Source organism: Hakea prostrata, chromosome 1, assembly GCF_041222555.1.
Source record: "Hakea prostrata isolate BN-2017 chromosome 1, UWA_Hpros_2, whole genome shotgun sequence".
NCBI classification, from domain to species: domain Eukaryota; kingdom Viridiplantae; phylum Streptophyta; class Magnoliopsida; order Proteales; family Proteaceae; genus Hakea; species Hakea prostrata.
The window spans coordinates 35,133,582-35,205,670 of record NC_142600.1 but is presented as its reverse complement, the minus strand read 5'-3'; positions in this window follow the sequence as shown (position 1 = coordinate 35,205,670).

Below are 72,089 nucleotides of genomic sequence, written 5' to 3'. Positions count from 1 at the left end.
ATCCGGAAGATTCCACTTAGCCTTTTCCCAACAGATGACAAGCTAGTGTGGGGAGCAGATAAAAAAGGGATCTTTTCTGTTAAATCCACATATCATGCCTTAACAAATGCAAGTATGGCTCTAGCAGATCAACAGTCTACCACTTCAAGACAGCCAAGATGGAAAGGTATCAGATCTGAAATATGGAACTTGATCTGGAAGGCGTACACGGTACCAAAAATCCGCCAACTATTGTGGCGTATTTGTGCTGAAGGTATTCAAACCGGCGAAAACATTAGACGCAGACAAATTGGTGGGGATTACACTTGCCCAAGGGGCTGTATCCACGAAGAATCGGCGGGGCATCTCTTTTTAGACTGCGATTTCGCTCGACGGGTTTGGTTCCTCTCCCCCTTCATGTTCAGGCCACCAGAAAATCAGACGCTATACATGGATGAGTGGCTTGCAGGCCTCCAAAAAGGACTCCCAAAAGAAAAATGGGAAGCACGAAAGTTCATCAGCCTGAATTTTTATCTCATTTGGGAAATATGGAAAGCAAGAAATGCTCTTATTTTCACCCTTGAACACAGATCTCCCATGGAAGTGGTTAACCGTGCAGTGTTTCACCATGAAGCCTTCTGGAAAGCATCAGGTGCAGATACAAAGATGAAGACCAGCATCGATAATCCCAAGCGAACCTCTCACTGCACGTTTAGCCCTCCAACAGACTGGCACCTCGTTCAATGTGATGCAGCTTTCCACTCAAGTACTCAACAGATGGGTTTGGGATATGTGAGTTACGATGCACATGGTACTCTTCTTAAGGCTATATCAAAACATGAATATTTCGGGTCTGCCATAGTGGGTGAGGCGCTTGCTCTACGGGCAGCCATGATGGATTCGATGAGTGAACAGCTGGATAGGGTCATTTTTCAGTCGACCTGTGAAGAACTGATCAAGATTTTACTTCACCCGGAGAAAACCTTTAACTCTGAACTGGTACCGATTGTGTCGGATATCAAGTATATACAATCTCAGTTTATTAATGTTAAGTTTGATGTAATACCTAGATCAAGCAATGTGATTGCACATGATCTAGCCCGGAGGGCCATGTCGATTGTGGGCTCGACAATCTGGCCTATTTCCTCTCCTTGGTTGATTTCTTCAACCTCGGTCTCGGCCCAATCTTAATGAAAGTTTATTACCAAAAAAAAAAAAAAAACATCAATATTAGTCTATTTCTATGAGTGATGAAGGACATAATGGACTGTTATTATTTCTTTTCAAATTTTTGAGTCGGGAAGTATTTGTTTGTATTAGTTTTCTTGTTTGATAAGAGCCACTCCTGGAATATATTTTTCTTTTTGGGATGGAACTTCAGAACAGGTTAAAGAGGCCGGATATGATGGAACTGTCAATTGTGTCTTAATGGTAGCTTTTTTATGTTTCTATGTTTACATCTCAAGTATTTTCTTTAATCATACAAAAAAAATGTTTTCTTTAATAGAATTTTAAGTTTATTTTAAAGTTAATAATTAAGTTCGATTATGGCAATAGTTCGGGTATAGAACATACGACAATTAATCAGCCCATATGACTGGTAGTATGTTTCCGATAATTCACCCTACTAAGTCACGTATGACAATTGTACTTTACATGTTTAATACGTGTTTTAATACGATTGATTTAAATAAGTACAGAACAAAAAGATGGGGAAGGAGGGGGTTTAGTATTTTAAAAAATCAAGAGCAAACTGACTTTTTATAATTAAATTCAAAGTTTCAATCCCCTCACAAACAAAAACCTTCCATAAGAAAAAATAATAATAACAATAATAACAAAACAAAAACCTAATTTGAGACCACTTTTTTCTTTTGGACCTGTACATCTAAGGTAAAATAGACACATATATAAAAAATATTTGTCATGTAACTCATTAATTCCACAAAACATTGATTAAAACAAGAAAATATAAAAATCATTTGTATGTTTTTTTGGTAAAATAAAAATCATTTGTACATGATGTATTATGTTTGTATTTTTTCTACTACCAAACAATTATAATATCTTATTGTATTTTGATGAGTATTTGTTGCAATGTTTTATGATAATGTTCCTTGCTCTTTGCATATTTTCATATAAAAATAAACTTGTTACTCCATTACCATTAACCATGCGAAGGACTATGATCAAGGGTTCTAAAATTGAGTATACACGCATCCCTTCTATTTGCCCTAAACCATGAATTTTGTATTATTTTAATGACCATTGCAACCAATTGATATTTGTAATGCCTATTGGCCACCCATTTTCATGATGCCACCATTACTCTTAGGCTATCCTTAACATCATGAATGGATTTAAAGCATAAAAAAGTTACAAGCAAATCTTGTTTTGCATGGCTTTTTAAACTCCTTGTTGTTTTTCAACTTATGATACCTTGTGGTAAAGGAATTAAGTAACTTATAGATGAATTGAGTTGTTCGACAAAGGTAACGGTTGACGATGAGCAAATTGCAAGCCTTTTGACTTGTGAATGAAGAAGAAACATGAAGAGAAAAAGGAAAAACAATGGGAATGAAGGTTTTATGAACACATAAGGATTGGGGATTTTTCATCAACCTTCCCCCCCCTCTCTCTCTCTCTCTCTCTCTCTAGATCTAAAGGGAAAGAAAACAAAAGACTAGATGGCAAGCTTCACAATCCGCTTGTAGAATCTCCTCCAATCTTGGGAGGACATCCAGAAGCAACATCCACCAGCATAAGGGATCTAGAGTGACCTTGGACATCCGATCAATGACTCTATTCACATCTTGCTCAATGTAGGCAAAGCGAATGCATTTTGCCACCAACCATCCAACCAATTTTATCAACATAGTTTTTGAAACTGCCCCTAGCCACGCACCAAGGATCCAATAGTTGAATTGCTTTCTTTTATCAGTTGGATTCAATTTGCAGCAACAACATGTTCAACCCAAATGTTGCACACAACCCTTCTAGGATTGGGCCAGCTCCGCCTCAAGGACTGGGCTTGGGTAATCCTCTTGAAAAATCATCTCCTAAAATGATCCATCGAGTCTTTGGAGACACCTCCTACCTGAGCAAATTCGCCGCCAATGCTCCAATAGCTGACGAGCAGCAGTCACTAATGATTTGTCTACCGTTGGCCAGCCTAATGAACTTGATGTTATGAACATCCTGGTTACTCCACATCCAGAGAAAGTTTATGGTCAAGGAAACATCGTTGGCCAATCGTTGTTAGTCTTACGGGTAGCGCCTGCAATAGTCAACTTGAACCAATCAACCAAACAGACCTCCAAAAAAATAGCTTTGTGTGACATCGGGAGGAGCTCAAGCCAAATACCCTTGGCAAAATATAGTTCCTAAGGATATGCAAGTTACTCTTGATACCTCTGCAAAAAATACAATGGTCATGACTCATGAGACCCATCTTCTTCAATTAGGCATTCATGAGTAGATGGTCAAGTGCAACCAACCACACAAGGCAAACAACTCTCAAAGGAACTTGCAACCCCCCCCCCCCCCCCCCCCCCCAATTGCTTCCCAAAAATGAAGGTCAAAACCTTCAAAAGGACTACCACCCGTCCCTCCTACTAAAGAGATCATAAGTAGACCAAAAAAAAGAAAAAGAACTCCCTCCTTAGTGTGCTTCCATAAAAACAGATGACTACCTTCATCATCACAAACCCAATTATGGGGAGTTATCACTTTAGGGGCCAACTTGTAGATAGATTTCCAAAGTGGAGAATCAAGGTTGCTTGCTGTGAATGCCTCCCTCCATCGAGTAGAAAAATATTTAGCTTTAAGAATATTTGACTAAAGAGATTTTTGCTGCAAAACACCCCTAACCATCTTCGTCATGAAAGCATCATTAACAATAGAGAGTTTCTTAAATCCCAACCCTCCCTCTAACTTGGGTTTACATAAGATTCCCCACTTAACAAGGTTAGTTCCATCTTTGCTTCTATTTCTCCCCAAACAATCTTCTTCAAAGTTTTTCTACTTCATTGATCAGCATATGTCTTGGGAGGAAATTATATTGTATCGCATAGAGAGGAATAGTCATCAAGATCGATTTCGCTTAAGTTGCTCTTCCAGCAAGAGAGAGGCAATCGTCCTTCCATCCTACCAATCTTTCCATTGCTTTTGAGATAATATTATTATAATCTTTCTTCTTAACTATCTGTTCCAAATAGCCACCCCCAAGTATTTCCCAATTTCCTTAGTCTAATGATTATAAACTCTCTTCTTAACTCTTCCGTTCCATATAGGCACCCCCAACTATTTCCCAATTTCATTAGTCTCCGTGAAACAAATTGTAGGTGTGATCTCCTTACGAAGTTGGGAATCCACACTGTTAGAGTAAAAAATCCTCGTTGTCTCCTTACTAACTTTTCTACTAGAAGAATCACAGAAGTTGTTAAGGCAATCTTTGATGACTTTGACTAGTTGAGTTAACCTCAGCAACAAGAATCACATTAGCAAACATAAGGTGACAAATGACTGGCCCTTTCCTTCCAAACTTCATGCATTTCCACCTCCCTTCTAGAATCATATCCTAAGTGCAATGAGTCAATATTTCTATGCACAAGATAAAAAGGTAAGGGGAAAGCATGTCACATCCCCCTAGCCAGTACCCTAGCCGCAATACCTGGAGGTGTGATCCACAGTCCCACGATCAAGTTTAGGGCGATCATATACCCACATTGCATAATAACATAATCACGAGCAAAGAATAATCAATGTATAATTATATTAAGAAACAAATCAAAATAAGATCACAGAATAAATCTGAAAGTATAATCAGAGTGCAGAATAAAATGATACCAATCAAAGAGAGTAACTATAAAGTATAGCGGAAAATAACTCTATAGGTCAAAGTGAAAGTTAGGTCAAAACTCTAAGTTATTATTTTAATACTAAGTCTAATCATACAACTCCGTAAACTCAAATAATGTATGTCTAAACTCGAAGACTTCCGTATCCAAATACGGACGCACTAGCTCCAAAATAGGGCTAATCTTGATATGCTCCATTGTCACACTGGAAATCTTCACCATTATGTTCGTCACAACCAAAATCTTGCATGTAAAACAAGTCACTCGCTGTGTTCTCGTAGTCCTGGCTCTCGCAGTCATAAGTACCTACAACAAAATCTAAAGAAAATATATCCCCTCAATGGGGAGCTCAATAGAACTCAACAAGCAGTTCAATCACAATAAACAACTACAAGCAGTTCAGAACAAGCATGATGCAAATGGTATGAAACAATAATGCAAGTATTCTAACTTTATATATGTTGGTCTCTAATGGCAGACACACATTAAGATAGAAAACCATACTCCTCTGGGTAGTCTTAGTCATTATTGCCTCAACCATCTCAGTATCTTGGGTTCTCCGCGGTAATTGGGTCAGGGCATCTGTCTCGGACATTCCATGGTGTGGTTTAGGTCACCACTCTCTCACTCCACCATTGGTATGAGTATTGGCGCATGTCAGGGATACCTAGTCCAATGCATAGTCCTTTACTGAGTCACATCAACTTGGAGTCGGATACCTCCCTTCCGTGCACTAGACAGTCTATTCCAATATGATAGCCTTCCTTCTATGCCTAGGCAATCCATTCTTGTACCTCCCTCTCTAAAGTCATCGTATCCTATGGTTCCAACCAACTCGGACTATGGACTCTTAACCCTTTTGGTCATCCACATATAATAAACGGGAAGCTCTCATGTCCTCTCATTGTTTGGTTACCAGTCTTGAGCGCCTATGAGCCCAGGCTTATTATGTGTGACCCTACCAATGAATGACCCACGAAGTGATTGCTTCCTCTCATGGGTTGGTTACTGGGCTTGAGCGCCCACAATCCCTATTGCTGCCATGGGTCACTTGACTTCAATACCCTTGTCGATGGGGTTAGATATGACGGGGTTTCCATAACCAAGCTCATCTAGACCAAAGTTAGGTATGTCATCCAGTAGTTGAGGAAAGTGCCAAGGGGCACCATGAATGCGTCCCATAACACCTCCATTGATGTCCAATGACAGAAACACCAAAAGGGCATTCTCCAATCCACAATCACACTTAGGCAATCACATCATGATTCCATAAATATCACAATAAAGTCCAACTCACAATTTAACCAATCACATTCATACAAGTATGCAATTTACCTAATGAAACATATTATGGAATTATAGAAGTATAACATTATAGAAAAAGTATAATTATAGTATCTAACACTTGCATACAAGTTCTAGCATATCAAAGCATGTAATTGTGAGTGAACGTACACACCTTGTATTTGATTTGTAAACTTCAAAGTATGAGGTTAGAGAGTAAATCCAAAATTACCAAAATAACCCTAAACAAACAAGTATAGAACATAGAGATCAAACCCTAATGATCGGAGATGAAAAGGATAAAAAACAGGGGCAAAGTTGTTGTCGGGCTCCCTTGGTCGCTTTGGGCAACCAAGCCTGCTGTGTACGGACAACAAACTCCAAAATTGGTCGGAAACTTCTCGTTCGAGTTCGGAACACTCCTAAATTAATAAGAAATTTTAAAATAACATATGGAGACTATCTATGAAGATCTAAACATCAAACAAGGTCATTGGAGTGAAGATCTAATAAATCACATAATAGGCTTGATCCTCGAATTCTCACGGAAGGACTAGAGTGAATGGGGATTCACTCTAGAGATAAGAAATCATTAGATCATGATTAGAAAACAACCTAGGAACATATCTAACATAGATTATAAATCAAACAACTCAAGTAAGAATAGATCATGGTCATCATGCTAGGTTAAACACCGAAATCACACCGTGCTTTCCACAAAAGAATAGAGTGAATGAGATTCATTCACTCTAAGACTATGAGGATTAGAGATTAGGTCATTCCAATAGTGTAAGACCTTCCTCACAATCACAATAATGTGTTATATAATAGAGAGAGTAGATCAAAAGAGTATAGATGCAAATACTAACATTGTAGAAGAAGATTCAATGGAGGAATTTCTCACGGATGCTTAGGATCAACCTTGGGCAGGAGGAAGCTCTAGGGTTCTTCTCACGTTCTCCAATAGCTAAGAGGCAAAGTGATATGAATTAGATCGAAGTTTGAATATATAGGGCTCAAAAAACCTAATTTTTCCCAAAAGAGAAAATTTTGTCCCTGGCTAGCTTTGGTCGCTTGGAGCGACCAAAGCAATTGACCAAGGTAGTCCCCTTTGGTCAAATGCTGAATTTTAGTCTCCAGTAGCCATATTCACCACATGGGTCCTCTTCCAACTTAAGAAAGGGTCTCATCTGATTGTGTAAGACTTTCCGAAGGTGTCAACACTGTACTCAAGGTCCATCTTCCAAGTCCATCTTCATTCAAGTTACATCTTCTCTCAAAATCAATCAGGATTCCCATATTAGGATTTTCATTATCAATCTCCATTGGTTCTAGGTCAAACCCAATGGGTTCAAATGAGAGGGTCCACAGCTATTTCCTACCTTGACTTTGGGTCTTCGGACCTACAACATAGATTTCCAGATTAGGGTTAGTGAGGGAGTTCACAAAGCAGGTCACCTTGATGGAATCCCTTGGAAGGCTTGAAGCTGTCCATCAGCTCTTCATTCCATAAGATACTCAGACTAGATGAAATAACATATAATATAATCGCTTGGATGAGATCACTAGGGACTCCTGCTCCTCGGAGCAAATCAACAACAAAATCCCATTTATGCAATCATATGCTTTCTCCAGGTCGATCTTTATAGCCATGCTCATTATGCCTGCCTGCTTCCTCATACTATGGAAACTTTCTTGAGCAGTGATAATGTTCTCCTGAATTACCTATCCAGTAACAAAACTGACTTGGTTAGGAGCAACCCATATACGCATAGGGGTGTAAGTTTGGCCCTAGCGGCCTTGACCCGCCCTAAGCCCGAATAGGGCTTGGGCTAAAGATTTTGGCTCTAAGGGCGGGTTAAGGCCAAAATATTCTGGCCCTGAACTAGGGCCAAGGGCTGGCCTGAGATTACTCTATAGCCCGCCCAGCCCAGCCCGGCTCGTCCCTAATTTTGGCCCTGATCTTAGCCCTGATTCTGGCCTTGATTTTGACCCTGATCTTGACCTTGATTTTGGCCCTGATTCTGGCCCTGATCTTGGCCCTAATCTTGGCCTTGATCTAGGCCCATGATTTTGGCCCTGATTTGAGTATGGACCCTCCACCTATATGGAGAGGAATTAATTATAATCCACATGAGTGAATACTTGACACGTGCAAATTTTAAAAACATGATCATGTTTTGTAAAAGATTAATAAAAATAAATTATATCCTCATTACCAATGTAGTAAGCATCCATCTGATTTTGACCAAATCCTGATCCTAATTTTGGCTCTAGTCTTAATGTTAATTTGACCTTGATCATGTACTAGATTTTTAACATAATCTTTATATTAACATTGATATAACTATAAGTCTCGACTTTGACCTTCAGTCATTTTGATTGTATTAGACTATGAGTTCACTTTTTATATTATTTTAAGATAATTTTTATTTTTTGAACTAATTCATTTTTAGTTCCCAAAAATCATTGATTTTTTTTTAGACTAAGGTGAGATAATATAAATAATAAAAGCTAGTATATAGAGAATTAATTTCTAACAAATCTACACCCCAACTTGTCATGAATATTGACATCTTTCTTTTGCTTCCAAATGTGATATTTCAAGGGAAAAAAACACTTATTAAGGACAATTAGGTATGTTTGTAACTAAAATATCATTTTCTTTAATCACGAAAAAAAATGTCAATACTAAATTATCGATGATTTACTTATTAACAAAGTTTTAAATATGAATTTTTTTGTTGAATAAGGATATTAATGGGAGAAGTTTTCAATTTCCATCACCAAAGCAATGGGATACTTTCAGAGCTCAATATAGAATTATAGAGAATGAATTTATCTATGTTTAAAAGAACACTAGCAACTTATTGACTATTTTATCATTTTGTAGGAGCTTGAATCATCTTATATTTCTATGAATTTTATTTTTGGTTTACTTGTGATACTTTTATGAATTTACATTTGATATTTTAGGTCCAAGGATGGGACCAATTAAGGCTAGGGCCAAGATAGGGTCAATTAGGCCAAAGACAAGGCTAATCAGGGTCAGGGCCAAGGACAGGGCCAATCAGGGCCAGGGACAACGCCAATCAGGGTCAAAGCTAGGGACAGGCCAGGGATAGGGCCAATTAGGGCTAGAGACAAGGCCAATCAGGGCTAATCAGGGCCAAGCTATCCCAACCCGGCCCAATTGGGGACAATTAGGGCGGGAATGGGCTCAGATTAGAACATATAGGGCTGGGCTTGGGATTGCAAAAGCCTGGCTCAGCGCGGCCTAGTTGCAACCCTATTATAGGCATGATCGATCTCCTTCAATTTGTTGGTGATGTTTTTGTGTGATGATTTTGAAACTCACATTGCAAAACAAGATTGGTCGAAATTGAGTGATTTTTTTGGTTAAGGCCTTTGTTGTTTAAAATCAAATCGCAATAAGGTCTGTTGTAACGTAAAAAGAATTTCTCCCCATTAGTTGATTTCATTCATTCACCCTAATAGCATTTTCGTAGTTTTATATCTCATAAACTAGTAGCAACTTTTAGTGGAAATATGAGTACTACTTAGTCTAGGAAACAAACAATGATATAGAAAGTTCTAAAAGGGCAGGGGAGGGGAGTCCTAATCAAACTCTCTCCTGAACGGTTTGAGTCCTTCAACAATATCAAAATGCTCCAAAGAAAAATTGCAAAAGAGAGAAATCTTGAGAGTGAGTTTTTCAGCAATGGATGGTGCTTTTGAACTATCTCAATTCTATGATTGGAAAATCAGCCATTGCTTCAGAAAGGCTAAACTAGAAAAAAAAAAAACTACACCAAAGAAGAAGAAGTAATTAATAAGATGACACTACAAGAAATAGTGTCAATGGCAGTGTTTGGAAAAGCCATTTTATGCTAGAAAAATGCCCTCGTAAACCTATACTGGATTTTCCTATTCCTAGAGAGTGATAGTCTAAACATTTTACTATTATTACCATTCAAGATTACGCACTCTAATACAACACAAACATAATAGGAAAAATTAACACCTAAATAATATTAATTACAATAGGAAAAGATACCTAGACTATCATGGACTTAAATCCAAACTCACGCTCCCATGGATCCCTAACCAAGATAAGTGCAATCTTAGTGATCTAAGTAGGATCTAATCATTATTAACAATATCTGATTAGCTGAGAATGAAATAAATCACATCCTAAAGAGAAAATAATCTTTTTTTTTTGGCTCAGGTCTGTAAAGGAGTTCATTAATAATGAACGAGGAAAGAATCTATAGAATCTGTGACTGCGAAATCATAAAAATACTCTTAAGTGAAGTACAAAGATGCTTATCTTAGAATTATTTTGATTGTTGTCAACCTTCGCAAAGAACAGAGAACACCTAAACAACCGATCAAAAGGAACTAGAAGAATCTGAGATGAGGACAACTACCCTAGCCTGCACATACAAAAAAAGGTTAGCTGGAGTCAATACTAGGTGTTACATTCCAGTTCGAGCTTCTAGAAAGTGTAGCCTTCTTAACAAAACAATCTGCAATGTTTTTCTTTCCATCTATAAAATAACTGATGATCTCGAACGAAATACAACTAATAAACTGGTTCTACAATCTACTAGTGCTCAAGCCAGAGGTTTGTGAAAACCACTTTGGGGTACAAAAGATATTCTAAGATTTTAGAATCTAAAATTGGCAAGTTTTATTTTTCATTATTAACATTCATTCCTTTCGGACATCCTAAAATTTAAGTGTTATGAATGTTTTTTACCAAAATAAAAGTGCTATGAATGCCTCTACATATCTACGTAGTGATTTCCAGAATCTTTTTAAAACAAGCCAGCAAGCTACGCGCGTTGTTTCTCTCTCTCTTCCCTCGTAATTCCCATGTCCATTTTCCTCCTCTCTACTCTATCTATAAAAGCTGGGTTGTATCAGTCTCCGTCTCTCTCTCTTTACTACTGTATTGTCTTCTTCCGTGGTTCTTTTCAGTTATCTTTTCAAGGATATTTTGTGTGAGGTTCTCAAGGTCAAACATGAATGACCAAAGAGCCTTGATAAATCAATCAAGAAGCACTATATCCAATAGAAATATCGGTATTAGAGTTTTGGCTGTAGATGATGATGCAGCACACCTGAAGATTGTTGAAGCTATGCTCCGAGAACTCCATTACGAAGGTATCCAATTTAGTATTCAAGTGTTTTTCGCCCTAATTTTTTGTAATATGACTTTTCAGATAGTATTAGAGCCATTCGACACATTTTTCCCTTTGACCTGGGAGGTAATGATGGTAAGTCATGTTGTGTTCTACGCTTTCAGACCTATTCTATTTTTGAAACGCATGGACACCATCTCTTCTATGTTCTTCCTACAATCCCCACGTTTTTCTGTCAACCTAAGAAGCAAATAACTAGGTTTGGTTTATGCTTTTGTTGTACATCTAATTGGGTACCTGTGGATTTTTTCCTTCAACCTGAAAACGTCTTGAATATAGTAGAACAAAAGCAGTAATGATATTGATAGAAATCCTCGAAGTTGAATTACTTAATGGCTATGTTATTCCTTGTGAATTCCCTCTCTAAAGCCTTCACTTTGTGTTCCATTTAATTAGTTGTGGCTGTCAACCATGTCTATGAAGCTATGGCTGTTCTTCGGGAAAGACAAGAAGCTTTTGATATAATCTTAATGGCACTAAACATGCCCGAGACGGATGGAATTGCCATCCTTGAGCAAATTGAGGTTCTATTTAAGATACCAGTTGTTGGTAAGTTCATCATCTTCTACATACACTATCTATATATACTACCTTGATTTAAGGACTAAGATATAGCTTTCTTATCCAGTGATGTCTTTCGATGATAAAGAGATTGCTTCTAGATGTTTGGAAAATGGTGCTTCGTTTTATCTTAAAAAACCTGTAACTATTGGTGCTCTAAGTGATCTTTGGCAATATGCATATCTGAAGAAACGGAAGGAAAGAATGGTAATTGAGCAAATAGGTAGGGAAAGAATGGTAATTGAGCAAATAGGTAGGGATTTAGAGTTACCAACACCTGAAGAGGTATTGGATGGAGAAACTGAGTCTGCATCTTCTGTTAATGAAAGTACTTGGAGACAAGAATCCCGGAGAAAATCTTCCAAAAGGAACAATCAAAATGAGGGAGCTCATAAAGAAGATAATGTTATGCAGAATATGTCAATGGTGGTTTGGACAAATGGGCTTCACAACAGGTTCTTGGATGCCATCGACCAAATAGGGCTTCATAGTAAGAAACTTCTTCTTCTTCTTCTTTTTTGGCCCCGGGGGGGGGGGGGTTCTTTTGTTAAGAATTCAAAAGCATCTAGGTCTCCTTACATCATAGTGTCAGTATTTGGCTTCCCTGACTTTTTTTGGGTAATGTCTTGCTATTCTAGGGGCTGCTCCAAACAAAATACTTGACATCATGAATGTCCCTGGATTAACTCGAGATAGCGTCTCCAGTCGTTTACAGGTATGCTACTTATCATTATTTTTTTAGTTGAGAAATTCCTTAAGTAACATCAAGATAGGAAGAGAGAGAGAACTACAAGAGAAGCACCCAAATAAGGCATTAGGGTTGTGAGATTTTTTAAGGCAGCGGGTGCAAAGGGCGGCCACTAAAGGCACTTTACAGTCTTCTTTGACTTTAAGAAGCAAGAAAATATGCATTACATCTTAGCCTAGAGACTGAAAATTTTGCCTTTCTGCATACTGTGTGAATTCATTGTTGTGTGAATAAGTTGATCTTTTCTATTCATTTATTGTACAGAGATATCGCAGATTTTTGAAACAAATCATGGAAGCAAGTCAATCAAGTGAACTAAGTGTTCACAGGTCACTGAGGAAAACACTCTTTAATACAAGTTTTGCAGCAGGAGCTCCTTCATCACTCAGTATTGAACAAGTATTTTCCAAGCAATCAGGACATAACAGGTGCTCCACCTCTCAAGAAGAAGAAGATGGAAATTCCATTCGAAGAACGAAACAGAGAAAGCTGAAACAACCTTTGCTTGACATGATATTATCTTTTAATCAACCAAATGATGGTATTTCTTTCACCTTCTCAAATGGAATGTTATAGAATGATCATTGCTATGTAGTGGTTGTATTGATCTAACTAATATTGCATTTGATACAGATAAACTGCAAATTATGCATCAGAAACCTAATGCAAGAGTGGCGCATTTTTCCTATGGCTCAGTTGATCAATACAACTCTAGCTTGCTTAGTGACATTCAACATGTCAGAAGCATGCCATCCTCCAACAATCTAAACCAGCTTTCAAGCTTCAGAAACACCAATAATGTTTTGCCTCGCATTCAAAGGGGTAGCACTGCAATGCCATCTGAAATGAACCAGACGCCCTACTATGGCTGTAGTTTGATGGGTGCAACCCAGAATGGAAAAGGGCCTCTAGCAGATACTGGGAAAACGCCTCTTTTTTCTACATGCAGTGGATTTGAATCTCCTTCTATAGGGTTAGCTTCTTCTAGTTGTGTAATGCGTCAAGGGTTAGCTCCTGCAGTGGGGTCTTCTGGTGGATTAGTTACAAGCTCTAATCCATCTTCACTGATCCTCACCGATGGAAATCGGCAACTGCCTTCATTGTCACCACTTCCACAACGAAAAGAAAATTCCATCGAGGTTGGAGAAGAAATCGATAGGTTAAACCAGTTAATGAAGAACAATTCCTCATCAGGAAACTTCTCATCTCTTCCATCATTTGACGAGGATGATCTACGTGATATACTGTTTATGACAGTAGGTCAATCACCTCATCAGGTGAGTCTCTAATGCTCACTTCATTCCAAAATACTGTAAAGTATTATACATTTTGAAATATTGATTTTCGTTTGCAGCAAGAAACTTGTGGAGAAGTAATGGATCCTGAATTTAACATCAACACCTATCATGTTGAGAACAACAATCCATCAGATTGGACTCCACAGAATGATACTAGGAACAGGTGAAAACATTGCAAGTAGGAAAGAATACCAGAATTTGTTATTGGAAAGTTTGAATATCCATTTTCTTTCTTGTTGATTTCAATGGCTTCTGTAAATCAAATTTGTGTGATAACTAAAACTTGAAAAACATGCAGCTTAAGACATTATAAATGCCCTTAGGTCTCATTAAATTTTTGAGACGGCCCAAAGAAATGTTCTTAAATACTGAATAAAATGTAAGAGAGAAATGGACTTCTATACTGTGAAGCACTGTTTTTTAGTGAGGTTTATATTGCCACTATAACCTTTTTCTTTTTTGCTTTCTCCGGTCATCATCAACTCAGTCACAAGGACTAGAGGCCATAAGCCCTAGTGGAGGACAAAGGGGAAGATTTGTATGGGGGTGGGGGGATGGGAAAGGTGTGGAGAGATGGATAAACCTCCTAGTCTTACTATCTTTACAACAGGATGCTACCCCCACGGCCCCAAAAGCATGTCCACATTTTGCCTACAACTTGATAGTTTCTTTACATTTATTGTTCTTACATACTAGGGTTATTTCTGGCAAAAACCACCTAAACCCTTGTCACCACCTTTCCTTAGGTTTATGTAGCCAAGTTCCTTCTCAGAAGTCTACAATGTGTAAGACTCTTGCAGCGACCAACTTTGGAGCATACAAGGAGTCTATCCTATCCAAGGACTCTATCTTATCTGTAGTTGCACATTAAGATGATTGAGACTCTACCTTATCCAAAGTAGTGTTTGAAGCATATCACAGTTCATGTAGAATCCAGGTCAATATTTTATGTAACCTCAAACTCTTATTTTCATGTAAACCAAAACTCTACAAACCTTGTAATACGGGGACTCCACTATTAGAATCCTAGATGACTGATGAACAAGGACTCTGATTTTTTATAAAAGAGCATGTAAACACCTCATTCAAATATAGTGAAAAGTATCTTAGACTCTCCGGTGGACGTAGGTTGCATTCAACTGAACCATGTAAAACCTAGTCTTCTTCTTCTTCTTCTTCTTCTTCTTCTTCTTCTTCTTCTCTCTCTCTCTCTCTCTCTCTCTCTCTCTCTCTCTCTCTCTCCAAATGTCTCTCTCTCTCTCTCTTTAATGGCCATGAATTCTAACATGGAATTAGAGCACCAGGCTTTTCCCCCACCCCTTGCTTCACTTCCCTCCCTAAACAATCTCCTTTCCATCAAGCTTACAGAGAGAAACTACTTGCTATGGAGGTCTCAACTGGTTCCTTTTGAAGACATGAATTATTGACATCATGGATGGCTCCCCAACATGTCCACTTGCAACTATCACTGTCCTTGATGAAGATTCTACTCCTATTTACAAACTGAATCCTGACTATAACAGGTGGATTTGTCAAGATCAACTTTTCATGTGGTAGCTAATTACATCACTTTTCAAAGTCTATTCATGCTCAAGTCGTTGGGTGTCATACCACCAAAGAGGTATGGCAGCAAATTGAAAAGACATGTGCTACACCCTCCTCTGCTCGAATTATGCAGCTCAGACTCCAACTCTAGTAGATGAAACGAGGTAACAACAGCATTCATGACTACCTCCTCCACATCAAATCTACAACTGATCAACTTGTGGCTACTGAAAAGCTATTTCAGATGATGATCTTTGCTTTCATGTTTTAAATGATCTAGGGCTTGAATACTCAACTTTTGTCATTTCTATCACCATTCATGGATTGCCTATAACTTATGCTGAATTAATGTGGAATGTTACTCACCCAAGAAATTCGTCTCAAAGGTGAGCTTGCCGATGACTCACCTCCACTTATGGTAAACCTAACTTGCACAAAAACTGGTGGTGTTTGTTCTTCCTATCCTCTTTTTGAGGTTGCCTAAACAATAGAGGAAGATCACACAGTGGAAGATTCAATAGCAATCGTCCTCTGATTCTCCCTACACCAAATTCTCCCTCTAATGGTAGTTACAAACAATAACACCAGTTCCCCATCATATGTCAGATTTGTGATTGACCAGGCCATTGAGCTCATGATTTCTATCAGCGCTACAATCATGCCCTTCAAGGTATGACCAGTGCTCCCGCATCTATGAAGTTTTCTAAATTTTTTGGTGGTTCAATGACAGATGAGAATTCGTACCCTGATTCTGGGGCTACAAATCACATCACCAATGCTCTTGAAAATCTTCACATGGCTCAACCCTATTCTGGATCCAATCAAATACAAGTTGTTAATGGTATAAGCTTACCAATCACTCATGCTAGTAATATTTCTATTTGCACACCCCTCTCTACAGTTCATCTTAACAAAGTGCTTAATGTGCCTACTATTTGCAAGAATTTGTTATCGGTCTCTCAATTTATACGTGACAATAATGCACTTTTTGAGTTTCACCCTAATGTGTTTTATGTGAAGGATCGAGCAACAAGGAATTGTCTTCTCCAAGGCAATGTTAAGAATGGACTCTACTAGTTACACTTGGGGTGATTTTTCTTCATAAGCCCTACTTAGTGAACACACTTCAGTCTCCCAGTGGCATTTTGGACTGGGTCATCCCGCTTTTAAAATTGTTTTCCGTATAGTTTCTAAGTTTGATTTACCAATTACTTTAGAGAAAGTTAATTTTATTTATGATGCATGTCAGAAAGGAAAGAGTCATAAACTCCCTTTCTCTTCTTCAGGCACAATTTGTAAAGGACCATTGGATTCAAAATTTTCAGATGTGTAGGGTCCCTCCCCAGTAACTTTTGTTGATGGTTTTCGATGTTATGTAATTTTTATTGATGATTTTAGTAAGTATATATGTATCTATCCAATGCACTTGAAATATGAAGTTGGAATTTTTCAAAGATTTAAGTTAGTTGTTGAAAATCTCTTTTCCCATCAGATTAAAACATTCCATAGTGATTGGGGTGTTGAATATAGAACTATATCCACTTTTCTCATTGCTTGTGGGATTGACTAGTATCTTCCTTGTCCCCACACGCGTGAGCAATATGGGGTTGTAGAGCATCTTCACAGACACATTGTTGAAATTGAAAACTCTCTCTTAGCCTACTCATCTTGTCCCACAAAATATTGGAACTATGCTTTTGAGACTGAGTATTTCTAGTTAATAGGATTCCCACTCAAGTATTAGGTAATGTCTCTCCTCTTTTGCAAACTCTTTGAAGTGCATCCTGAATATAGTGCCTTGAGAACTTTTTCTCGTACTTTTTATCCATGTCGTTGCCCTTATAAAAAGAACAAACTAGAGTTTCAATCCAACATACATATTCTTTCATTATAGGGTTCATCATTGTGGATATGGATGCTTTGACCTTTAAACAAGAAAGGTTTTAATTTCTCACCATGTCGTATTTGATGAGCGGCAATTTCTTTTTTTGCATAAAACACCTAGTGAGTGTCCCTCTCCACATTAAAACCCCAGACCCTTTATACTTGGACCTCCTCCTGTGTTACCTAACCCTAGTTGAACTCCACCACTTTTGACCCAACCACCACCCCCTCCTCTTGTGGCTGAATCCCCCTCCTTTGGGTCCACCTTATCCCCCTCCTCTCCCACCACCGAATCCTATCTCATTATATTCTCTTTTCCTCCTCCCATCCTACTAGTTGTTGATCTATCCTACGATCCCCACCGTATATCTTCTCCCCCACAACCGGACCCTAATCCTCCTATATCCTCACATACCATGGTCACTCAATCTAAATCCAACTGTCTTTCACCTCCTAGAGCCCTCCTCACTTGCACCTGCACTCCTGACCTGTCCTTGATTGAGCCAACCTCCTTTATTACTACTAATAAGTCTCCTCACTAGCACAAGGCTATGGATGAAGAATTTACTGCCCTCTTGAAAGATGGAACTTGGTCCTTTCTTCTTCCTGCTAGGAGAAATATTATTGGTTGTAAGTAGAATTTTATAATCAAAAGAAAGGCTAATGGTTTTACAAACAGATACAAAGCAAGTTTGTAGGCCAAGGGGTTCAATCAACGGGAAGGCTTGGACTAAAATGAAACTTTTGGTCCTATTTGTTTAACCTACTACTATTAGATTGGTTTTGTCAATCGCTATCTCTCAATCTTGGCCTACATGGTAGTTGGATGTTCAAAATGCTTTTCTACAGAGTTTTTTTTTTTTTTTTTTTTTTTTTGATGGAATTCAAAAATATATGAAACAACCTCCAAGGTTTGCTACTCATATCATCTTGATGTTTGTCAACTTCACAGATCCTGGTGTGGCCTTAAAAGGCCCCACAAGCATGGTTTGATAGATTCTGTTCTCTTTTATTGGAGTATGGCTTTATTGGTTCTAAGACTAAGACTTCACTTTTTTATTTATCATGAGACAATTGGTACTATGTATATCTTGGTCTATGTGGATGACATCATTCATACTAGAAGCATTGATTCTCTTCTTACTCAGTTTCTACATAAGATTGCTTCTGTGTTTGCTGTGAAGGACTTAGGCCCATGGCATTTTGGTATATCTATATCTCGCTTTTCTGATGGTCTTCATCTCTTCCCATAATAGTATATTACATATCTCCTTCACAGGGCCAACATGAGTGATTGCAAGCTTGGTACCAACCCCATTTCATACTCTACACAGTCAGTGGCGGACCCAGGATGCAATAGTGGGGGGGGCCGAAGAATGAAAGCCAGTAACCTTCCTATTTGGAGTCCCACCGCTAAATTATTTTATTAAATTAAAGAATAGACCCACATATATTTTGTGGGGCCCACACATTTGAAAAAAAATGATAAATTATTAATAATGATATTTTTTTTTGGACAAAATATAGGTAAAATTAAAGCAACAATATAAAAAAAATATACACATGACTTCAACCCTAAAAAGTTAAATGCAAACCAAAAAATTTTTTAGGTAAGAGATGCAAATCAATGGTAGTTAGTTACCTACTAATTATAGACATTTTATTCACAATACAAAATCAAATAACAAAAATTGCAGAAGAAATAAATAAACATAGAATATAAAATCAAATTAAAAAGAATAACAAAAGAAAAGAGAAAAAAAAGAAACAATGAATAAATTGAGAAAGGGAAAGAAACTTAATTGTGGAGTAGATTTTTTTTCAAATTTTCTTAAGCCACGCTTATAGAAGGGGAAGAGAATAAATAGGAAAAAAAGAGGATAGAGGAGAGGAGATAAGAGAATAAATAGGGATTGAAGAGTTAGTTTTTAATTAGAAATAACATTTTGAATTTTAAATACCTAATAAGATTTTTTTTTTCAAAAATTTCCTTTAACCCACGTTTATAGAGAAGAGAATAAATAGGAATAAAAAATGAGAGAGAAGAGAGGGGAGAATAAATAGGGATTGATAGATTAGTTTTTTTATTAGGAATGACATTTATACCCATCATTTTACTTTTTAAAATTGTTCACAATATTGGGGGGGGGGGCAAATAGTGACATTTCACATGTGGGAAGAGAAAAAACCGAAAAATTAAAGGAATTAGGGGAATATGGATAAAATTTTAAAAAATCCGGGGGGGGGGCCATGGCCCCCTCCGGCCCCTTCATAGGTCTGCCCCTGTACACAGTTGAGCAAAATTTTAGGGGAGCTCATGGCTGATCCTACCTTGTACTCTCCAATATGCTACCATGACTAGATTTGATATACAATTTGCTATCAACAAAATTTGTTAGTTTATGCAAAGTCCAACTCTTGATCACTAATCTACTGTGAAAAGGATTTTCTCTTACTTAAAGATCACTATCTCCTATGGTATTGTTATCAGCAAATCCTTCAAAATGACCTTAACAGCCTTCTCATATGCTGACTAGGTTGGTTGCCTTGATGGTCGGAAGTCTATTGGTGGTTATGCTATATTTATGGGCTGTAATATTATTGTGTCTTGGAGCTTTTGCAAAACAAGCCATAGTTACCTATATAGAGTCAGAATATAGAGCCCTAGCCAATGCTATTGTTGAACTCACCTGGCTCTAGTCCCTACTACACGAGCTCCATGTCTTTTTGTCAGATGCCCTCATTCATTGGTTTGACAATATTGGTGCCACTTCTCTCACTGCGAACCCGGTCTTCCATGCTCTTACCAAATATGTTGAAAATTAACTTCCATTCTGTTTATCATAAAGTTGCAAAGGGTGATCTTCAGTTCATTTCTTATGCATAAGAGACCAACTTACTGACATCTTCACAAAACCTCTCTCCACTCATTGTTTTAGCACACTGTTGTCCAACCTCAAGGTCACTTGACCGCCCTTAAGTTTGAGGGGACGTATTAGGGGTATTTCTAGCTAAAACCCCCAAACCCTAGCCGCCACTTTTTCATAGGCTTACGCAGCTAGGGTTCCTTCTCAGAAGTCTACAGCGTGTAAGATTCTTGTTGTGACCAACTCTGAAGCATATGAGGAGTCTATCCTATTCAAGGACCCTATCTTATCTGCAGTTGCACATGATGATGACATGGACTCTACCTTATCCAAAGTAGTGTTTGAAGTAGATCACAACTCATGTAGAACTTGGTCAATATTTTATGTAATCTCAAACTCTTATCTTCATGTAAACCAAAACTCTATAAACCTTGTAATATAGGGACCCAATACTAGAGTCCTAGATGACTGATAACAAGGAATCTTGTCACACCCCGCCTAGCCACTGTCGGACTTATCTGAATACCCCTGAATACCCGTGCATGCGATCCATAACCACAAGACCTTAGTTTATGGCCAATCCATAACCACACCACACACAATAGCATAATCAAAAGACAAAGGAAAAATAAAGGTATCAAATATTATGTTATTACAGTTATCAAAGTGAATTCAAAGTCAGAGTCAAAGTTAAATTAGTGGAAGTCTCAAAGGATTATCAACAACAATAACAACAACAACAATAAGCCTTGTCCCAACTAAATGGGGTCGACTACATGGATTCTTGCCCTCCAATCAGTTCTGTTCGAGGCCATGCTAGATACAAGGCCTAAGCTATACATATCATTTCTCACCACTTCTCCTAAGGTTATCTTAGGTCTACCCCTAGCTCTTCTAGTTCCTTCAATATGGATTACATCACTTCTCCGTACAGGAGCATTTATAGGTCTCCGTTGAACGTCGCCGTGCCACCTCAAACGACTTTCTCTAAGTTTATCACTTATGGGAGCAACTCCCAGACCAACTCTAATATGATCGTTTCTTATCTTATCCATCCTAGTTTTACCACTCATCCATCTTAGCATCCTCATTTCTGCTACACTGAGTTTATCTATATGATTCTTTTTAACAGCCTAACACTCTGCATCGTACATCATAGCTGGTCGAACAACGGTCCTATAAAATTTTCCTTTAAGCTTTAATGGAATACGCCGATCACATAAGACCCCGGACACACCTCTCCACTTCATCCACCCTATTTTAATTCTTTGGGAAACCTCATCTTCTAAATCACCTCTTTTACTTATGATTGAACCTAGGTACCTAAAACAATCACTCTGAGGAATCTCTTTATCATCAAGTATCACCACCTCATCATCTGCCCAATCATGACTAAAGTTACAAACTAAATATTCTGTCTTCGATCTACTAAGTTTAAAGCCTTTTGATTCCAAAGCTAATCTCCATGATTCTAATTTGGTATTAATCCCCACTTGGGTCTCATCAATCAACACAATATCATCCGCAAAAAGCATACACCAGGGGACCTCATCTTGAATGTCTTTGGTTAATTCATCCATTACCAGTGCAAATAGATATGGGCTTAAAGTTGACCCTTGATGTAGCCCAATGAATGTTTAAGTGTATTAATGTTGTTGCCTAACAAATAGATAAATAATGTAAATGATCGCAATCAAGGCAACCACGTTCCCAAACATATTTCCTGAGCTCTCAAAACAGTTGGACTTCATAGGAGTAGTCGAGGCAAGGGCATGACTTATTGTGTGCCTTGGCGTCCTCTTCTGCTAGTACCATGTAGGACTCCACTGGCAGCGAACTCTCTGGGGGTGGGGTGTCCTTATAACCTATATAAGAATCTAAAAGAAGAATTTCCATGCCCAACGAACTCCATGAAGTTGACAGTCTCATAAACCACCCATTTAACTCATGTATGTATTATGAAGTGCAAATGAAATGTACATATGCAATGTAAATGCGAATATGCTCCTATGAGTCTAACCATGCGAGTCTTTATCTTGGTAGACATGCATTAAAACATAGCACCAGTCTCCTCTAGAAAGTCTCACATAGACCCTAAGAGCAACAACCAAACTGGGCATCACGATCGAGGTATATGGAGAACAGTCCAATCATCAAACATGGCTGGGGATTAAGGCCACACACTCTCACCACAACCATTGTTATGAGACCTGACGTGTGTTGTTGAACTTCCTAATCCAATGCGAAAGGTCATCTACGTCATCATGTCACCCTAGATTCGGATTTCCTTCCTATGACACCAACTAACTTGGTTTGATATCTTCACCTATTCAGGAAAGGTCACATCCTATGGCACCACCAACTTGGACTATGCCTCCCTTAATCCTATGATCATCCACACATAATAGGCAGGCTGCTTCATATCCCCTCACCTACTACAATAGGCTATTGGGAGCCCATAAGCCCCTTATTATATTAAATCCTACCATGAATGACATGTGATCTATTTGTATCCCCTCACCTACTGCAATAGGCTATTAGGCAACCACAACCCAAACCCAACCGCTGTCACAGGTCACTCGACTCCAAAACCATTTCTGAAAGGGTGATTTCTAGTCATACATCTTGACACCTAGAGCATATGCACATGTAAAGTCTAGATAAAATGTGAGGTACTAGGAGTGATGCACGAACCCCCAACCCTGGGTAGAGTATATATGAATGCATTATCCTCCCATTCTCATCCTATGATCATTATAATTGTAATTGAAAATAAATAACAAGATAACAACTTAACAAGTATAACTCCTGGATTCTTTTGTAGGCAGAGTGGAACAACAATATTAAGACACTAAAAGATTCTTTGCTTTCTTTGATGCGTTGTTACCAAAGAAAATCTTTCTCTTCTCTAAATTTGTAACTTTGGTATTTCTCCAGAAAGCTATGCAAATTCGTAAATTACTTCATAGACACATTCAAAAAAAATGAAGATGTCTCAGCAAATAGTAAATGCAACAGAGTGTCTACCTGTTCGGGTTGCCTCATAGGATAACCATTGTTCACCCTGCCATTTAACCATTTGGTCAACACCTCTTTTGCTATGATAAATAACGTTGACATTGGTCATATTGGATCTCCTTCTCTAAGACCCTTATCCACCCCCCCCCCAAAAAAAATCTATTGGTTCACCATTCACTAGAACTAATAGTCTGAGAAACACCAAAATCTCCCTAACCCAGTTTACCATTTGGAGAAAACCAAATTTTCTAAGGGCCTATTTGGTTAGTTGAGACTGGAGATTCCAAATCTATGGAGTCATGATTCATAAAATTAACTGTATGCTTATCCTAAATCTGTGGATTTTTACTTGAATCTATGGAATGAAATCTCCAAATTCATCCTAAAAAACTGTTTGGTCATTCTAAATCTGTAGAATGAAATTTGTGAATTCATTCTAAAAAATTGTTTGGCTATCTAAACCTATAGATTACAAAACATTTACTTATATTAAAAAAAAAATTGACTTTTTTATTCTTATCCAAACTTATATGAGTTATATACCACAGAAGAACCCTTTTGTCATTTTTTGTCATTTGAGTCACAAATGGATGAGTTTTTGCAACATTGAAGGCAATATTTCACAACACTGTCATTTGAACTTGGTGTTTTACCATGTGCTCTTTTGATCAAATAAATCTGCAATAATTTGAGTCCTGAGCTATGTAGTTACAAACTCCCACTTTGGTGGGATTTCATCTGTGCCAGCATTCAATGAGTCGTTTGCTCCATGGTGGAAAGATGATACTAGAGGTGTGTTGGTTGGGATCACAAGGTTCACAAGCAGGTCACATATTGCATGAGCTATTCTTGAGAGTATTTGTTTTCAGGCAAATGATGTGTTGGATTCTATACACAAAGACTTGAAGAAAAAAACAGGTGTCACTTACGAAGAATTTTTTGCTCAGGGTCGATGGGCAGTGTATCTGCCAACAATCTTCTGATGTAGACTCAAGAATTTGTGTTCTTGAAATATTCATGTTGGTTGAAAATTAACATCATGAGTGCTTTTTCTTGGTTTATCAATTATATAGGAATTTCTCTCAAGTAATTCTATATTTGTTATAAGCTATACAAAAGAATCTAAAACGAGTCAATAGGAGAAACATTTCCTTATGAAAACTTTGTTCCATAATATTAGTGTTGTCATAAATAATATTTATTTATGGATGATGTCCATTACCCTTAAAGTAATCATGCCAAAAGATGTAACTTCAAAATGAAGATCTCAGCCATCTCAGCGTGCGATCTTGGCGATTCACATTCCCATATTAACCGAAGATCTTAGCAATCCATCATTTCATATCAAGATCATCTTCTTGTGTGTGAGAATCATATATTATATTTCTTTGTACACTGTGATATTTCCATTATAAAAATGTAATGAATAATTCAATAAAAGAGTTGAACTCATCTTGTCCTAATTTTCATATTTGTATTGAATATATCTTATCTATTTTATAACACATTATCTTCACGATTTTGCTCAAAGTATTGCGTTTTGAGAAGAAAAACGATAGACTATGTATCATTATGCTTTCTATTCCAAGGTGAAAAGGATGACCAACTTCCCCGCACGCTTCTGTAAAAAATGGAATTTACCTTGTCCATCTTATAATGTTAGTGCATCATGATTAAAGTATGTGATTTATTGAATTTAAGAGTCAAACAAATTATAAGATACTAGGTTGCCTTAACAATTGAGGTTTGTCATTAACCAATCTCAACATAATGGTTTTATTTATTGTATATAGTGCTTGCTAGTTTTGCACCACAAATATTGTTGGATGCGCTGGAAGTTGCAAGATTTGAAACCGTAAATGAATACGATTACTGAGATGCATCTGAAGTTGCAAGATTTGAAACTGTAAATGAATACAGTTCTATAGATGCATCTGAAGTTGCAAGATTTGAAACTGTAAATAAATACAGTTTTGCAGATGCACTTGAAGTTGCAATATTTGAAACTGTAAATAAATATAGTTCTGCAGATGTACTTGAAGTTGTAATATTTGAAACTGTAAATGAATACAGTTCTGCATATGCACATGAAGTTGTAAGATTTGAAACTGTAAATTAATACAATTCTGTAGATGCACCTAAAATTGCAAGATTTGAAACTGTAAATAAGTATAGTTCTCCAGTGTTTAAAATTAATTCTTAATTAATATTTTGTGGAGAAAATATTATTGATAATGACTTACTGGAAAGAAAAACTTTTTTTTTGACTTTTCATGCTTCAAATGTGTTATTACAATAGCAATATCATGAAAAAGGTTTTAAAATATTCTCTAGATTGATATCATGCATCATTATGATTGAGCAAAATAATGAATTATTAATGAAAAATTATGAAGCTCATCTCTTCCTTGAAGAGAATGCAGTAATTCATGATAAGCCTGAAAGAAGAAAAATTTATAATTGTGGTTATGACTTTGGACGTGGGTGAGGCAAAAGACGAAATAATTATCGTTCTTATGTTAGAAATAAATAAGAGAATAATAAAGATTTTCAATGTAACTCTTCAAAAAAGATAATGTTTTTCATCGATGTGGTATGAAATATCATTAGCCATATATCTGTCGTGGTCTACAATATTTCTTTAAACTTTGTCAAGTTTTAATTAAAAGAATTAAAATAATATGGAGATAAATTTGAATTTCCAAAATAATGATACTGAAGCAACTTTTGTCTGTAAAGATGATGATTTTGATGGCCTCACAGATACTACATATTCAAATGCTATAAACTTTTTCGAAGATAATAATTGAAGATTTGCTTGTATTATTGGAGTTCAAATAAAAATAATATTTGAGATTATGTTAGTTTGTCATTATTTTTCCCTCAAATCTCATCTCATATGTTAGTTTATCTTAAATTTAATCTTTTTGCCTTTTAATTTTTTTTATTGATTTTCTATATATCTTTTGATGAAGAATGTGAATATTTTCTAATGTGCTACGATGCATATTAAACTAAGAGAGAAAAAAATATATTTATCATATTTGATGATGCGCAAGCCAATTTTCATACAATAATTGATAGTACAACATTGATTAAGAGCTCTAGAAGAACTAATCTATTATTATATGGGAGATCAAATTGGTTATAAATAACGCATTATTTTGTAGTAAGTCTCCATAAACTTCTTAAGTTTTGAAGCTATTTTCCAAAATGATTATCAGATTAAGACTACAAATGATGGTAAAAGTGAATATATAACTATACATTACAATAAAATTGTAGATATTTTCTTACAATTTGTACTACACGAATATTCGCATGGTTGAAACTAATGTATCGTGTGTCGGCGATATATCGCCGACACAAGGCGATTTATCGTGGCATCGCTGAGGGGCGACACGAAACCCCCCAGCGACACGACTTATTCTTTTTATCGGCGGTCGACTTCAACTTTTTCAAGCGATGCTGTAATGGGTGTTACTCATGAAGATTGCCATTATCAGAGATGACCTTGGCCGTAGATGGATGGGCGTGATTAGCAGTAGATTCTAAGGAGAAACACGAACCCATCTCTAGAGTAACCGTTGTGATTCGAGAAACGTTGATTGAGGAGAAACATAGACTTCAAAGAACCAAGGATTCTGTTTAAGCACAACAGATTTAGAAGCAGGGAATAACAGAGAGAGACAGAAATTGAAGATTAGAGTCGGTTGCATAGTAGTGAAGGGGGTTTTAAAGGGTTGTGGTGAGGTTGGGACTTCGAAGAAAGAAGAAGAAGAAGAAGAAGATGAGTAGGGGCAATGGCGAAATGTGGGTGATGACTTGAGAGGCAAGGAAACTGGGCAAAAAGAGGGCTTCACTTTAGTGCTTCATTAGCAAGGCAAGAAAGAAATCCATATAAGAACAATACCAACCCATTCCAACTTCATATCTTTCGAGTAGTGGAGTTGCATCTTGATCATTTGGAACTGTGTGAAGATGTCTTCTACTAGTGCCCAATTTGCTGAGGCATATATGATGTGAAAGCTTTGTGTGGAGAAGATGAAGAGAGAAAGAATTAGTGAGTAAACAATAAGTCGCCCGACATGTCGATATGCATCGCCATGTCGCCAGGCACTGACATGTCGACACAAATTGACATGTCAGACTATGGTTGAAACACATGCTTGAGTAAATCAAAAGAACATTAATTCCGATAACTTTATTATTTAGCATGATCGGTTAGACCATCCCAAATCAAGTATGATGCAAAAAATTATTGAAAATTCATTTGTCATCTATTGAAGAATCAGAAGATTCTTTAATTAAATGAATTTTCTTGTGTTATTTGTTCTCAAGGTAATCTATTATTAGATATTCATCAGCTAAAGTTGAGATTGGACATTTTGCGTTTTTGAAATGTATAAAGGGTAAATATATGGGCTCATTCACCCATCATGCGAACTATTCAAATAATATATTATTTTAGTAGACACATCTATAAAATGGTCACGTGTATGTTCATTATGAACTCATAATTTGGTATTTGCGAGATCGTTTGTTCAATAATTAAATTAAGAGCACAATTTCTATATTATAAGATAAAAACAATTTGTCTTGATAATGTTAGTGAATTTACATATCAGGTTTTATGATTCCTATATAACAACTGAGATTACAATTGAATAGTCTGTTGCTCATTTTTATATTTAAAATGATTTGACAAAATCATTTATTAAATGTCTCCAATTAATAGTTAAACTATTATGAGAACAAAATTTAGTGTCGGTATGGAGATATGCTATTTTATATGCAGCATTACTTGTATACATAAAACCTATAGATTGTCATAAATTCTCCCCATTATAATTGGTTTAAAGTCAGAAACCAAATATTTCTCATCTTAAAATTTTTGGATGTGTGGCTTATGTTCCAATTACTTCATTACAAAGCACAAAGATTAGTCCCGAAATAAAGTTGGGAATATATTTTGGATATGAATCTCCTTATATAATTTCATATATTGCTAATGATGGGAGATTTATTTAAAGTAGGACATGTTGATTATCATTTTGATGAATTAGTTTTTTTAACATGAAGGGGAGAGAATAAACAATAAAAAAAAAAGATTGATTGGAATGCATTATCATTATATCATTTAGATCATCGCATTGAGCAATATGAACCTAAAATTCAAAAGATAATGCATTTACAAAGTAATATGAATAAACTCTCAAATTTGTTAATCTACCAAGAGTTACTAAATCTTATATTGTAGCTGCAAATACTCCAATTTGAGTTAATGTCCTAACAAGACAATCTATCAATACAAATAAAATTAAACCACGTTTAAAATGTGGAGTGCCAATTGGTTTCAATAATAAAATCTTAGAAAAAGGAAATGTGCAAATGATTAAAATGGTCATAATATGAAGACAATTGATTATGAAATTCTGAGGACATAATTTTCTATAAAGCCCTAGAAGATGTTCAGGTACCTGAAAATAATAAAGAGATCTCGATTAGTTATGTCATTGTAGGAAAAATTTGGAACTGAAAGGATTAAGTTGTCGAAAACATTTTTGCATATTATGTTATTATTGAAATTATGTAACAAGACGAGTATCTTGAACATAAATATGTTGATGAATGTAAAGAATAAATGATTGGCCAAAATGAAAAGATGCAATTCAAGTAGAATTGAACTCATTTGAAAAAGTAAAGTTTTTAGAGTTGTAGTACAAACATCTAAAGGTATAAAGCTAATGTGGTACGAATGAGTTTTTGTGCAAAAATAAAATGAGAAAAAAAATGAAATCGTGATATATAAAGTATGAATTACGACACAAGAATTTGTGGCAAAGGCTTAACATTGATTATATGGAAACATATTCTCTTGTGGTGGATGCAATCACCTTCAGATATCTTATTAATCTAGAAATACATAAAAATTTTGACATGCGTCTAATAGATATTATTACAGCCTATTTATTTGATTAATTTGAGTTTAAAATTTATTTGAAAATCCCTGAAGGATTCAAATGCTTGAAACACATAAAATTCCCCATAAATTTGTTCAATAAGGCTTCAAGAATCATTATATGGATTAAGACAATAAGGGCATATATGGTTCAACCGCCTTAGTGAATATTTATTAAATGAAGAGTATAAAAATGATCCAATTTATTATTGTGCCTTTATTAAAGGATATATATATATATATATATATATATATATATAATTTTGTTATAATAAGTGTATATGTTGATATGATTGGAACTCTTGAAGAGCTTCTAAAAGCAATAGAATATTTGAAAAAAATTGAACTGAAAAATGTTGGAAAGACAGTTTTGTCTAAACTTGCAAATTAATCATTTGATTAATAGAATATTCGCTCATCAATCAACTTCTATAGATAAGGTTTTAAAGCAATGTTACATGAATAAAACACATACATTCACATTCATTGAGTATCCGATTATGAGATCGTTCGACATAAAGAAAATATTCATTTCAATTCCATGAAAACAATGAAGAACTTATTGGTCTTAAAGTATTATATCTAAGTGCAATTGGAGCACCAATGTATATGGCTAATAATACACAACAGAATATAACATTTTCTATAAATGTATTAGCAAGATTTATCTATTCTTTAATACGAAGATAGTGGAATGCTATTAAACATATTTTAATTACTTTTGAAGAATTATTGACATGATTTTATTTTATGAATGTGGACATCAACTTACTTATTATATAGATGCATGATATTTATCTGATCGACATAAAACAAGATCTCAAATAGACTATTTATTCACAAGTGAATGTTAGCTATTTCATGACATTCAACAAAACAAATTATAGCTGTCACTTCTTCAAATTATGCAAAGCTAATAGTGATTCATGAAGTAAGTCGACAATATATTTAGTTAAGATTAATATACAACACATTCATAAAGCATATGGTCTTCTACTAGAAAAAAAGGTTTCAACAATATTATATGAAAATAATGTTGCATGCATAACTCAATTGAAGGGAGGATATATCAAAGGAGATAGAACGAAACATATTTCACTAAAATTCTTCTTCACTTATAGTTTTCAACAAAATGGTGAAATCGATGTTCATTGAATTTATTCAAGTGATAATTTGGCAGATTTATTTACTAAAGCATTGCTTACTTCAAATTTTGAGAAACTGGTATATGATATTAGAATGTCTGTACTCAAAGATATTCAATAATGTTATCATCAGCTAGAATAAAATATGTACTACACTCTTTTTCCCTTCACCAAAGTTTTGTCCCACTGGGTTTTCTTGATAAGGTTTTTAATGAGGCAGCTACCAATATGTATTATTTAGATGTGTATACTCTTTTTCCTTCACTAAGATTTTTTTCCACAGAGTTTTTTTTTAGTAAGATTTTAATGAAGTACATTATCTATTGATGAACATTCAAGGGGGAGTGATATAATATATTTATTTATGGATGTCCATTACCCCCTCCCCAAAGAGACATATCAAAAGATATAACTTCCCAATGAAGATCTCAGCCATCTCAGGGTGCGATCTTGGCAATTCGCATTCCTATGTTAACCAAAGATCTTAGCAATCCATCATTCCATATTAAGATCATCTTATTGTGTGTGAGAATCATATATTGTATTTCTTTGTAAACTGTGATATTTTCATATTAGAAAAGATACTAATTCCATTATAAATATGTAATAAATAACTCAATAGAAGAGTTGAACTCATCTTGTCCTAATTTTCTTCTTTGCATTTAATATATATTCTCTCTTTTATAACAAGTGTAAGCGTTTTCCTCATTAATTTTTAGTTTAAAATTGAAAAAAATATATATATTTCTGCCACCCATGGTGCGAGAACCATCTTAGTTTGATTTTTTTTATTAATGTAGTTTTATAAGAAAAATAAAAAGAAAGCCATGAAAAGTCTTCATAAAATGTAACCTCTCTATATCTTACACACATGTATACATGTAGATTGCAAATCCTTGATCTTAAATAGCATGGCATGCATATCGATGCCTTAGATTTTGTTGGCAAGGTGATTCCAATTTATGGGAAGCATTAATAACAATGAAATAGAAGTATGATAGTTGTAATGTAACAAAGTGGAGTTTATTTCAATAGTAATGTACCCAAAGATAAAAGAAACCTGATACTTTCAATTTCGAGAGTATCAGAGGTTAAGGAGAAACTCCCTACCTAGAACGAAATTGCTAGTTGTAAGGGAGAAAGCCAAACTCTTACAAACAGTTTTGGATCAGATGACTACGAAAATGGTATGTTGGAAAGCAAAAAATTTATCTTATGTTGGGAGAGGAGTATTGATGCAGACGGCACTTCAATCAATGGCACTCCATCAAATGCAATGTTTGAGGTTCCTGAAAACAATTTGCATGAAAATAAATGCTATATGTTAGGTTTTGGAATGGACAACCAAGCAAGAACAAACAACTGAATCTCATATCATAGGGAAAATGTTGCCAACCAAAAGAACTAGGTGGCATGGGTTTCAAGAAGATGGAGGATTACAACCTAGCCTTGTTATTGAAGCAAGGATGGAGAATCATCTCTTAACCTGAAGCAATGTGGGTGCAAGTTCTAAGAGCAAAATACTTTAAGGATTGCTCTATTTTTTTATCCTAAAGTATATACTAAAAATGGATCATGGATTTGTAATAGTATCACCAGTATCCTTCCTCAACTAAGGACAATGGTGATTCACAAACTTGGGAATGGAACACAAACATCCTTTTGGTTTGATCCATGGATATCCTCACGAAGGCATAGTCTGACATATCTACAAGATTTCTCTTTGTGGCAATGGCAAGTAACGGTGGCTGAAGTCTTCAATGATCTGCAGATGCTCAATAAAGAGATCTCTTCACTCTCCTCTAACGTCGCCCCCCCATTGTAACTTTACCAATTACCATTTTGGACCAAAATGACTCGTGGTTGTCACGACCCCAGTTTTCACCGGCTTGGTGGGGCCCACATCATGTACACTCCACTAGGGCACGTGACAACTCCTCTTCATTAACACCTCTTTATAATAAATAAAAACAAAATGCTAGACAAAACATTTTTTCCTGCAAAAGAATATATATCTGCACAGTCCAGTTATACAAACATCAAACGTAACGAAAGGAATATGAGATTACATCTTCAACTTTAAAGGCATTGACAGGTGGCAACATCTTGCCCTTATCATGAATCTAAGTACCTGTCAACATTTATAATAATGAGCTTTGCGGCCTAGTAAGCAATAAAGACAACCATGTAAGTAAGTCAGGCAATTCATTATGTATCAATTTTCACATCAAAATCATATAACATCATACATTCCAAACTTTCCTTTCTTCTTCCTTTTCCTTTATCCTTTTCCTGTTCCTTTTTCCTTTTCCTTTACTTTTTCCTTTTTCCTTGCATTTCTGTTATCTGACATTATAGTCTTGAGCCTAGGCAAATCCAGAGAGTGCATATCTCTTCACCACCGAAGTGGCTTCTGTCTCTTCACCACCGAAGTGGCTTCTGTCTCTTCACCACCGAAGTGGCTTCAGTCTCTTCACCACCGAAGTGGCTTCAGTCTCTTCACCACCGAAGTGGCTTCTGTCTCTTCACCACTGAAGTGGCTTCTAGGCACAAGGCCTTGTACACCTCGTGGATTGCCATCAGCACAAACTCAATCTTTTCACTTTTCAGTCTCGCTTCATGCCTTCCCATTTGGGTACATAAGTACCAGGACTTACAGAAGCCATTACATTTTGTTGGAAAATGCCATGTCAGCATTTTGCCACATCGGCTTCCATTGATTTTGATGATAACAAACATGAAACTTGAATTCACCATGTTTTGATGATAACAAACATGAATTAGAATTCACTATGGAAAAACATGTAAATAACATGTATATGAATGAGTGTTTATTTGCTATTAATTATCATTCATATCTTCCAATCATTCATGTGTTTATCATCATCAAAAAGGGGGAGATTGTTGGGAAATGCCATGTCAGCATTTGCCACATCAGCCTCTATTGGTTTTGATGATAATAAGCATGAATCACTAATGGCTATATTGAGTTATGATGTTTTAGTTCAAGATGAGAACAAGTGAACCAACTCCAAGTCAAAGCCATATGCAAGTCAAAGCCAAGATCATGCCAAGACAGACATGAAGATGGACATGAAGTCTAAGTCAAGATGACCATGCCAAGATGGACATGAAGACCGTTGCACAAAATCAAGTCAAAGATCAAGACTTAGGCTAAATTAGAGCTTAGGACACCATTGCATACACACACATGTAAATGCATCCATAATATGTAATCCATGTTACTAGAGTGACCTAGGACATGTTAGTAAGGTGTACAACGCTTAGGATTGTCAAAACGATCCAAAAATCCTAGCCATATCCCAGCCCAAAGTTGTTTAGAAAAACAGAGCCCAGACGGACGTCCGTCTGTACTAATAACTCTGTTTCTCGGAAAAACACAGAAGGCCATACGGAATTTCCGTCGGGCAGACGGATGTCCGTCCGAGCGCGATCCGAGGCAAGATCGACGATGACCGCCGGGGAGACGGATTTCCGTCTGAGCCGGTCTAGACGGATGTCCGTCCTGGGCGGACGGATGTCCGTCCCGTTAGCCGATGCGCAGAGACGGACGTCCGCCATCGGCCCACTGATTTGACTATAACGGCTAGTTTAAAGAGAATATCCTCTACAGCTGTGTGCAACGGATACTTTTGAGACGGATGACCGCTCGACGCGGACGGACGTCCGTGCGGGTTGAAAAACAGGACAAAAATGTGTCCGTTTTCTATCCGTTGGGGATTGGGTTTTGGCACTCAAAGGTGCTCTATATAAACCCAATTCACCTCATTTAAGAGGAAAAACACTCACACTTGATCACCCACTCCCCAAGTGATCCTAAAGCTCTCAAATTGCAAGAAAGCCTTGTGCTTTGCCTTTCACCTTCTCCCCAACCTTGAAGAACATACCAAGGTGTTAAAGTAAGCTTGTGGAAGTCAAGCTTGAGGTGATTGAAGGCTTTGGTGGTGCATGCATTTCATATCTTGAGCATACAACTCTTATTGCATCACACACACAAGAGGTAAAGTGTCACACCTCTTGTTAAGGTAACATCCTTCTCTTGTAACTGTTTTCAATTCTAGTCTAGGTAGATTAGAATTGGTTTTGGGTACTCTTGCCCGTGAACAAAGATTGGTTGGGTGCTCTTGCCCGTGAACAAAGATTGAAGAGGGTGCTCTTGCCCTAAGATAAACAAAGATTGTAAAGGGTGCTCTTGCCCCGTAACAAAGATTGTAAAGGGTTTGATCTCTACCCATTGTATTGAAAGAGAATCATTAGTGAAAATCTCTCTTGAGGCCAAGAGAGGAGTGGACGTAGACTTGTAAAGTCGAACCACTATAAATCTTGGGTTGTGATTGCTTGTCATTGTTTAAATTCATTTGAATTCTCAATTTACCTTGTATTTCCGCACAAACCGAAAAATTGGGACAATCTACTAGTTGCAACCTAATCACCCCCCCTTAGGTTGCACCAACACATTTTATTCTAGAGAGTGCACATATCTCTTCACCACCGAAGTGGCTTCTGTCTCTTCACCACCGAAGTGGCTTCAGTCTCTTCACCACCTAAGTGGCTTCTGTCTCTTCACCACCTAAGTGGCTTCTGTCTCTTCACCACCGAAGTGGCTTCAGTCTCTTCACCACCGAAGTGGCTTCAGTCTCTTCGCCACTTCAAAGTGGCTTCTGTCTCTTCACCACCGAAGTGGCTTCTGTCTCTTCACCACTGAAGTGGCTTCTAGGCACAAGGCCTTGTACCCTCGTGGATTGCCATCGGCACAGACTCAATCTTTTCACTTTTCAGTCTTGCTTCATGCCTTCCCATTTGGGTACATAAGTACCAGGACTTACAGAAGCCATTACATTTTATTCCTTTTTCTTTTACTCTTTTCATCTTCAATTCCAATATTGCATTACCATGCTCTGCCCATTGCAATATACATTTTTCATTTCAATCATCATTCAGTCTCATATGAGTAAAGTTGGACACAATTCCATACAAGTCAATCATTTAAACATGAGAGCATGATATCATTCAATCTCCTCTGAACACAGGTTATGACATTCCATCATTTACATATGAAAGCATGATAATTTACATTTAACATGCATAAACATTCTTTCAAATGCATAATTAACAGTTCAAGAATACTATCAACATTGCATTTCAAGCAGTTCAATTAAGTCATTGAGCTGTCATCCAATCCCATGCATTTTCGCACAATACATAGAAATATATATCATACACTTTCCATAAATTGCATCAACGAATAGATAAAATAGACTCTATGCTACCATGTGCATGCTACGTATCTATTAAAGGAAAACACCCACTTATCATACATAGGTTGGTCAATATTACTTACTTGTTCCGTGCATGTCCTGACCTTGGTTCCATCATAATCCGCTCTCCTTGCATCTCGATCGATCAACGGAAATTACGAAAACGCAGGAGCCAACAGGGAATTTTCCCCCTTTTTATATTATTTTCTCTCTCCTCTTCTCCCCACTTCTTCTCTCTCCTCTTCCTTTAATGGCTTCCCTCCACTTTCTCTATTTCTCTCATTTCTCTCCTCTCTCCTCTGCATTAATTACTTACTTCCACTCCTCCTCTCTCCTCTTCTCCACGTTCTCCCTAAGGCCTTTAATGGCTTCCCTATTTCTCTCTGACTTCACTTCCACTCCTTCTCTCTTCTCTTGCCCACTTCTCTTTCTCTCCTCTTGAGCTTCTGTTTCGATCTTCTTCTCTCTCCACTCCTCTCCTGTCCACTCGTTCTCTCTCCTCTATTCTATTTCCTTTCTCTCTTTTCCCTTACTGTTCAGAGAACTCGCAACTGCACGTATTCTTCTTCTTTTTTTCTTTCTTCCTTTTCTCTCTCCTGCTTCCTGTAATGGTTTCTTCTCCTTCTCTTACAGCTTCACTTCTTCTCTTATGTGTCTTCTCCACTACGCAGTAAACAATCTTCCCCATTTAACTCTCTTAAGTCGGTCCTCTTAAGTCGGTTAATTATATACTTATATATATATATATATATATATATATATATATATATATATATAAAATATACATATTATACATATAGTATATATTTAATTATATAACTAATGGGCTTTGTTATGGGCTTGTGGGCCCACTATAATATCTTATGCAGGGCCCACTCTGAGGTGCTAATATTAGTACCTCTGGGTTCCGAAAATCATGCTGATCATTTCCTCGTTTTCAGTTCAGTCTAATTCCACTGTTGTGGGACCCACAAGCGATGTCTGACCTTGACTACAATGACACGTTCACCCACAATAATAAAATAATAATAGAAAAAGATGCGGGGCATTACAGTGGTCCTCTTTACTTTCCCCAAATGGGGAATTCTCGGTCAAACTAGCCTTTCATGCAATAGTTAAAGCACGTTTTTCATCCCATGGAGACCAATTTGCGACATGGTGGAATCATATGTGGAACTTTCTTCTGGCATGTCTTGAATGCAGGATTACTTGTCTGAGTAAAACTAGCTCAATGAACAAATATCTAGTCTGAATGTGTTTTGCGCTAGAAGGAGAATAAAACAATTTGGCATATCTTTATCTCCTGTGATTGGGCGAAAAGGATTCATGCTGCTGGGGACCACTAGGATTATGAACAGAAAATTGGAATGATACATCTCTTCTGAGTTTGTGTCAAAATTTCAATTCTCAAATGGATAAGTCAAATGTTACATGGCTTCTCTCTATTTTTATAATTACTTGTTACTTCATTTGGCAAGAAAGAAATTCGCAGGTATTTACACAAAAGATACCCAATCCATTGATGGTACTTTCTCGTGTACACCATTGGATTATAGCTTTACAACGATAAGAGAACAAAGACAATGCTCTCAATCAACAGCCAACTTCTATTCTCAAATGGATAAGTCAAATGTTACATGGCTTCTCTCTGTTTTTATAATTACTTGTTACTTCATTTGGCAAGAAAGAAATTCGCAAGTGTTTACACAAAAGATACCCAATCCATTGATGGTACTTTCTCATGTACACCATTGGATTATAGCTTTACAACTACAAGAGAACAAAGACAATGCTCTCAATCCATAGCCAACTTCAACACAAAATGGCAATGTGTTACCTAGACAATTTGAAGACTATATTTGTACTAATATACCACAGACTACTCATATTGTGTTAATGTGTGCAGGGATATTTAACCAACAGATAGGAACTGCAGGATGGAGCATGGGGGTCTATGCAGGTGGACATATAAGGTTCATCAATTTTGGCAAATTAAACACAATGGATGAATTAGAGGCGACACTTTTTGGCATACAAGTAAGGATCCATGAAGCAACTGATCAAGTGTCACACCCCACCCGCCGGTCTCGATTACCCGCCTGACAACCCGTGGGAGTGATCCGTCACAGGATCCACGGTTTTAGTCTATCAACAAAAATAAATACAAATAAAGACAATCAAGGGAAATAACAGTTCAATAAATGAATTAAAGGATTACAGGAGTCCAAATACTCCAATAAAAATAATAAATGAAAGAATAATAAATCAAAATGAATACGAGTTCAGCGGAAGCAATCAAAGAGTTATATTATTTTCTTTCCAGTTTCCTATTCTAAGGCTAAATAATGTTTCTCATGAATCTCAAGAAAAGGCGTTCTTCAGTTCTTCTGCATTTGTTGAGCAAACTGCTTGACAACTTGTCGTCTCTGTCCATCAATGGGTGCGATAAGCGCACTCCATGCACTCACAGGAGCTCCCACACAGGCTATCTCCATTTCCCATTGTCGGTGCCACATCCTCTTCAAACGGGAAGGTTCCTTCATAGGAAACCAGTCCATCTTCCGATGCATTTCCTCCATCTGTGCAAGCTAATAAAACATATACAAATAAAGGAGTGAGTTCTAGAGAACTCAGTAAGAACAATTACAATTCCCATCCAAATATCCAACAAATCAGCAATGCATATATGATATGAATGAGTGCAAAATATGAATGATACTCTGATTCTAACTATGCAAGTCTCTAACAGCTGACATGCTTTAAGATATACACCAGCCCTCCTCTAGGTAAGTCTAGTCACTCTGATCCAGCAAGGACTGGTTACCTATGTAGGGATCCTAGGCAAAATGGAAAGTCCACACCTGGTTCTCCAACCATGGCTGGGATTAAGTCAACACTCTCTCACCACGACCATTGGTAATGAGTACTGGTGCATGTCGGGGTTTCTAATCCAATGCAAGGTAATACAAGTAACATGTCTACATGAAGTCCAGATACATCCCCTATGGCACCAACCAATTCGGTTCAGTATCCTTCGCAACCTAAGAATGAGAATCCTCACGGACTGGCTACCACTATTGGACTTCATTCCATAACCCTATGGTCATCCACATATTGTTGGGGCGGAATGCTCTCATGACTCCTCACGACATCCGGTCCGTTCCTTGGACGTCCATGAGCCCAACCCTACCATTTATATGATTAACAGTGGACCAACATCACATCACTGTCATCACAGGTCATCCGGTTTCAATCCCCCTACCGAAAGGGTAGTAGCATGTGGGGTACCTAGCCATGCAACTCTAGACTCTACCTAACAATGTCATCCAATAGTTATGACAGTGTTGGAGACATCAGCAGGCATGTGTCCCATTCCACAACATTCTGATATTCCAAGCTAAGATATCCCAAAGGAATTCCTCATCCATCAGAACCACATACTAACCATCATCAGTATATAACATTCATGATCAACAAAGTATATATGTAAACAAGATAAACAGCAGCAATATAACAAGATCAACATATAGAACATGATTACAGCAGCATATAAAATAAAAGGCTAATACTAACAGCCACTGGACTAGCATGTTTAAGTTTATTCATAAAGATAGGATTGAATGTCCTTACCTACATATAAGTAAATCGTCCGTAAAAAGAAATCCGTAAACTATTATAAGACTTTCTCTTCAAATAGAGAACACCTATATACAGGGTTACAATAATTTATAAGTCAATTAAATCAAAATGAATCAAAACCAAAAGTCAGTTGGTCACTGTTTACCAGCCGGTCGCTCGTGCCGGTCGCTTAGGTTGAGCGACCGCCACTAGTGACCGCCCCAAAAACAGAGAGTTTCAATCCGAAACTTCGGGCTTCGATCATCCGTTTTCAATCCAGATTTCGAGTGATCATAGCCTAAATCTCGAATCTAACACTCCAATAACCACTGGGTGACAAGAAACCTAACAAACACCATAAATAGATTACCCAGACCTCTCCCTTGACTAGATCTATCCTTTTCATGAAAGCAGAGTTTCGTTTCTGGATGAATCACATCAAGAAGATTGGAAAGAGAGTTACGATTGATCAAAAGGGTAACCACCATGATGAGGGGATGGGTTAACACGAAAAGGAAAGACAAAGGAGATAAAGGATGAAGGGTGAATCCATTACCTCACTTTAGAATACCAGAAACAGGGAATGATTGATCTCCATATCACTACCAACACTTTAGATCCGCTTTCGGCACTTCTCCGCAGTCGTCTAACCTCCAAAAACAGTAACCACGAATAAAATATTCGTAAATTGGACAAGGGTTACCTTTTATAGAAGTCAGGGGGCAAAGTAGGGCAAAACCCCGAAAACAGACCAAGCGGTCGCTTGGTTTGATCGACCGCCACTAGCAACCGCCCCCATGTATTTTTCCATACAAGGGTGTTGTTGCTAGGGGGTTGATGTCCCAGTACAACCTAGCCCTAAAGAAGAGATGGGGGAGATCTTACTTTCATTCCAGACATCTCCAGACATCACTTGACTTCCAGAAGACCAACTACCAAGCAAGGCAAGCTCTTCAGACAGAGAATCCAGATCCATGAGTTTAGGGTATGGATCATGGACTTCTATCCGGACACTCCACAAATTTACCCGACTAGACCTTCGGGTTCTCGGACCTGCAATACGGATCTCGGGTTAGAAATACGGGGGTTGTTACATCCCTCCCTCCTTAAAAGAAATTTCGTCCCCGAAATTACAACGTACCTGAGGCTCCAAAAAGGTGAGGATACTTGGATCGCATCTCATCTTCTTTCTCCCAAGATGCTTCCTCAAAAGAATGATTCTTCCATCTGATCTTCACTAAAGGTATAGTTCAGTTTCTCAACTGCTTATCCTTCCGATCCAAAATCTCAGCCGGTTCTTCATCATACGTCAAATCCGCACTCAAACCCTCCGGTTCATGCTGGAGCAACTGCTCTGCGCTTGCCAAGCATTGCCTTAGCATAGACACATGGAAAACATCATGCACACCAGCAAGAGACGGAGGCAGAGCCAACCGATAAGCTACTGGTCCAACTTTTTCAATAATGTCAAAGGGACCAATATACCTAGGGCTGAGCTTTCCTTTGATATTAAAACGCATAACTCCTTTCATAGGCAAAACTTTCAAATGCACGCTCACCAACTTGAAACTCAAGGTCTGGTCTTCTTTTATCCACATAAGACTTCTGTCGAGACTAGGCAGTTTTGATCCTTTCTCTAATCATATCCACCATGGTACCGGTGGTTTCGATTAGATCAGGGCCAAGAACACGCCTTTCCCCAACTTCATCCCAATACAGAGGAGTTCTACAAGTCTTTCCATACAGAGCTTTAAACGAGGCCATTCCAATAGTAGATTGATAACTGTTATTATAAGCAAACTCTACCAAGGCTAGATGATCATCCCAGTTTCCACTCATATCTATGACACATGCTCTAAGCATATCTTCCAAAATTTGTATGGTCCTTTCTGATTGGCCATCGGTCTAAGGATGATGAGCAGTACTCAAATTCAACTGAGTACCCAGAGCTTTCTGCTGACTATTCCAGAAACACGAAGTAAACCTCGGGTCTCTATCTAACACAATGCTAACAGGAACACCATGCAGTTTTACCACATTATCAACATAAAGTCAGGCCAACTTATCCATAGTATAGGTGATCTTCATCGAAATGAAGTGTGCCGATTTGGTTAATCGGTCCACTACCACCCACACTGAGTCATTCCCTTTGCTAGTTCAGGGTAGACCTGTGACAAAGTCCATAGCAATGTCTTCCCACTTCCAACTAGGTACTGGAAGAGGTTGCAGAAGGCCAGACGAAGGCTGCCGAACAGCTTTCACACGTTGACAAGTTCCACACTTAGCAATGAAGTCTTCTACATCATTCTTCATGCCAGACCACCAAAAATACCCTTTCATATCATGGTACATCTTTACACTTCCGGGATGAATAGTAAAGATGGACTGATGAGCATCAGTCAAGATTTCATTTCTGAGGTCTTCAACAGCAGGAACACAAACTCTTTCTCTAAAAACAAGAGCACCATCAAAGGCTAGGGAGAAATCTTCCACATCCTTAGTCTTTGAAGCGATCAAGTCAATCTTCTTCTTCAATTCCAGATCAGTCAACTGCAGAGCAACAATTCGGTCCCTCAAACTCGGTCGAACTAATACAGCTGCCAAAATAGCACTGAAACCTTCTGACAAAATCTCAAGTCCAAATCTGACAATAGAGAACAATAAGGGCTTACTGAGAGTTGTCAGATCTACACTTCCTCGATTACTCTTTCTACTCAAAGCATCAGCAACCACATTAGCTTTTCCTGGATGATACTGAATATCACAATCATAGTCCTTCACCAGTTCTAGCCACCTTCTCTGTCTCATATTCAACTCCTTTTGAGTAAAGATATACTTGAGACTCTTGTGGTCCGTGAAAATCGATATCTTTTCACCATAAAGATAGTGACGCCAGATCTTCAGAGCAAAAACCACAGCTGCCAATTCCAAGTCATGAGTAGGATAGTTATGCTCGTAGTTCTTCAACTGCCTAGAAGCATAAGCTACAACCTTCCCATGTTGCATCAAAACGCAACCCAAACCAACTTTAGAGGCATTGGTATACACTGTCAAACCTTCAGAGTCATTTGGTATCGTCAACACTAGAGCGTTAGTCAACCTCTATTTGAGTTCTTGGAAACTCTTTTCACAGGTTTCATTCCACTCAAACTTGATTTCTTTTCTGGTAAGCTTCGTCATAGGAGCTGAGAGTCTAGAGAAATTCTCAATGAAGCGCCTATAATATCCCGCCATACCAAGAAAACTTCGAATCTCAATGACTGACTTAGGTCGGTCCCAATTAGCAACAGCTTGAACCTTTGCAAGGTCAACCTTAATACCGTCAGCAGAAATAATGTGACCTAAGAACATAACTTTAGGTAACCAAAAGTCACATTTACTGAACTTGGCAAACAACTTCTTCTTTCTCAAACGCTGTAGAGCAAAACTCAAGCACAACATGTTCTTCTTCGCTCTTCGAATAAATTAGAATGTCATCAATAAATATAATGATAAACTTATCCAAGACATCCTGAAATACTCGGTTCATCAGATCCATGAATGCTGCCGATGCATTAGTAAGACCAAAAGGCATAACTCGGAATTCATAATACCCATATCTAGTCCTAAATGTAGTCCTGCAGACATCACTAGATTTTACTCTTAACTGATGATACCCAGATCTCAGATCGATCTTCGAGAACACAGAGGCACCTTTCAACTGATCAAACAAGTAGTCGATCCTAGGAAGAGGATATTTATTTTTAATCATCAACTTGTTCAATTTCCGATAGTCTATGCACATTCGCATACTACCGTCCTTCTTCACGAACAACACCGGGGTTCCCCAAGGCAAAACACTGGGTTGGATAAACCCTTTACTTGTCAAATCATTTAACTGAGTTTGAAGTTCCTTCAACTCAGTCGGAGCCATCCGGTACGGAGCTTTCCACACAGGGGCTACTCCAGGAATTAGATCAATTGAAAACTCTAACTCCCTCTCTAGAGGCAAACCAGACAAATCATCAAGGAAAACACCAGGAAAGTCCCTGACAACTTCAATATCAGACAACTATTTCACACCTTCCGAGACATCCACAGAAGAGGAAAGAAGTCCAACATCTTTGGTCCACTGCTCGACTTTCACAGTCGCAGCCACTATCTTCTTGCTCAACTTCCCTTGACTACCTTGATACTCAAACGGACTATCATCTTTAGGATGAAATAGTACCTTCCTTTCCGAACAAAGGATAATTGCGCCATACTTAGATAGCCAATCCATTCTAAGTATCACATAAAAATCAGACATATCCAACTTGATCAAACGGGCTTCTAGGGTTCTACCAACAATAACAACTGAACAAGACTCAACCACTTCATCTAATCTAACAACAGATCTGATAGGAGTACTAATAACTAGTCTTATTTCCAACTTCGCAAGTGTAACAGGAATACAACTCGCAAAAGAAGATGCTATGAATGAATGAGATGTACCAGTATCAAATAGTACGAAAGCAGAGGTAGATGATACTGAAATAATACCTGTCACAACATCGTGATTTGTCTCAGATTCTGAACCAACCACACTGAACACTTTCCCAGAGGGAACATTGGAAGCAGGCTTCAAAGCTGACACCTGAGGATTCGGCTTTTGAGTGTAGTTACGAGAATAATGACCTGGCTTCCCACAATTAAAGCAGATCAAATCCCTAGTACTCACAGGAGCTGCTGAAGAAGGATATGCAGGTCTCTGGTTATTAACCACTGGACGGGGATTAGCATAGATCGGTCCAGTACCCGACTTTCCTGCAATAGGACGCACCGATGCACTGCTAGAACCATAGCTCGAGGCAGAGCTAAAACTAGGACTAGCTCCTCTAGGCTGAAACGAAGGGGCAGAATAAGGAGCAGGCCTAGAGAATCTCCGGTTACGGTCCACCAAATGATTCCTGTTCGCAATAGAACGCTGGAGCTAATAATTTTCCCTTTCATTATCTTCTATCTTCTTCGCATTCTGAACCATCTCAGCATAATCCACAATCGGATGAATCACCAAGTAAGTCTTCAGTGACGGCCTCAAACCTTTGAAGAATTTCTTTGCCTTCTCATGATCACCTTTGAATGCAGCAGGGGCAAAGTAAAACAATTCTTCAAACTTCTTCTGGTACTCCAGAACAGTACTAGGTCCTTGTGTGAGTGTCATAAACTCCGCTTCTTTAGCATCTCTCACAAACTCAGGAAAATAATTCTTGCAAAATGCATCCTTGAACCGGAGGTTGAGAAAAGATTTTTCCATCTCTCGGATCCACTTGTTAGGGAACAATGCATCCGACGAAATACCAGTAAAAGCAGGGATTTGAAGCTTCAAGAAATGCTCCATCAGCCTTGCATGAGGACCAGGGGCAAAACCATCCACAAAAGTACCAGCTGCAGAGGTGCCAGCTCCATTAGGGTTAAGAGCTGCTTGGGCATTCTGCTGAGTAGTCGCGAAACCTTGCATCATAGTAGTAAACTGATTCTACTACTGATGCAACATGTTTCCCAGAATGTTCATCACATCTTAAATAGAGACTACTTGCAGCGCTTGTGGAGGATTTCTGCCAGAAAGAGGAATTTCAACTCTCGGAGGCTCAGTTCCAGTGTTTACGACAGGTATCTCAACACGGTTCTGATCTTCCCGACCATCTTCACCTTGACCATTAATAGCACGATTCCTTAATTGAACCATTCTGCGCAAAAGAATTCAGAAATTAGCAACACTATATGATTAAGTCCGGAAAAAGATTCTTCAAGTCAAAACAACTTCACAACATGGTCAACATTCGCAAACAGAAGTAACAACAAGCACAAAGTCCAAAAAGAATCAAAACAGAGCCAAAATCCAAAAATCTGGCAACAGCAACTAAGGCCGGTCGCTTAAGTCAATCGACCGCCAGTAGCGACCTACCCAAAATACGCGCCACAGCAACGCTTCAAATACGGTTTTGGGTCTCATTTGGACTTCTACACTTCTCAAAACACACTTTGGGCTCTGGGGATTTCATGCTAAGGGTTAGGAAGGTATTTTGGACTCCATTGGCTTCGGATTTACTTCCCACACGACTTCTACACGCTACACAGGTAATTTTCTCACAAAACCCTTCATTTCCATGGTTTGCATATAAGAAACTACAATGTGCAACTATTTCTATGTTTTCTTTGGTGCAAAATGTTTCTTTTACTTCCCAAAACATGTCTAGGCATAGATCTACTGTTCACTATGCATTTTTACGCTAACGGTAATTACCTGGACTTGTCATAACTCTCATTTTGCATCTTTTTTGCCTAAAAACATATTTTCACACTAGATGGCTGCCCGCGGAGGTAGGAGAGTCCCGATTCACGGCCGAGGTCGTGGTCCAAGCAGAGGTGACGCACATGACCCAGTCCATCCAGACTACTTCAAATCACCGGAGGCACAGGAGCTGTACTTCAGCAACTTTAGTCAGCGCCAGTGACTTCAGAGGTGGAGCAGTTCCAGATCGAGAGTAGGTTCGCAGCAGTGGGCTGGAGAGGTACCTTGTTCTTGAACGAGGATGCCTATCCAAAGCTAGTCAGGTTATTTTACAGCAACCTGACCTTCCACAGAGAGAGGGTGTGAGAGCATGACACTAGGCTAGTGATAGAGAGCTGGGTGAAGACTACAAACATACGCTTCACCACAGAGGAACTGGCTCACATCCTTGACGTGCCGTACGTCCACAGCGACAGGAGATGGTTCGAGCCAGGGGCTAAGTCAAATGATGTCATCCACTGGGAGGAGAGAGCTCTCATCTACTCAGGCATTTGCATGCGGGATTGCAGCGGGGTAGAGTTTATGGTCGAGCTACTTCCCTCATGCCGGATCATCTCACGGATCATAGCACGGAACCTGCTGCCTAAGGCAGGTCATTAGAGTGAGATTTCACTCATGCAGGCTATGATGAACTTCTCAGTGTACACCCGCTACCATATAGACTTGGCATACATAATCCAGAATGCCATGATCTATCGAGTGACATATCCGAGGGGAGCGAACCTTGGATACGGGCAAATTCTGACACGGATCTTCAAGCACTTCGGGGTCAACTTCGAGGGAGAGGAGGCTATTCCTGTCCGACATGGCGGCACGATAGGTCACAAATTGGTCGCTCAGATGCACTTACTAGGCGGACCAAACTCACTAGAGATGCCAGCCGAGCCGAAGGACATAGATGTAGAGGCTGATGATGCTGATCATGCAATCTCACCACCACCTTCTCAGTTCGAGACAGGAGGCACATCAGGGGCTCAAGATACTTCGGAGGTCGCACCACCTTGGGCTAGAGGTCTGTTCACTCATATGGACCAGTTCGAGCAGGGGCAGGTAGAGATGAGGGGCCAAATAGCAGAGTGCCTTGACATACTCCGCCAGATGAGACTAGCACCACCACCTCGACCACAGCAGTAGTTGACTTAGGCTTTTATCCTTTTTGATTCAGTACTGACTTACTTTAGGGTTTAGATATGTTTATTGTAGTTTTTATTCAGCACATGTTCATTCCCTATCATTTTGTAAAGCATAGAGTACGCTCCAAATTATGTAAAGCATTATCTTATTAATGAAGTACAGTTATGTTTGTTGCATTTATATTTTTGTTTCTTATGCACTTTCTTGATAATTTAAATGTGATAATGGATTTCACTTGACTTATAGTAAGTTATGCAAAAGAAAATTCACTTACTTTCTTAGTTTGTTTCTAACGAAAAATGTTCTATTATTTACTCTAGTTCTTTTGAGTCACTTCTGGATCTATGACTTAGATTGCTCGTCTAACACTTGTATTAAGTATTATTGACTTTGTAAAACCGTGGCTCTGATACCACTCTGTGACACCCTGGTCTCGGTTACGCGCCCAACAACCCGTGGGAGTGATCCGTCACAGGATCCACGGTTTTAGTCTATCAACAATAATAAATACAAAGAGAGACAATCAAGAGCAATAACAGTTCAACAAATGAATTAAAGGATTACAGGAGTCCAAATACTCCAATAAAAATAATAAATGAAAGAATAATAAATCAAAATGAATACGAGTTCAACGGAAGCAATCAAAGAGTTATATTATTTTCTTTCTAGTTTCCTTTTCTAAGGATATATAATGTTTCTCATGAATCTCAAGAAAAGGCGTCCTCCAGTTCTTCTCCATTCGTTGAGCGAACTGCTTGACAACTTGTCGTCTCTGTCCATCAATGGGTGTGATAAGCGCACTCCATGCACTCGCAGGAGCTCCCGTACAGGCTATCTCCATTTCCCATTGCCGGTGCCACATCCTCTTCATACGGGAAGGTTCCTTCATAGGAAACCAGTCCATCTTCCTACGCATTTCCTCCATCTGTGCAAGCTAATAAAACATATACAAATAAAGGAGTGAGCTCTAGAGAACTTAGTAAGAACAATTACAATTCCCATCCAAATATCCAACAAATCAGCAATGCATATATGATATGAATGAGTGCAAAGTATGAATGATACTATAATTCTAACTATGCAAGTCTCTAACAGCTGACATGCTTTAAGATATACACCAGCCCTCCTCTGGGTAAGTATAGTCACTCTGATCCGGCAAGGACTGGTTACCTCTATAGGGATCCTGGCCAAAATGGAAAGTCCACACCTGGCTCTCAAACCATGGCTGGGGTTAAGTCAACACTCTCTCACCACGACCATTGGTAATGATTACTGGCGCATGTAGGGGTTTCTAATCCAATGCAAAGTCATACAGGTAACATGTCTACATGAAGTCCAGATACATCCCCTATGGCACCAACCAACTCAGTTCAGTATCCTTCGCAACCTAAGAATGACAATCCTCACGGACTGGCTACCGCTATTGGACTTCATTCTATAAACCTATGGTCATCCACATATTGTTGGGGCAGAATTCTCTCATGACTCCTCACGACACCCGGTCCGTTCCTTGGACGTCCATGAGCCCAACCCTAACATATGCAACCCTACCATTTATATGACTAACAGTGGCAACGTCACATCATTGTCATCACAGGTCATCCGGTTTCAATCCCCCTATCGAAAGGGTAGTAGCATGTGGGGTACCTAGCCATGCAACTCTAGACTCTACCTAACAATGTCATCCAATAGTTATGACAGTGCTGGAGACATCAACAGGCATGTGTCCCATTCCACAGCATTCTGATATTCCAAGCTAAGATATCCCAAAGGAATACCTCATCCATCAGAACCACATACTAACCATCATCAATATATAACATTCATGATCAACAAAGTATATATGTAAACAAGATAAACAACAGCAATATAACAAAATCAGCATGTAGAACATGATTACAGCAACATATAAAATAAAAGGCTAATACTTACAAACACTGGACTAGCATGTTTAAGTCTATTCATAAAGATAGGATTGAATGTTCTTACCTACATATAAGTAAATCGTCCGTAAAAAGAAATCCGTAAACTATTATAAGACTTTCTCTTCAAACAGAGAACACATATATACAGGGTTACAATAATGTATAAGTCAATTAAATCAAATTGAATCAAAACCAAAAGTCAGTTGGTCACTATTTACCAGCCGGTCGCTCGTGCCGGTCGTTTAGGTTGAGCGACCGCCACTAGTGACCGCCCCAAAAACAGATAGTTTCAATCCGAAACTCAGGCTTCTTATCATCCATTTTCAATCCGAATTTCGAGTGATCATAGCCTAAATCTCAAATCTAACACTCCATAACCACTGGGTGACAAGAAACCTAACAAACACCATAAATAGATTACCCAGAACTCTCCCCTTGACTGGATCTATCCTTTTCACAAAAGCACGGTTTCGTTTTCGGATGAATCACATCAAGAAGATTGGAAAGAGAGTTACGATTGATCAAAAGGGTAACCACCATGATGAGGGGATGGGTTAACAAGAAAAGGAAAGACAAAGGAGATAAAGGATGAAGGGTGAATCCATTACCTCACTTCAGAATACCATAAACAGGGAAGGATTGATCTCCAGATCACTACCAGCACTTCAGATCTGCTTTCGGCACTTCTCTATAGCCGTCTAACCTCCAAAAATGGTAACCACGAATAAAATATTCGTAAATTGGATGAGGGTTACCTTTTATAGAAGTCAGGGGGCAAAATATGGCAAAACCCCGAAAACAGACCAAGCGGTCGCTCCAGGCGGTTGCTTGGTTTTATCGACTGCCACTAGCAACCGCCCCCATGTATTTTGCCATACAAGGGTGCTTTTGCTAGGGGGTTGATGTCCAAGTAAAACCTAACCCTAAAGAAGAGATGGGGGAGATCTTACCTTCATTCCGGACATCTCCAGACATCACTTGACTTCCACAAGACCAACTACCAAGCAAAGCAGGCTCTTCAGACAAAGAATCCAGATCCATGGGTTCAGAGTATGGATCATGAACTTCTATCCGGACACTCCACAAATTTACCAGACTAGACCTTCGGGTTCTCGGACCTGCAATACAATTCTCGGGTTAGAAATACGGGGGTTGTTACATCAAGGGCTAGAAATAAGAGAGACATGGAGCAATCATCCAGCGCTACCAACTCTCTTACCAAAGCTAATAGCAAAAATATGGCCTTTTAATGTAATCTCTAGGTTAATTCTTGTTGTTAAGACAACACAAACAATTAAGTATGACAAATTCCCATCTCCAATGCTCCAACTTTGGTTTGTTAATTTAGCTATAACAATATCTAATCATGTGATAGAAATTAGTGGACCCCAAGCTAATATATGTAAGCGTTTTCAGTAAGGTAATTAATTTTTCTCTTTCATAAAAAGAAAATCTGTCACAAGAAGATACAGTTATCAGCTTATGGTGTAAACTAGACCACCTGTTAAAAGATTGCTTGGTTCAAAACTTGATACACTACATCCAAACTGCATCTTATTGACATGAACTAATGATACAAGACAGATACTATGAATCTGAGGAATGCCAAAACCTATTACCGCAACAAGGAGGTAAGCTTTGAAGTCCAAAATAACAAGCATTTAAGACTAGTGCCAGCTTGCACTTTGGATCCGTAAAACAATTGTTCTCCTTGTATACCAAGAACAGAAATTTACACTGGTTGAATAATAATAAGTCTTGACGACTGAGAGATGTATATTTAAGAATAGTAGCTACAATCCTTTCCTTGTCTCTGATTGGAAACGCTTCCACTAACACTCCATTCTAGTAGAAGTGGATAAGGGGCACAACCTGCATCAGATCAAAATCAACCTTCAATCCATGGGTTTAAAAGTTTCATACTTTTTGATAGAGGAGTTTGTGATAATATGAAACAAGTACATCATAGTTGAATTCATAAATTCAAATACTAATTTATAAATCACAACACCCTTCCCATTAGAAAGGAAATGAAAATTCATGTTGCCACAAAATACTAATATCATTTAAGAAAGTACTAAAGCAATAACAGTAGACAGAAAAAAGGAAGGTGAATGGGAAAAGATTTTGGGCAAGCACATGAAAAGGTGTGCAAAAATACAAGAAAGAAGAATAGAGAGGGGGATGTTGGTTTCTAGAATGAACAAAATCAATGATCAGTAATGCAACTGACGATGCAAAACATCTCTCTCTCTCTTCAAAATTCTCAATAATCGATAACTTTGAGGACTCAAGTGATATTAATCTAATTAAATTTTGAAACTATCCATAACATTGACAAAGATTGTGATGTGGATAGAAAGGCTTCTCTGCCAGAGATCTCCCCAAAAACACTAAGAGCATTTCTTTGTAACTTCACTTCTATACCATTTGTGAGAACATGCACTTTGGCAATGCATTAAGATCATAAACGACTCCAAAACACCCAACTCAAAAGCAAATATGCTGAATGGTTTCTAGAATGCTTCAGCATTTGAAAATAAAAACAACAGGAAAGCAAAGAAGCAATGATCTGTGTCTCCACTAACCGAAATGCTACAATATCAAAGACTGAACATTCTTTCTGGCCACATCCCTGTTCTGCTAAATAACAATGAATCCATACAAAATTCATGAATAAGTAGAACGGGAGACACACTATCTCACCTTCCAGGCTAGAGAAAAGCCAGTTGGATTCTAACATCCTCTATAATAAAGAGAACTATAACTGGATAAAGCCGGTTTGTATTAGTATTCATATTTTCTTTCGAGTGCAGAGGGATTGTCAATGTATCACCACTATATAGCAGCCCTAATGCTTAGTCTATTTATGCAACATACTGTTGTCGTTGCAGAGTTACTAGCTTGTGCTCGTATCTCATTAAGTGGTTACTTGACGACAAGGGGGAAATGAAGAATTTTAGAAATATGGTTCTCTAGTTATCTCTTCATGAACTTCAGGCAGAGACTACTTCAAACAAACAATTGCTTTAATTGTAAGATCACCAACTTCAGCAGGGTTCAAATATTTCATCCAATTGCTTTGAGACTGTTAAATCACATAATTCAGCAAGGAAAATGCATCGAATCATTTGAACCGTTCTGGAGAATCAAAACCCGTATGGTGAAAAACAAGAAATTAGACCTCATAATGCAGGAAACGAAATAACCCATTTGAGTTGCATAATGAAAACAAGAACACAAACCCCAAAAAAAAATTCAAAAAATGCAAGCCAGAACTCAGAAGGTTCATGGAATAGCCCATTTGAAACCTCAACTCATCTGTACAAAGGAAATTTCTCAAGAGAAAGAACATAAGAAACTAGCGAACCCTTGTGCCAATTCTTTCCAGCAATTTCTTCTGTTCTTCCTCCCCAAACTCCCTTTTCTCCTCAGTTTGAAGCAAAGAGAGCTAAAATTTCTCAAATAAGAGAAGAAACGCGGCGTTTAAAAAGATAAAAGGTAATTCCCTGTGTCACTTCAATTAGATAGATATATATTTTGAAGAATCAAAGCTTCCTTGGATCGAAGAAAAATGGAAAAAAAAAGTATCAAGTTCATGAATAAATGAACAAAAATGGAATAAAATGAAGTAATGGAAACGAGATTTGGCAGTGTATATTGTCCATTCCAACGCTACACTCTTGATTCTCGAATTCAAAGGGATTGCCTTCCATATTGTATCTTTCCTCCAACATAACACAAGGCAAATGGGATAAGATCAAGAACTTGTCTCAGTATGCCCGTGAAAATGGATAGAATGTGAACATGGTGGTATAACCATTTCTTACCGATTATTATCCCATCCCATACAATTATTAGATTAAGTAACTTTTTTGAATTTATTTTCTTTTTTTTTTATAAATTATTTACTTAAGATATATGAGTACTTTTTTAGGGCCTGTTTGGTTACATGAGTCTAGAGATTTCAAATATCTAGAGATTTCAAATCTATAGATTTCAAATCTATGGAGTTATAATTTATAAAATTAGATGTTTGGTTGTGGAATGAAATATGTGGATTCATCCTAAAAAACTATTTGATCGACGTGATTTTTGTGAATGTGCAAATGTATAGTTTTTTTGAAATCTCTGGATTTCACCCCTTACCCATAAATCTACAGATTCACGTTTTTAGTGTAAAAATGTGAATCTCTAGATTTCATGAATCTAGAGACTTTTACAACCAAACGGGTATAATTCTCAGATTCATGAATCTAGAGATTTCACAGAGATTTGAAATCTCTAGATTCATGTAACCAAACAGGCCCTATAGATATTCAGGGAAATTTAATAGTGAATAAATTTAAGAAAATCAAATACTAAAATAAGTAGAAAAAAGAGAAGTTACTAAATTTTTAAATTTCAAACCTAATTCACAAATAAAATTGTAAAATGTCACTAGATAATTGAAAACCAATATTTAATCTGTATTTTATAATAATCTATAATTATCCGAATTCAAAGAAATCTGTCCGAAAATCTGTAGCATATTGTCAGAATCAGTCCTAACATAACAGGATACGGATATGGTATCCATATTATCCGAATCAGTCCTAACATAATAGGATACTATATGGTATTACCACTATCCAATCAAAAATCCGAATCTTTACCCCCTTAAGTTTAAGGAAATTGCCAGCTCTTTTGAATGCACTATTGGCTAAAGTTTGGCATTGATGGATTCACATCCTCTATAATTCATTTTCTTGCAATTCCCTACAAATCCCCCCTAGGATTGTGCCATGTGGGCATTAAGTAATCTAACGGTTGCCCGATTCAAACTAAATTTGAATTTTATTTAAACCCACCCATAAATTTGATTTTTATTTAAACTCTAGTTTGAATTAGGTGACTGATAGATTACTTAATGCCACATGGCAAAATCCTACAATCCAGTATTAAGGCTACCCAGTCCTCTCTTTTCGGATGCTAACAATGTGGCACTAATAGGGGTGTAAGTTCGGCCCTGACCGCCCTGAGCCCGAATAGGGCTTGGGCTAAAGATTTTGGCCCAAGGGCGAGTTAGAGCCAAAATATTCAGGCCCTGAACTAGGGCCAAGGGTGGGCCTGGGATTACTCTCTAGCCCGCCCAGCCCAGCCCGGCCCATCCCTGGTTTTGGCCCTAATCTTGGCCCTGGTCTTGGCCATGATTCTGGCCCTGATTTTAGCCCTGATCTTTGCCCTGATTCTGGCCCTAATTCTGGCCCTGATTTTGACCCTGATTTTGGCCCTGATTCTAGCCCTGATTCGCCCTGATCCTGGCCCTGATCATGGCCCTAATATTAACCCTAATCTTGGCCTTGATCTAGGCCCATGATTTTGGGCTTGATTTGAATCTGGACCCTCCACCCATATGGAGAGGAATTAATTAAAAATTTTATGGGATAATTACTAGTGTCCCCTTGTACTCTAGCTTAATTACTAATTTATCCCCTATACTTTTTGAAATTACTAATTCAACCTTCAACTTTGCTTGTAATTACTATTGTCCCCCTACTGTTAAACTCCGATAGTTAAATGATGATATGGCATATTTTATTTATTTTAAAATCCCAAATTAACCCTATAGTCTTATATTATTTATTTATACTTTATATTAAATTATATTACTGTCCTGAGTAATTAAGAAAAACTTAAACCTAATTAAACAATCTCCTTTTCTAGTCAAAAGAAAGAGAGAAAATCAAGGGATACTCATTTTCAAATTTCAAAATGTACTTTTCAATTTGGTAATTAAAAAAATAGTAATTCTTAATTTTTGTGTTATTTTTAATTTTTTTATTTACTTTCTAGTTTAATGTTATCAGTTTAAGAAGTTTCTACTTCCAATAGATTATTATTTATTGTCTAATTTGACGTTAGCTATTTTTAAGAAGTCCTACTACCAATAGGGTGCTTTTTTTTTTTTTTTAAATTCAAAATGATAAAAATACACATGTAAAATTATTTCATATGATTTTTTTCTAAATGAGAATAATATTTTATTTGGCATTCTTAATTATAAAAGGCAAAATAGACATTAAACATTCAACCTTAACGTTAGCTTAACACTGTTAGAATTAAGGGGGGCAACAGTAATTTCATAAAGAGTAGGGTTCTTTTAGTAATAAAGCTATAATATAAGGGGGCAACAGTAATTATCCCAAATATTAATTATAATGTTTTGTAAAAAATTAATAAAAATAAATTATATCTCCATTACCAATGTAGTAAGCATCCACCTGATTTTGACCTGATCTTGACTGTAATTTTGGCTCTAATTTTAATATTAATTTGACCATGATCATGTATTAGATTTTTACCCTAATCTTCACATTAACATTGATATAACTATAAGTCTCGACTTTGACCTTCACTCATTTGATCATATTAGATTATAAGTTCACTTTTTATATTATTTTTAAGATAATTTTTATTTTTCGAACTAAGTCATTTTTAGTTCAAAAAAACTCAAAAAATCATTGATTTTTTTTGACTAAGGCGAGATTAATATAAGCATATAGAGAATTAATATCTAACAAATCTACACCCCAACTTCTCATTATGAATATTGACATCTTTCTTTTGCCTCCAATCTGATATCAGGAAAAAAAATTAAAAAAATAAAAAAATAGAATTATTGTTGATTTACTTGTTAACAAAGTTTTGATGTGCTATTTTTCACTCAAAACAAGTGACGAGCATTCGAAAATTCAATTATTGTTTCTTCAATTCAAGCAACAATTCTCAAAGCGAAGTTCTTGTTCTAACAACAAAGATTCTTCAAGAGATGTTATCACCTTCTTCAGAGAAGATGACTCTATATCAGAGATTTATTATCATTATTTCTTTTGCTGATCTTCAATTTGCATAAATTCTTTTTACATTTGATCGGAATTATTCGCCATATACAACCTAGAGTTGAATGTGGAATATCAAACAATATTACTCTTAAGTCAGCTAACACTAGAATTCAGTAGCAACAATATATTTAGCTTCAACAACAAAAGTCTTATATACAAAGACTTGACCTATCATGCTCGGGGGGAGTAGAGAGAGATATAAACATCTCACATCCCGACTTCCTCGTACACAAAACATAAAAGGTTTAGAAAGTGATAAGTAGCCATGCTCGACAAAAGAGGTCTGATATACAAGTCTAAAAGACTACTATATTAGAAACCTATGAGTTGACCACAATCACTCCGCTCAACCGACATTGGAAGGACGCTGCTCGACCAGATCAATAACTCTACTAGACTAGCATTGGGAAGAAAATGAGCTTCACAAATGAGTAAGACCCATTAAAGTCTTCGGGCTTCCTGAATAAGACCTATGAAATTAAGCATAAAAAAGAAAAGACCTAAAATTATATATACAACACAATAAGTGACGTGCATTTGCACGTGCACATTTTTACTAGCACATATATATATACACACTAATAAAAATGCATGCAAATGCACGTGTTTTGTGATTTTCTAATTGGTGGGCCCAAAAATCCCCCCCCCCGGCGCCCCCCGCGGGGTCCGCCCCGGCGGGGGGGGGGGGGGGGGGGGGCGGGGGGGGGGGGGCGGCGCCGCGGGGGGGGGGGGGGGGGGGGAGTTTAATTACTAACGCGCGCGCGCGGGGGGGGGGGGGAGGAGGGAGGGAGGGGGGGGGAGGGGGGAGGGGGGGGGGGGGGTGGGGGTTGTTTTTTTTTTTTTTTTTATTTTATTTTTTTTTTGGAGGGTAGTATTCTCCTTGATCGATTGATCCGTCCCTCACCTTGTATGGTAGTGAGGTTTATATAGAGTGTACCTTTGAATCTCCTTCGTTGGATGCACTCGAGCCTTCTTCGGGTAGTCGTTGGATCTCATTAGTAAGATCCGTTGAGCGATAGACTTCTACTAGTTTGGGCTAGTAGAGGACTCCTGAGATAACCGTTAGGTTATGCGATAGTTATCCCTTTGATGATGATTATCCGCAGCCGTCAGTTTGAGTCTGCTGTCATCAGGGTGATTACCCTAATCCATAAGTAAGATTAGGGCACGTTTGCTGCGAGAATAATCTTTCTTCTTCGACAAGCCATCTTCTGGATCCGGTTCGCTCGGGAGTGATTCGGTTTTCTCCGTCTCGACCGGGGTCGGGGGTCGGACCAGGTATGAACCCGGTCTGATCATAAACTCTCCATATCACGAGCCCCCCAGACCAAGCGTTCGGTCGATCCCGAGGGCTTGGTTTTTAACTGGGTTCGTCGTCAGGTGATGATCTCTGCGTGCTTCATTAAATGTCATATCACATTTAATGCGGTGGTCACTTTTCCTCGAGCGTTGTGAGTGTAAGGCTACATGTCTTTGTTGCAGTTGATCTGTCGTGGCTCACGTCATCCAAGCGACGGTTTCCGAACGCCTATTTCGGATTCGTGAGTTCAAACTTTCAAAACGTCTTTGAATCTTGATCGTCAATTTTGAATCAATCTCGATCGTTCAGATTCCCGAACACTCGTGCGGGAGTTTTAAAAGCGGTTCGTTGTCTTCGTAGGTTTCATTCTTCTGTCTGGAATTTGAACCTTTGTCGTCGCCTTCGCGCCTTCCTGCTCTCAAGCTTCCGTCTCCATTGAATCGGTAAGTTTCTTGGTCTTTTCTTTTTGTAGTTTCTTGAAACAAGTAATGGCGGACGATAGGGCTTCTTTAGTACCCCATGTTGGTGATAGCAGTGATGCTTTTGCTTCTCCTACTCCCGAACAGTCGGATAGTGATAACAAAACCCTAACCGTCCTCTGGCAAGAGTTCGCTGAAGTTTCTCAAAAAGGTTTTGAAAGAAAAACCGAAACTTCTCCTGTCCTTGTCGAGTCTGGATCTTCCAAGATCGTTGATTCCTTTAGGCAACCCCAAACCTCTGGGTCCAATGGTGGGCCTGGCTCTGTTCCCTCCATTTATAATGGAGAAACTCTTCTTTCCGCTGTCCAAGATTTTGACCTTCCTTCCTCATATCAGGTTAGGGCTCCCCACCCTGATGAGAGGGTTGATTCATCCCTTCGGGTGAATTTTCTCTGTACATAGATACACTGGAAAGCGGGGTTCGCTTTCCCTTTTTTAATCCTTTATTTTCCATGAGTTTTGAATCATTGGAACATTTGTCCCGGAATGCTCCTCCCCAATAGCTGGCGTCTCATCGTCGGCTTCTTGGGCTTGTGTTTTGAGCTTGGCATCACGCCATCTCTTTCTCTTTTTGTACATTTTCATGTTCTTTCTATCTCCCATCCTCCCGGATGGGTCTTTCTTTCCAAACGCAATAGGGCTGAACTTGATTGGAGGGGCAGCATCCTTGCCAAAGGAACTTGCCATTCTAACCACAAAAGATGGCGCGAACGATATTTTTTCTGTCGAGCGCCTCCATCAGATCTTAACTTCCCGACCACTTGGAGGAGGTTTACTTCTTCGTCCGAAAGTAACCGGGGCCTTCCCTTATCCAAAGAAGACGAGGCGGCCATCAGGAAGATCAAATCCATTCCATGGTATCAAGAGATACATGGATATGAAATGGAGTATAACTCCATCCTTCAGTACTGGGGCTTGGCTCATTGTGAGCTTCTAACCATCATCCTTTGATTTGACTGAAGTGATATGTCTTGAATTCTGATTCTTGTCCTTCTTCTTTGCGGTGCCTCCCGAACGAACCCTGAAAGCCTGAGGGTGAAGGCCGCTAGAGCCGTTGTGACAGCTGAGCAACGATCGCCCAGGGTCTTGACTGTAGATCAAGAGGCTTCTCTTCCCTCTCCCGACCCCTCTTACAGGGGTATCAGGAATATCAGGCCTGCAGCTGACGCTTCGGGTAAAGGGAAGAAACCAATGGTGGAGAGGGCCACCGTCTCCTCCTCCGTCCGAACCAAGAGGAGGCATGACACAATTGATGCTCCCTCCAACAAAATATCCAAAGCTTCGACGGATGGTGAGGAAGTCTTCCTCCCCCAGTGGACCCTGAAGATGACCGACGGGGTCACTCGGGATCCTGAGAAAGCTGCGAGTGGAGCTCTCTCAGTCTTGCTCCTTCTGATCGCCAGGAGTTTGAAGCCCTGGATGACACCTCCCTTGTGAGTCAATCTACAAGGTAACGATCTTCTTGCTTATTTATGTTTTCATAATTTCTTATGACTTCTTCGATGTCTTCCATCTTCCCGGGGAATCTTTGTGTTGAGTTTTTATCAACACATGGAAGCATTGAGCCGTGTTGGTCGCACCAGCTCCTTCTTTGCAAACTTGTGAAGAGAAATTGGCCGAGGCCAATTCGAAATAGACCAGCTGACTGCAGCTACTGTGGAGCTGCAGAAAAAGCATGAGGAAGAAGTGACCTCCCTCAAGGAAGCCCTTGAAGCTTCAAGAATTCATGTCTCTGCTGCCGAGCGCGAGGTCAGGAAGCAAAAGGCAGCTGCCACGTTGTTTGGTGACAGCCTTGAAATTAAGAGTAGGGATCTCGAAGAACATCTGAAGTTGGCAATCCCTAGCAAGCCTGAGCATATAAAGCCAAACCTTCGGAAGGAGTGCATCTGGAAATACCTGGACAGCGTACCTTTCTCCGAATTGCTAGCTTTCTACAACATTCAGGCTTATCGCATGGGGCAGAACTACGTTTGGGAGCAGATCCTTGGAACGATCCCTGACTTCGACACTGCTCCTTTTCGTGAGGTATGCCACCCGGAGGTCTTCGGGAAAGTTGGTCTGGATCTCCCAGACTGGGCCCAGGGAGTAGATGATCCTTTTCCAGCTGACCCTTAATATGAGGCATATCTAGATGACGAGCTGGCACTTCCAGAGGAGAAATCACAAGTCGAGTCTCAAGTTGTTGCTGTAGAGGATTCAGCCGATGACATTCTTGAGGAAGGCTCTTCTCAGGATCCTGAGAAAAGTCATCCCGACCAGGGTCCCTCGGGCAACAATGAAGAAAAGGCTTAGGGTGTTGTTCCTTTGTAAAGATGTACCCTCATTTTAATGAATAGACATTTCTTTATTCATGTTGACCTCAAAATTTCCCCATCTCTTGCCGAAGTATTGCCTTGAATATTAATGATAAAACTTATCACTTAACTCTTCATTCCTCGCCGAATAATGATCTTGTAGAAATATTGTGAAGATGCGTTTCGGGAAGATGCGTTAATCTTCCCCACTTCTTCATTTATTGCAAAGTCTGCACGTTTCCCTTCTGCGAAGTTCAAACGTTTTCCTGCTTTTGTGTACCATTCACTGTTTCCAATGAATCGGAAATACCTCCATTATTTTAATGGCAGTGCGACGATTGGAGGTTTCTCTGCATCAGGTGCTCGCTTCCACATGTTTCCATGTGGCATCCCTTCGACCGTTGATCTTGCTTTTTGCGGATTTCGAAGCGTCGTTTCGATCTAGGTCGTCGGTTGTCCTTAGCCTTCAACCGTCGTCTTATACCTGAGGCTATTTAAAGCCTTCGTGGGTACTCTCCATCTATCCCGACTTCGCAAGATAGATTTGCTAAAGTGCCAAAGCAACCTTTCGTCCTTCCGCTGCCTCCGTATTCCTCGTACTTCGACGACGACTCTATCCATTTACGAACAAGTGAGTTTTTTGATTTCTCATCTCTTTCCCCTCTTCTCCCCAAAGTAAACTGCACAGTAGTTATACTTGGGGTTTAGTTTGTTGGTCCGTCGGATGCTTTAGAAAACTAGGGTTTCCCCATTGTTCTTTGTCGTTTATTTACGTGCGATCTGTACGGCTTTTTTTTTTATAGTGGCTCCCAAGATCAACCCGGACTTTATCGAGCAAAATCTCGCAAGAATAGCGTTCCGTCGGTGATGATTGGGGCCAGTGAGTTGGTTTCAGCTGGTGAATCCTCCAAGTGTAAGGCGGCTCGCTGGCGGTGAATCTTCAAGTCGATTCCTGCAGCTACGTTGATGCCGTCCCTGCGCCTTCTTTGCCCGAAGTGACCGCTTGTCTTTCCCGGAAGATCTTGATCACTCCGTTGCCGATGGTGCCGGCGGCAATCCTGCTAGTGAGCTTTGTTGGTGAGCCCTGTCGGTGCACCCCGAAGGAGACTCTTCGGGCATCCGAGGCAACTATGTTGGCGTCGATGAAGGTGTGGCCCCAGCAGGTGCTGCTCCTATTTCTAACTCCCAGTGCTTGTTTGGCATCCTCCTCCTCTCCTTCTGAGTTGGAGGATTTTGCTACCAGGAAGCGCCGTCGGATGACAAGTGATGAAGCTCATCCTTCTCTTGGTGTAGTTCGTCCTTCTCATCCTTCGCCTGAATTAGTGTCAAACGAGTTTAATAGAGCGTTGGAATGGTGTACTGCTGCTCGAATGACTTCGAGAGCGCAGTTCTTTCCAAACTTCCGGATGAAGTCTTTACGAAGTCACTTGGTGATGTAAGTCTTTCTTCATTATCCTCCGATTTTGAAAAATTACTTTTCTCGCTCCTCGCTAACTCGAAAGTTGTTTGCAGGAGTCTTCTTGTAACTTCCACAACCAAGTGGAAGCGGTTACTAGACTCGATAGGTTGAGCAATGAAGTTTCTAGGCTTCGGGGAATCTCCGAAGCTAAAGATGTTGAGATTGCTCGCCTTCGGAATCTAGCTTGGAAGGTGGCAGGAGAAAAGAATTCGATGATTGGTCGTCTTCGGTCAGATTTGGATGATGCCGGGGAGAAGATCCGGCGGCTGGAACGGACAGTTGGAAAGTCGGGAGCTAAAGGATCCGAAACATTACCCGAAAGGCAAGCTGTCGTTCCTTTGCCCGAATCCCTTCCAAGCGATGTTCGCGAGCCTGCGTCTTCAAGTATTTACACAAGTAAGCCTTTTGTTGATATGCTGAATGCTTATAACTTGCAGAGGCGTCCGGGATGGTGAGAACGAAGTATGGGAATCAATATTAAGGAAAGATCCTCATTTTGATACGACTCCCTACAATGCTATTTGCCATCCTGAAGTATTTACCAACCTGGGTATTCCTCCTCCCGAGTTGGACCAAGGATAAGATTGATCCTCCACCTTCCGATCCAGATATTATGCAATATCTGGAAGATTCTCCTGTTTATTCTCCGTTTGGAAGAAGTCAATTATGACGAGCTTGTGCCGAATGCGAGTTTGGTCGAGGACCATTCTTCTCCTGGACAAGCTAGGCAAAGAGTATGAAATTGCAGAGGATTTTATGAATATTGAAATATTTTTGTAATCCTCATTTCTTCTTTTCCTCACCAATGGTTGACTCATATGTTTGTTCTAGCAAAGTCGCGTCGATCTTGTATAACTTGTTATCATCACACTGTAATGACTTTCTTCTTTGATCAGAGATTGCATCCAGCTCTTGTAATTGTTTTGATACTGGCCTCTTTGGATCTTCTGAAGAAATAAGAAATTACTTTATCTTGAACTTTGCTAGCCACTTGAATCGCCGTTGCATTAGGTCTTAGTTGTCTGAAACAATGCCTACACTTAAGGATTTCCGGAGAAATACAATAAGTCTGAGAAGGAACTCACTCGGGTTTTAAACCGATGCCTTATACTTAAGGATTTCCGGAGAAATACAATAAGTCTGAGAAGGAACTCACTCGGGTTTTAAACCGATGCCTTATACTTAAGGATTTCCGGAGAAATACAATAAGTCTGAGAACGAACTCACTCGGGTTTTTTAACCGATGCCTTATACTTAAGGATTTCCGGAGAAATACAATAAGTCTGAGAAGGAACTCACTCGGGTTTTTTAACCGATGCCTTATACTTAAGGATTTCCGGAGAAATACAATAAGTCTGAGAAGGAACTCACTCGGGTTTTAAACCGATGCCTTATACTTAAGGATTTCCGGAGAAATACAATAAGTCTGAGAAGGAACTCACTCGGGTTTTAAACCGATGCCTTATAGTTGGATCTTGTTCTTGAATGTGTTCTTGAATGTGGTGTATGATGCCCCCCAATCAAAAGATAGTTTGTTGAAAACCAAAAATTGCATTGATTGAGTTGAAAATGATTACATCACGAACAAAATTGAAATCATCTTCAAGGATAAAACTTTTTGAGATGCCTAGCATTCCACGAACGATCCAATTCTTTCTGGGAATCAATGTTCTTCAGCTTGTAAGCTCCTGAACCGACCGGTTTCACAACCATATAAGGTCCTTCCCAGGAAGGGTCCAACTTTCTTTGGTGACGCGGGTCGGAAGCTAGGGTGTTTCTCAACACCAAATCTCCGGCTAAGTACCGACGATTCTTCACTCGAGTATTATAATGAGACGCTATCCTTCTTTGATAATGTTGAGTTCGTGCTATTGCCTTTGCCCGAACTTCGTCCAACAAATCAAGACTATCAAGCAGTCCTTGTTCATTTGCTTTTTCCTCGAACTCACGATCCCGTAACGTCCCCGCCATTATCTCCACCGGTGCCAATGCTTCGGATCCATATGCCAACTTTGAATGGAGTTTCTCCTGTAGGTGTTCGAACCGTAGTTCTATAAGCCCACGGCACATTATATAGTTCTTCAACCCAAGAAGCTTTGTCGACTTCGAGTCTTCTCTTTATTCCTTCCAGTAGCGTTCGGTTAGTAACCTCTACCCGGCCATTGCTTTGGGGGTATGCCATTGAGGACATACGATGCTCGATCATATATGTTCCACAGAATTGCTCAAATTGTGGACAGTCGAACTGAGTACCATGGTCAGTGACAATTATTTTTGGAATCCCAAAGCGATATATGATTGATTCAAGCACAAATTTCTCCACTTTTTTCTTAGTAATTGTCGCCGGTTCTGCAGCTTCTACCCATTTTGTGAAGTAATCAATTGCTACTATCAGATATTCCCGTCCGCCCGATGCCTTGGTGAATTTGCCCATGATATCAATTCCCCACATTGCAAAGGGAATAGGATTTAGAATTGAAGTCATAATTTCCGCCGGGCGCTTCGATATTGTAGCATGAATTTGTCAGTTACTACATCGACGAACGTAGTCCATAGCGGCTTCTTGGATCTTAGGCCAATATAACCTCAGTCTTAGAATTTTGTGGGCCAGGGCTCTGCCACCCATGTGAGCGCCACAAATTCCTTCATGAACCTCAGCCAAAGCTGAGTTTGCTCCTTCGGGGCCTATACATCTCATAAGGGGTCCAGCATAAGATCTTTTATATAGTCTCCCATTCTGAATGACAAATCTAGCTGATCAAATCTTGATCAACCTTGCTTCTCTTTGGATCCTCGGGTAACTTGTCATCTCTTAGATATTCAATTATTGGATCCATCCAGCAACGTTCTGCTTCAATATAAGAAATTTCTTTCTCATGATAACTTGGAAAAGTTACCTCTTCAATGTAGACCGAAGGGTCTAGATTCTTTTCCTTGGCATTGGCTAGTCGGGATAGCTCATCTGCCACTGAATTTTCATTCCTCGAAATCTGAGATATCTTCAAATTATGGAATTGGTTCTGAAATGCCTGCACTATCTCCCGATATTTTTGCAAGCGTGGTTCTTTAATGCCATACTCCCCCTGGACTTGGTTGACTATAAGCTGAGAGTCACTATAAATAGTAACATCTGCAATAGCTAATGCCTTTGACAACCGAAGTCCTGCTATTAGGGCCTCATACTCCGCTTCGTTATTACTTGCATCAAATGCGAATCTCAAAGCATATCGAATAATAAATCCTGCTGGACTTTTTAATAGAATTCCAGCGCCTGCTCCATCTTTATTACTCGAACCATCGACATATACCTCCCAAGTGGTTGGTATAATGGGATCCTCAATAGTGGGTTCCCAGTGCGGTAGTTTCTACTACAAAGTCGGCTAATGCACGAGCCTTGATTGCAGTCCTAGGCTTAAAGCTCACTTGGAACTCACTTAGCTCAACCGACCAGGATACCATCCTTCCAGACAAATCAGGTTTGTTAAGAACTTTACTAAGAGGAAAAGTTGTAAATACCTCAATTGGATGAGCCTGAAAATATGGCCTTAGCTTCTGGCGGCCATCATGAGAGCCAAAGCACGCTTCTCAATCTGCGAATATCTCGTCTCCGCATCCAAAGCAACACGTGGCTTACATAGTAAATCGGCCACTGTTTCTTATCTTTCTCCCGAACAAGTACTTGCGACCGACCGCGGAAAGGGATGTCGCTAGATATAGCTGTAATATTTCCCCCTTCTTTGGCCCGGACAGGATCGGTGGTTGTCCAAGTGCTTCTTTTAATTCCTCAAAAGCTTTACGGCACTCTTGAGTCCATTTTGCTTCCTTACGCCCTTCAGGTCTTTAAGTGCCTTGAAGAAAGGCAAACATCTCTCTCCAGGACTTGGAGATAAATCGATTTAAGGCAGCAACTCTCCCTGTCAAACATTGTACATCCCGAACGGTTTTGGGAGCCTCCATATCAATCGAGCTTGTATTTTGGCGGGATTTGCCTCAATTCCCCTCGTGATACCATGAAACCCAAGAATTTGCCCGAGGAGACTCCAAAGGCACATTTTTCGGGGTTCAACTTCATTTGATGTTTCCTCAGTACTGAGAAAACCTCAGTCAAATCTGCAATGTGATTTGCTTTTGTAAAGTTTTTCACCGAGCATGTCGTCAACATATGCTTCAACGTTCTTTCCTATCGGCTCTTTGAAAATCTTGTTGACGGCCCCTACGATATGTTGCTATTGCATTCTTCAGGCCAAAAGGCATGACCTTGTAATAATAGCTTTCACGATCAGTCATAAAAGCCGTATACTTCTCATCTTCCTTATTCATAAGGATCTGATTATACCCCGAGTAGGCATCCATGAAACTTAAAGTTTCATACCCTGTAGTAGCATCTATCAAGAGGTCAATCCGAGGCAACGGGTAGCAATCTTTTGGGCAAGCTTTGTTTAGATCCGTGTAGTCTGTACACATCCTCCACTTCCCATTCGCCATTTTCACCATCACCACGTTGGCCAACCAAGTTGGGCACTCGATTGGTTCTATGAAACCAGAATTTTTAAGTTTTTCAACTTCGTTCCGAACGGCTTCATACTTTTCAATAGAGAAATTTCTTCTTTTACGTATCACTTTGGTTTTGCCTTAGGGTCTATCCGAGTTTGTGCTCTGCAATGGCCCGATCGATCCCGGCATGTCCTCAGCAGACCATGCGAATACATCCTTATTCTGTTGAAGAAATAACTTCAATTCATCTTTAAACTTTTCCAGCTGTTCAGACCCGACATAAGTAATCTTTTTCGCATCCTCGGTAAAAATATTTTTTCTTTTGAGGATATTCAAAATATCGGCCCGAGGAGCATTCAATGGAGTGTACTCACTTCTGCCAGGGGATCTTTGGCGCCAAGGTTGGGATCTTCCAACCCGATCACGAACATTCTTCTTTGGTTTAGCTTCGCTTTCAGGAGCCTTTTGTTCCTTATTGGAGACTTTATTATCTCCTTGGCGCGCATCTAGAATCTCCATGACTTCAGCACCTTCGGCATCTCTCGTACCAACTCGGCATAAGTCGTGGGTATATCCTGTAGTAATAACTCCGGGGAGCTTCCGATTTGTGAGTCCTGTGAATAGAGCGGTTACGGCTACTGTTCATCCAAGTTTTCTATCTCCATCGTCACTTTGTTGAATCTTTTCAGAAATTCTCCGATCGATTCGCTCTTTCCTCTGTTTGACGAAGAACAAGGTTTCTTCCGTTTTCTTGACCTGTATCCCACTCTGGAATCGCCCTATGATTTGGCGTGCCAATTCATCAAAGTTTACGATCCTTCCCGAGGGGAGTTAGAAAACCACTTTTGTGCCGCTCCAGTTAGAGATGATCCGAAAACCCTGCATAAAATTTCATCAGAATTACCTGAAACTGCCATGGTCTATTGGTAATAACCAATGTGAGCTGTTGGATCTCCGGAGCCATCGAATGTTGAGAAGGTAGGCAAACGGAAGTTATGGGGAAACCGATATCCCGCAATTGGCTCAGCAAAGGAGTCTTCCGAATGACCGAGTAAATATCCTCGATTATTCTTCCCTTAGCCAATTGCCCTAACTTCTCATTGATGTTGGCCAATTCTTGACCAATCTGGGTCGGGTGATCATCAGCAATACGATCACGACCTCGATTAACACGATCATCACGTGCTACTCGATCATCACGAACAGCCCGTCCTTCACGAACGTTTCTCTCGTCACGAACTGCTCGATCATCACGAACGGTTCTTCTGACAGTGGGTGAATGAGTTCTTACCCCAGAATCCAACCTTGTATTTGAATCGGTTGTACTCTTTTGCGGTCTATTGAACCGATCGCCTCGCCTTGGTTGATCATCAGTCCTCCGAAGTCCTCGGTCTCCTTCACGGAAATTCTGATCGACATTCCGATCTTCAGCCATTCTTTGGTCACGTGGCAATGCACGTCTCCCTGAGTCGTGTTGATCAGGTTCTTGTGGTAAAACCACTCGTCTGGTGAGCAAGCGGAGTGCTTGGCTCACCTCCAAGAGTTGAATCTTTACCTGATCCAATTGATCTTGGATTGTATCAGGAGGAAGATTACGTCCTCCCTGGCCTTTATCTACTTCGATAGGATTTTGGCTTTCCTGGGGAATATCTGGATTATTCACCCCAGGTATCTGAACACCGGAATTGCGTTGTGCAAATGCTCTGCTGATCTAGTCACCATGGCTTTTTCAAGTCTTTCCCACAGACGGCGCCAAATGATGCGTCCAAAATCTGCTCAGCCCTTGGATCTCCACGTGATGTCCTGCATAACGAAAGCGTCAGATGTGGCCCGACCGCTGGGGTCGGGAGTCCACCTCCGAAGGCTAAGTCAGTTGATGAACTTAATCACAAACGGCTCTACTAGAAGCACAGAGCTAATGAATGAAGAAACGGGAAAGGTGATCTAGATAGCAGGACGCTGATAGTTTAGGTCTATCAGTATGTATCTGAACCTGAGTCTCAGATAGTATTCTCCTTGATCGATTGATCCGTCCCTCACCTTGTATGGTAGTGACGTTTATATAGAGTGTACCTTCGAATCTCCTTCGTTGGATGCACTCGAGCCTTCTTCGGGTAGTCGTTGGATCTCATTAGTAAGATCCGTTGAGCGATAGACTTCTACTAGTTTGGGCTAGTAGAGGACTCCTAAGATAACCGTTAGGTTATGCGATAGTTATCCCTTTGATGATGATTATCCGCAGCCGTCAGTTTGAGTCTGCTGTCATCAAGGTGATTACCCTAATCTATAAGTAAGATTAGGGCACGCTTGCAGCAGAATAATCTTTCTTCTTCAGCAAGCCATCTTTTGGATCCGGTTCTCTCGGGAGCGATTCGGTTTTCTCCGTCTCGACCGGGGTAGGGGGTCGGACCAGGTATGAACCCGGTCTGATCATAAACTCTCCATATCACTAATATAACATTAAGCATAATTTTTTTTTCAAATATTTAGTTGCATTTTGAAAAACATACTTATTAATCTACTTATTTCTATAAAAAGTGTAGCATATTTGAGATCTTAGACAATAGTTGTAGTTTTATGAAGAGCAAGTTAGTGTCAACAACAACAGTTTTGCATCAATCAGAACCAAGTATCAATTTATTTATATTTTCATTATGATATATATGATTTGATAAGAATGATTCTAAGGGAATGTTGGAATATGAACATCAAATGAAACATGTAGGGGATTCAATGATTCGGGACACAATTGATTTATATGTCCTCAAATTTGATAAGAAAGTTCAGCAAAATAATGGCTATAGAATCCTAAAAGCAGGTTTCATGTTATGATATATTATTGAAGGGCACTCCTCCATACCTAGCTTGAATGATATTACCTGATTAATGAGATAAACTGTCGACATTTATTTTGAACCAACTACTGATAAGAGGATCTCATTTTATATAAGATAGACTGCGGATCCTATTCGGTGTTGTACTGCCCAAATTAAAAATTTCATATTCTACTACTTGTGTTCGAGATAGATATACAATTTGGTGAGCTGTCAAAGCATTTCTTCCGTGAGATTTTTAATTGAAACTTTCCAAATTAACCACATTGCGTTGGAGATTATAGCAATAATAAAATTCCTCTGATCTTGGTTGGAGCTTGAGTAATTCAATAAATCTTAAATGCATTATTGAGTTGGTCTATGGTCTACCAACAGACCAGTTTATAGACAAAAGAAACCAAATCTTTTCTCAAAGGGCATTTAAAAAAGATGTGACCTGGGGTGGTTATTGAGGGTTTGCAAATAGCACACATATCTCAAACGTTACAACATTTTCTAGGCAAAAGATTGAAAGATTGTAAATTCCGTAGCATAATTTTCCAAAGAAGCTAGATCCGAGGGTAGACTTTTGTATTCAAGGTATCCAATCTATAGGCTGAAGCCACTGAAAAGTTACATGAAAGAAGTGAGATGAAAAATAACTTCTATCTTCTTGATCAAAAAAAGGTATTTGAATATTTCAAATTGTTGTGATATAGTCAGGTGGCCACCACTTCATAAGCATGTCTCTTTTTCATCTCTCATTGCTATGTTCAATGAACTTTGCTACAATGTTGGGTACTGATGAAGAACTTTGAGCTAGTATAGGGATTTGAGGAAGGTTGGGAGTCCACCAATTTAGCCAAGGTGGATATTTCTGCCATTGCCCGGGCAACAGCTTAATTAGTATATCATTTTTAATGAAGTGACGAGCCATCAGAATAGATTCCCAGGCCCAAGATGCTGTTGACTTGGATGTAACTAAGCTAAAAGATTCACTCTTTTAGATATTTTTGACACGTCAACCTACATAAAGATTGAGAATGAGTGTAATTTGAGTATAACTCCCGAACTTTCTTAGATATTAAGGCTAAATTCATCCTGCACAAGCTCTTGAGATTAAGGCTTCTACTTCTCTTTGATGTACAGATCATATTACAATTAACAGCATGAACAAGGGATTTGTCATTGGACGACCCGAAAATGTTTCTTTCAAAAGAAACATAAAATAGATATTACTCATTTTTGTATCAATAAATGCATGATTAGTGTGAAATCCCCCAGATTTCTACCCCTTTAACCCGTGGTTTTAAGACCGAGAACCTGGGCCTTGATTCGGCGACAATTGTGGACCATTCAATTCGAGCCCGAAGGATTGGAAATTAAACAAATGTTGGTAGATGACCCTTATAATGACTCAAAAACTCTCCTAGAGTTTAAGTGAAGAGAGAAGATTAGTCTTGATAGTGTAAAAAGGGTAATTTTGGAATATCTGTAGATCAGTGATGGAGAATCCGATTGACGCAAATAAGATATCAAATCGAAGATCGTCGAAAGACCTTTCCAACGAGCCAAAGATCATCAAAATCAGAGTTCGTTTGGGGGGTCCAACCACGAGCCAGAAGTTTGAGCCGTTTGGGTGAACCAACCCCCATCCCATTTTCTGTTTAGGGGCAAAATTGGAAATTCGGATTTTTAAACCCTATTTATGTTTTATCTCATCCGTAAATGCATTTTTGGAGGCCAGAAAGAGGCGGAGACTTTGGAGAAAAGGAGAAACGAAAGAGAGGAGCGATTTCCATTCTTCCGAAGGTGTCTGTGATCCTAATCTTTGCAAAATTGTTAGGAAATGTTAGTTTTCTTTAATCCTTCTCTTACTCACAATTTTGCGAGTATTTTCTCTCCTTTCCTTTTGAGGAATCTTGAAAGGGAAGGTTATTAGGTATCTTGGATGCTTTCCTTTATTATTTTAATGTCCCTTCGTAGTTTGTGGAAGTAATATCTTTTCTCTTCTATTGAGGGATCGGATCTATGAAAGGGAATAATGATAGGTACCCTAGATGCTTATATTTTCTTATATTAATGTTTCCCTTGAGTTTGGGAATAATGGTTTATCCCCTTGCAAAAGATTTTAGAATTTGACTCCCCGGGTCACACACGGGTGATTTATGAGAGTCAAATTTGGGGCTTTTTGAGATGGGTCAAATTTAATAAAATTGAAGGTACCCGTAGGATCCTTTTGTTTCCAATTAGATTTTCCCAAAGTTTTGCTTCATTATAAACTTCGAGTTGGTGGCAAATTAGTGACCATTCACTAGTGAGGTTGAGAACTACCCATTTTTAACCTAGTTTTCATATTTGGGTTTTCGTGGGAAGATTTTAGGATATCATTTGAAACCCAAATTGGCTCTAATTTGTGATAATTATTTCTTTTGCATGAATAGGTTAATATATCTTTAGTCACTAATTTGTGAGAAGGAATTATTGATCATTGGAGGAAGAATAAAGTAAAAGGTGAGGAATATACTTAACTTTATATTACATGTGTAATGATGTCAGTTACTTTTCATTATTGATATCTTGTATTGCTTTAGTATTATATTGTGGTTATTTTATGTCTTTTGTTAAATATGAATTGCTATGATTTATGTTTATTATTACTTCTGATGTTGCTCCTTGCTTTGAAATCTATTATTGTTGTTATGAAATGGAATGTGATTGTATGAGAGGAGAAATATTATTATTTCTTCTACCTTGTATTTTCTACTAGGGTTGTGGGTTCACCCATTGCCCTAGTGATATTATATGATTGCTTATATTGTGGTTGGGAATGGGGAATGCCCTTTGGGCATTTCTGCTATAGGATACCAAAAGAGGCGGCATGGGACGCATTCCTATGGTGCCCTTGGCTCTTTCCCGATTACTAATTTACATATTTAGGGCATGTCTAGAAGTGTTTGGTTAGGTGACCTCATGAGTACTACTACCCTTTCGGCAGGGGTATTGAAGCCGGTTAACCCGTGATGTTAGTGGCTGGGTCCTGTATGTCAAGCAGACCCACTATCATCATAGAGAGGTAGGGTTGCATATAATAGATAAGGGCTCATGGACGCTCAAGACCGGTGAAATGACCCGTGAGAGGACATGGAGATCATCCTATCCATTATATGTGGATGACCACTGGGTTAATGAATGGGGTCCAACAGATGCCTCCATTGAGGATTCCATTCATAGGTGGGAAGGTATTGAACCAACAGAGCACTAGGCGTGAGGGGAGATATCCGGACCATATGTAGTACGAGACCATATGACTTTGCATTGGGCCTAAGATTATCCTTGACACGCGCCAGATCTTATACCAATGGTGATGTGAGAGAGTGGTGACCTAATCCCCAACCATGGCTTGACAGGACTTTACACAATAACCGCGGAGAACCCAACAGACGTGCATCAGAGCCGTGAGGGAAGAGTGATGAGACCGCCCAAAGAAGACTGGTGTATGACTTAATGCGTGTCTACCATAAAGACTTCATGATAGAGTTAGGAGCATAATCATTCACATATCATATCATTGTCATTAATTACATTATTGATATTCATGTTATATGTGTGGTGTGGAATATTGAGAATGAATGTGTGATATGATGTTGAGTTGAACTCACTGAGTTCTGTTGAACTCATTCCTTTTATATGTTTTTTTTTCTATTAGATTATGCTGCAGGTTATGAGGACTTCTTCCA